This window comes from Sinohyriopsis cumingii, chromosome 13 (genome assembly GCF_028554795.1).
Source record: "Sinohyriopsis cumingii isolate HCF-2022 chromosome 13, ASM2855479v2, whole genome shotgun sequence".
NCBI lineage: Eukaryota > Metazoa > Mollusca > Bivalvia > Unionida > Unionidae > Sinohyriopsis > Sinohyriopsis cumingii.
In genome coordinates, this window is record NC_142973.1 from 57,150,307 (window position 1) to 57,222,395 (window position 72,089).

At 34.7% G+C, this 72,089-nt stretch overlaps 1 protein-coding gene across 2 annotated transcripts; it reads right to left on the reverse strand.

Annotated features, from left to right (window-relative positions):
- Positions 1-1,293: 1,293 nt before the first annotated feature.
- Positions 1,294-42,301, reverse strand: LOC149785634 (very-long-chain 3-oxoacyl-CoA reductase-like). Of its 2 annotated transcripts, XR_016425428.1 has the most exons (12): positions 42,085-42,301; positions 38,129-38,175; positions 35,993-36,068; positions 31,405-31,515; positions 24,889-24,953; positions 23,687-23,731; positions 16,954-17,070; positions 15,761-15,826; positions 12,201-12,350; positions 5,120-5,242; positions 3,679-3,719; positions 1,294-2,609 (listed from the first exon to the last, which is right to left on the reverse strand). XR_016425428.1 is itself a non-coding variant. In XM_089979451.1 (11 exons), exons 1-10 carry the CDS (start codon positions 42,290-42,292, stop codon positions 5,132-5,134), a joined length of 996 nt encoding a protein of 331 aa, XP_089835577.1. In that variant the 5' UTR covers positions 42,293-42,301; the 3' UTR covers positions 1,294-2,609; positions 5,120-5,131. The 2 variants fall into 2 exon arrangements, 1 of the variants encoding a protein (XP_089835577.1); XM_089979451.1 differs by lacking the exon at positions 3,679-3,719.
- Between the last annotated feature and the right edge of the window lie 29,788 nt (positions 42,302-72,089).

The following is a 72,089-nucleotide window of genomic DNA, read 5'->3' on the forward strand; positions in this document are numbered from 1 at the left end:
CAAATCCATTCATTAAAGGGGAGCCAAATCTTCATTATGGTCGAACACATACAAAATGTCAGTTCATGCCTGGGAACCCATCTGCAGGTAAGCATATATAAAGAAATGATGCGAGTCTCAATGTGTATTTTTCTGCTTGGGTGTTAATATTAATTTATATAAATGCGAGATCTGGGTAAGTGTAGATCGGGAGTTTACTGTAAAATTTTTATGATATGCAGTGATTATACAAATCACCATCATTTAATTTTTAATATACATCTGACCATTCATATTTCCCATATGTTCCAATGAACAGTGATCAAACTTTATGTGAATCTTCTCAAAAGGCATCATACTTCGTTATTATTAATAAATATCCTCAAAACTGTTCATTACAAACAATATAAAAACTACACAAATGGAAACAATTGGTTCACATAAATATACACCTGCCTCTCCCACCTTTACCGATGATGGAGATGTCTATTTGACAGTGATATAAGCAAATAGTGTGGATACAATGCCAGATCCAAATGCTTATCTGCTGATGATATCAATAACATGTACTACATTTCAGAGCAATCCACTAAAAACTGCAACAGAGGTTGCATTCACAAAATTCTGTCATCAAGCTGTAAGTCAAAAAGGGATATAACTATTATAAAAGGGAAATAACTATCATCAATATCAAGGAAGCAAAAAGATTTGTCAGTTTATGCATCTTACCAAGTTTCAAAGTGATCCATACAAAAACTGCAAATTTAATTCACAAAATTGAGTCTTATACAGCATCATGATTCAGTACAAAAAGGACAATAACTCTAACAAAAGTTGTAACTGTGGTAATTTGTAATTATGCCACATCTTAAGAAGAGGGTCATAACAAGTACATAGTTTCATGATAATCCATTCAAAACCGTGAGACCAGTCAAACAGCAAAAACTCCAAGAAAAATTGCAGAAGCAAACTGATTTGTTGATATGTACATCTGATAATTTTATCTTAACCTGTTTTCATGACAATCTACTGAAATCTGTAAAACATGGCTGTGTTCACAAATTCTGCCACATTGGATTCAGCTACAAGTGAAGAACAGTAATAACTCATATGTGTGCAGTGATTTGTTGATATGTTAATCACTGGGTGATTACCAAAATATTTACTATGTTTCATGTCCTTCTATCAGAAGATGTTGGGCAATTTGTGTTAATGAGATTGTGTGCCAGATGGACAGACTGACTGAGGACATATGGATACAAGGATAACTATGTATCCTCACTGAGTCATGGGTATAATAAAAAAAAACATTACTTCAAAGAGAGGAAAAAATATATTTTAAATTAATGAATCATACACCTTCAGCAAAAAAAAGAAATTGTACTGATATTACTACAACAAGTAATGATATACTTATTAAAGCCTAGCTTTGGTAAGTTGAGCAGAGGACAATGTAATATTCGATGAATCATTCAACAAATCTCTCAGTCTCTCTTTAGCATGCTCTTTTTTATTTATAAAAACTAAAGGCAACTCTTAATTTCCGTGTTGGCCAGTCTCACAAAAATCCTGCTCATCTGTGCCCCTTGTACTGGCCAGCAAAGAAATTATGTAAAGTTGCCGTCAGAAAAGTACACATATGATAATCACTTAAAAATGCAAGTAAATCTCTACACGACACTTAAAAACAAGTGATTTTATGATTATTGGCATTTTATGATGATTGACATGGAAGTTTGTATTCCTCTGACAAACAAAACAAGTTCCAAAATCTTGGTACTATTTTTCTAAATATGGTATGAGATAATATGCAAGCGTTCCAAACATCGCTGTAGGATTCACAATAATGATGGATTAAAAATAGGCCGAGTAATAAGTTTCACAAACATGTCTGATCACACATGTGTGTAATTAGTCTTGAGATCAAATCCATGATTAGGAGCTTACAATCGATTAACATGTGTCTTAATCTCCTTGGTTGCTAAGATCTATCCTAAGCGACTACACCTAATCCCATCAAAATTACTTGAGCTTTGTCTGATAGCTCACATTATACATGACTGAGACTTACTTTGTTGAAACAGATCAAATAAAAAAGATTTACACCAACAAAGAAAACATACCGTGGAAATGGTTGCTGGAATCTTCATGCATCCGAAAATTAAAATTATGTCTATTATCACTTGTATTTCAGCTTCCCTGACAACCCTGCTGACATGACCTTTACAGAGTTTTTATCCTCTGATTCATATGACTATCACAGATGTATGCATTCATGTTTCATCTTCATAAATTTCATAGTCCAAACTATATTTAACATTCAAACCTTTTGCCTGATTAAAAATTGCTAATTATCTGTTTAAATGATTCTTCCTTACAGCTTTCTTTCAACTTGATAAAAAATACTTTTTAATGATTAATATTTACATGTCTATCGGTGCTTACAGTAATTAAAAAAATTCATATATACTTGAAATTAATTTGCAAAAAAACTTGTACTGTTATTTCTTTGCACATCCTTATTTATTCTTGTGTTGTGATTTCTGCTTGACTTTTTCCCTCCTTGAAAGCATGGCTGACTGTATCATTTTCATTGTGATTGATCCTGGTAGTTTCTCTTCAATGAAAGCCTTAAAAGAAAATGGGGCAATAATCAATGGATTTTATTGAGTATTTTCAGTATTGATTTTATTGAATGTTGACTATGCAATGAGTTTTAATGACTAAACCAAAACTTTTTTCTTCTACCACATCAAATTTTTACAAATTCTGGCAGATATAAATAAATAAGGTCTGACAAAAATTACTGTATACACAAATGTTGAATAATTTATTTAATATCAATATTTTCACAAATCAAATCTAATTGCTAGTTATGGGAACTTTACATGAGCAAGTATTTGCAATTTACTTGCCTACCAGCAATATCCCTTTAAACATGTATGGATTTTATGGTGATATCATTTGGGACCAACAAGACACCATACAAAGTCTTCAGGATGAAATTCCATGTCAATACGTCTTTCTATTTAGGGAGAACAGTGATAACAAACTTCTTAACATGGCTGATTGATTTTTACACTTTTTTGTTACTTAGTTTAAGACTAAGGAGTCATAACAATGGATGTATCAAAGTTTAACAGCATGTCAGTACAATACTGGCTATATGGCACCAATTAAAAGCTAAGTTATATAAACAAAAATATAAAGTTAGCCCTGAGATTGTAAGATAGATGGAAGGACTGATGGACACAGGATTTCTACATACCCTGCTTCACAGAGGGCAGGAGTACAAAATATACCAACACACTAAAAGACAAGGAGTTTGGAACATCATTGATGAAATGTTACACAAGCCATTTTTGGAGTATTACTTCATCCAATAGTGCTCTTTCATAAATGGGTTGTCAAGTATCATATATTTCATGAACATCTTGCCACCTCTTTCTAAAAGTATAACTATTATCTAAACATGCATATTTTGTAAATGACACTTTAAGATGTTTTGATTCATATAAAAATTACAAATAAAAATATATTTGCCCTCTGTTTTTAATGACCCATTTGCAATCATCCCACTGACTAAACATAACTATTGTTAGTAAATCTCAAAGCAAACATTACAAAAGCAGGAAGGAAGGAATATGGATGGCTGAGATGAGGGAATAATGACTAAGTATATGAAACTAAAGCACATACATTCTAATTCTATGACATCACTGTCTTCAAATCCTGGACCACTGAAAAAACAGAATAAATTTGCAGCAAAGCTCAAGAAACCTGTGAATATTTGTTTTAAATTTGTGATATTTCATCTAAACAAAAAACACACTGATATTTCTGAAACTGGGGCCTAAATCAGTATTTGATCATACTGCAATTTCACTTTTCTTCATGGATATAAATTTTCATAGAATTTGTGCTTGCTGTGAACTTGATGAAAAATTATCCATACTACTGAGAAGGCAATGGTGCATGTTGCCATTCCTCATTACCATTATATTTGGCATTTTCTCAGCCATGTCATAAAAGAATTACATGAGAAAGCATTTTCTCAAAAATGTCACATGCAAATTACACGAGACTGAATTTTCTCAACCATGCCACAGGAGAATTACACGAGACTTCATTCCCTCAACCATGTAATGAGAAAATTACACAAGACTATATTTTCTCAACCATGTGACAGGAGAAATATGTGAAATTGCATTTTCTGAATCACGTCACAGGAGAAATACATGAGACTGCAAAATCCTTACTTTTCATGCCTCAGACAGGTTAGATCAGGTTGCTTAGCTTGATCTTCTGAAATGTATGTGCTAACATGTGTCAGCAATTGACACCAAAGTTGAATGATGCTATCAGTTTAACAAAATTATGTTCTTTTCATGTCAGCACATCTTAGCATTAATAAAAGCATTAAAATAAATTTTTACAAATTCACAAAATGAACTGATAAACAAATGGATGAGAAACTAATTAAAAGAAGGATTGACTACAAGAAAAGGAAATCCCGGTCTCAGAGTTACATTCTCAACCATGTCACAGGAGAAATACATGAGACTGCAATCCTTACTTTTAATGTCTCAACAGGTTACAGCAAGTTGCTCGTCTTGATCTTCTGAAACGTACATACTAACAAGTGTCAGCAATTGACTGTATATGCAATTGACATCAGAGTTTAATGATAATGTCAGTTTAACAAAAATTACGTTTATTTCATGTCAGCACATATCACGATCTTAGTCTCAGTTCACAGTGTATTTCAATGCGGTGGCAATATGTACCATCACTATCTTAGAAATCTAATAATGATATACAGTGAATTCATTCTTTTCATTCATTAATAATTTTGGGGTATTTTGCGATTGATACTAACCACAAATCTAAAGACACAACAAAAAAATGATCCTTATGTGAAAACAAAAAGGACCCCTTCACAAATCCATGAACTTAGATACTGATCAAATGTTATTTTTTAAAAACCTTGAAAATAAATGACTCCAGATTGATATATTCCTGTTTCAAATTTAAGTAAGCAATAAATTCAAAATGTTATCAAAGATCTCAGAGTTTAAAAATTAACCCATACAGCTCAAAATGTTATCAAAGATCTCAGAGTTTAAAAATTAACCCATACAGCTCTGAGTTTTCAGTCCTTCTTCTCCTGCTGCCTTTTCTTTGCTTTAGCACTTGCAGCCAGCATCTGTTTCATTCCCTGTGATTCGACCAACCATTTTGGGAGCAACTCCATTCCAAACCCCTTGAAAAGAAAGTTTTATAAAGGGCTCAGCATCAAAACAATGACTACATGAAACAAGGTGGTCTCACAAATGCACTTTGCTATGTTGTGAACCATCTGACATGCAAAAATTTGAGCATGAAATTTTACGTGTTTAGGCTCTTAAAAAAATGTAACAAGAAAAAAGTGAAGACAACAAGCTTTGTAAAATTTAACAATTAATTTAATTCCCTAGGAAAAAACAAGGTAAAAATGAGAAAAAGAACTTAACAGTTTTACGAATCAAATCCAGAATTAAGCAATAGAAGTCCAGTTATTGAAAAGTCCAAAATGAATCTGAGTTCAAGTCCCAATGAAATCCAGAATGGAAGACGATGATGCCTGCTGTAGTCTGTAAGTGCTGCAGTGTCAACAGTCTCTTGCTGAATCACAGAAAATAATATTCCAGTTTGAATTCTGTATAAATTTTGACAAATGTTCTTGTCCAAGAATTAATTTAGAGCATTAGTATTTCCAGGGAAAAAAATCACTTTTCTTTAAAATAAAATAAAATAATTAGCCCAAAAACTAGTCACAACATAAAACACCTGGATGTCTCCAGTGTTAAGGCAAGTATGACTATTATTTCTCAAAACATCAACAATAAATCTAGCTACAACACAAAACAGATGCCCGGATGTGGGTCAATCCTCTGGAAAAACCTAACTGATTCATGTTATTTAACACATAGTCCAAGTATGGCCTCAATTCCACTTATTGAATCTTACTCTGAGAAAGAAAAAAAAAACAAACAAAAAGAAGTTGTTTACTACAAACTATCACTGGTTCTGAATCAAGGTCAGGAACTAGGTCAGCATTAGATACAATGTTTCTATAATGTTGTTTACGTCAAAAATAAAAAATATCCAGCCAAAACTGAACTCTGTTCCAGTAAATAAACTTACATTACAATTAAATCAAATATAAATTAAATCAAATATACATAATGATAACAATGTCAGTTCAGTGGCAGAGAGAAAGGGATATCTAAATGTATGTTTCACAATGGGCTACTATAGGTGAACTAATAAAATGAGATCCAATACACAATGGGCTAATACAGGTGAACTAATAAAATGAGATCCAACATACAATGGGCTAATACAAAATGAGATCCAATACACAATGGGCTACTACAGGTGAACTAAAAAAATGAGATCCAATACATAATGGGCTAATAAAGGTGAACTAATGAGATACAGTACATAATGGCAGGGTTCATACTGAACTCTAAATGAAAAATTCAAAGACTTTCCCCAAACTTTCAAAGACCACAAGCATAGATTTTCGAGACCTATTTTCGCTAACATTTTGTATACAGGTTATATGAAAAAACAACAAATGCAAAATACTACAATATTGTTTAATGATGAAATTAAAACTAATTAATTTCCTAAAATTCTTTATTATGATCTGGAAGATAGGTTAACATTCATTGTTATTTCAGAAATATGTAACTTATGCATCAGATTTAATACAAAATAAATTGTTATCTTAACAGACATCAGCACTGATTTAAATGCATTATTATAGTTGCTGTTTTTTCTCTTCAGTCATTTTGGAAAGCGAAGCCACTGCTGTCATCTTTTCCTCTGCTCTTCTCCTAAGAGCATTTGACTCTGTGACAAGCACAATGAGTCCTTTTAACTCTGCTTCTTCTGCTTTCTGAACAGAGGAAGCATGTAGGCTGGCAATGTCAGCTTTAAGATGCAGCTTTTTCTGCTTTAAGTTCTTCCACTTCATCCATGCTAACTCCCGTTTCTTTACTTTTCTGATTTTCTCCTCATGCTCCTCCTCTGCTTTCTTCTTATCCAGATAGGCATGGTACTTATGTCTTGCAGGGGAGGCATATGTCATCATTTCATTGCTAATGATGATTTCAAAAGGTCCACCTGCTTTTCTCATTACGTCAATGATTAGCCTTTTAGCTCTGTTGCTTTCTCTGCTGAGCCTCTCAACAGATATCTGTTTGTTGACAGAAAATCCTCTCTCCATTGTTGCCTGCCCATGTGACAACAACATTTTCTGGAGAACATTCCAAAGGTCAACATATTCCTTTCTTTTAGAAAGGACTGAATAAATAACTTCGTCAAGGCTGTCATCTGTCCTATTGAAGCATTTTGAGGGATGATTGTCCGACTGGATAACTTCATCCATTAATATTCCATACTGAGTCAATATTAAATCTCATTGGGACACTACCTCTCTTCCTGCCTCACACATAATTCTGAGGACCCTATGGAGTTTTGCTTCTCTCTTTTCCTTATCTGACAATGTACAAAGCACCTTTCATTTACATGTTTTATCCTTTTTCAGCCATTCCTTTTATTTCTCTTGTTCAAGCTAGATATAGCTGAATGAGCAAAGACCTGGCATTTTTAAACATGAGGTGAAACAAAACTGAAGACGTAAATTGACTGAAACAATTTTGAATCCTCGAGCATGTGTTACTTTCATGCACTTTCTACATAGAGTGAACCCTTGTTCATTGTAACCAAAATTCAACTGGCTGAACAGTCTTGTTAAAAAAATCGTGAATTAGTGTAATGAACATTTTGATTGACCAAAGCTGATGGACTCGTCCAAACAAACTGAATGATACATCAATAGCAAGAAGCCAGGAAAACCGACTGCATCCGAATCTAACGACCTTAGGCAGTTTTATTTGTGATTATAATATTAATAATACAAAAAAACAATGAGGACTTTGTATAGCATCTAATCTTTAAATGCTGTAAGTGCTTTAAAACATTAGATAACACCTAAAACACATACATGTATAATGATAAGATTACAAAAAACAAACACCATAAAATTAGAAAACAAAAAACGTACTGGAAATAGTTATAGTGCTGACTTCCTTTGATGAAGGGTGTAGCTGGCTTGCTTTGATGGAAGAGCACATGTGTTATTGAAGTCATCACCAAAGCCAACTTTGGATGGCCAAACAAATGCTTGTTTGTTATTGCAGCAGCGATGAAACATAACGAGTCATCAAAAGAAACCAAAAAAACTCGACTATAGTCTGACTCTGCATCCTCGTTTGTTTGTAACCCCTATCAATTTCAATAACGAAAATGTTTAATGTGATAAAAAGTGCACAGAACTAAGTCAGTTGAATCACTGATTTATAATGTATAACCTGTGACCAGAATGGCACTAATACTGGGATCCCCTGCACCTTTCATGCTTAACAGACTTTCCATACTAACATGGCACCATACTGCGTATACTATGGGCTACTTTATTTCCATCAGACAACATAATGACATAGTTCATCCTATTCGGTAACTGCCGGATAATTCTATAAATTACCATAACACTGAGAGTTTGGAATTATATTCCTTTGCACACATGAATATAAAAATCAAACTGCTTGTTAATTCCATGTGAAAGGCAAATTTGTTGCTGTCCTGCTTTTCCTTTGCTCAATTCAACATTGTAAATATCAGAAGCAGACGACATATGTATGTACATCTGTAGTCATGCACACACCCCTTTGCTGAAAATGTACTCGTCCAGGAACTGGAAATGGATCTTGAGCATGTCCATCTATTATACTGAAAACTTCCATTAAGCATGAAACACGCAGATGATGACAGTGGGAGAGCGACTCTACTCAAAGTCAGGTTAGAAATTATAAATCAGTGAATGAATTGACTAAGTTCCTTGCACTTTATATCACATTCAAGGTTTCCATTATTGAAATCGGTAGGGGGCACAAACAAACGGGTTGGTATAGTCAGACTATACATTTGAATCTAACAACCTTGGACAATTTTATTTGTGATTATGGAAAGAAATTAAAAAATCTGGGTCTATGTCAATTTTTAAAGACTTTTAAAGATCTCTGGGTAATCTGCTTAATTTTCCCAAACTTTCAAGGCCTTGAAAATTCTACCTCATTTTCCCCAAACTCTCAAAGTCCATCAAAGACCCTACAAACCCTGAATGGGCTAATACAGATGAACTAATAAAACGGGATCCAACACATACTGGGCTAATACAGGTAAACAAATAAAATGAGATCCTTCCTCCACCATTAATACTGGCCACCATGTATAGCCTATCTTGTGCTGAAAAATGGCGTTAAGCCCTACAACAACAACAACAACAACAACAATGGACTAATACAGGTGAACTAATAAAATGAGATCCAATACACAATGGGCTAATACAAGTGAACTAATAAAATGAGATCCAATACACAATGGGCTAATACAGGTGAACTAATATAATGAGATCCAACACACAATGGGCTAATACAGGTGAACTAATAAAATGAGATCCAATACACAATGGGCTAATACAGGTGAACTAATAAAATGAGATCCAATACACAATGGGCTAATACAAGTGAACTAATAAAATGAGATCCAATACACAATGGGCTAATACAGGTGAACTAATAAAATGAGATCCAATATACAATGGGCTAATACAGGTGAACTAATATAATGAGATCCAACACACAATGGGCTAATACAGGTGAACTAATAAAATGAGATCCAATACACAATGGGCTAATACAGGTGAACTAATATAATGAGATCCAACACACAATGGGCTAATACAGGTGAACTAATAAAATGAGATCCAATACACAATGGGCTAATACAGGTGAACTAATAAGATGAGATCCAATACACAATCACTTATATTCTGTCCTCCAGTCAGATAGAAATAGATTGGTACCCCTTTTTTGCTCTGCCACTTATTCTTTCCCATCTCTTCCTCACTCTAGGTTTGTGTTAACATGTATCGCCCCTCACAAACTCCAAAATTTCATCAAAATAATCCAATCCCAAAAGTCACAGATCATTTGAAATGATTCAAAATCACTGAAATTGGGTGAAAGTCTAATAAAGTTATGGACCTGATGAAATATAACCTTACAGAATTTCACTTGTCAACATCAAGTAGTTTTTTGATAATTGTGCTAACAGGGTTTACACTGAAAAAGTCTTTGGGGTCAAACAATATCAAATATTGTTTTGTTTCAAACTCCAAGTAATCAAAATACTTGGAGCAGAAGTTTTTTTAAAATTGTCTTGTTTTTGGTAATGCATACGTTTCAATGTAACAGTCCTTACATTCATACAGTATTTTATCTTCAACAAAAAACTTATACAAATCTAACAATCATTCAAACAGGACAGCCTAGAAATATGACCAGGTCATCAATTAAGGACAGGAATATGCTTAGCAAATTTAATTGTCCCTGTAAACTGTTTACTGTGGAATCACATTACCAAATTTCTCAGGACAGACAGAAATACATCTGAACATCACTAAATCTGAATATCCACACTGTAAACTGATGGTGTATCACTAGATACTTTAAAACAAATCAAACCACCTTATTATTTAGCAAAAAGTAAAAAAAACTTTAATATTGATCTCAATTTAAATAACATTAACATTGACTGTAATCCAGGGTATGAATGTATGGATGGATACACACATCGACATCAATGTAATCACACAATTCAGGGTGTGAATGTATGAATGGAAACAAACATGGATATCAGACTGATCACATAATCCAGGGTGTGAATGTATGGATGGATACACACAAGGACATCCAAGTAATTGCAAAATCCAGTGTATGAGTGTACAGATGGATACATACATGGATATCAATGTAATCACACAATCCAGGCTATGAGTGTACAGATGGATACACACATGGATATCAATGTAATCACACAATCCAGGCTACGAGTGTACAGATGGATACACACATGGATATCAATGTAATCACACAATCCAGGCTATGAGTGTACAGATGGATACACACATGGATATCAATGTAATCACACAATCCAGGCTACGAGTGTACAGATGGATACACACATGGATATCAATGTAATCACAATCCAGGCTATGAGTGTACAGATGGATACACACATGAATATCAATGTAATCACACAATCCAGGCTACGAGTGTGCAGATGGATACACACATGGATATCAATGTAATCACACAATCCAGGCTATGAGTGTACAGATGGATACACACATGGATATCAATGTAATCACACAATCCAGGCTATGAGTGTACAGATGGATACACACATGGATATCAATGTAATCACTATGTCAAGCTTCTGAATGATCTTAATAGGGATGATATTCTACATTAATGTCAACATACAAGAACCTACAACAAATACTAGGTGGTAAGAAAGTGGAGTGTAAGTAGGCTAAGCTGCATGTACTCAAGCAGGATAAAGGGAAGTAACTCTATATACACACACTAGGATCAGCTCATGATAATTCATTTACAAAATTATCAAGTTCTATTTTACATTGGAACTAACTGGGGCATAAATGGAGACCATGGTAAAAATGAAATTAAAATGATACACTAATCTATCCAAGTAGAATGTATCCTATGTTAGGCATGAGACAAAATCATACCAAGTTTCATAAAAATACCTCTGATGTTTTTCTTGGTTTTTGGTTGTTGGTGTTTTATGGCCTGGCAACACAACTATATTATTTAGTGCCAAGGCAATTGAAGCAAAGTGCTTTGCCCAAGCATATACCAATTTAAGAGTAGCTGACCCGTGCTTTTCCAATGGTAGGATTCAAAGCCAGTTGGAGTCTAACTTGCTAACCACTGAGCCACGATGGCTTAGAATATATCAACTAGACAAAAATATAGAAGAATAATGGACATAGTTTGAAATAAAAATGGAGATAAATTAAAATTCTGATATGTCAGCCATAATATTTATTTATAATACAAAAGAATGCTGAGATCACGAAGGTATCTTAAAGGGTTTAGGAGATATTAGATACAACAACTGTGATATATGGATGAACAAGATGACTCCATAATACCATCCCAAACTCTGTCTGGCAGAAAAAAGGGTGGGGTGGGAAGGGAGGAGAGAGTATAAAAAACGAATAAAAGTCCTCAGAGAAGTTTTACCATCATCTTATGTGGGAAGTACCCATAAGTCTCTTGCTCTAGTCCCACGGTTTTAAGGGCACTCTGGACATACGTAGAAGCATTTGGCACAAATAAACTGGTTCTGCGGATCTTGGACATGTTGGTGGCCACAAAGAATGGCATCACACACTGAAATTAAAGAATGAAAGCCATGAGTTAGCAATAAATAAATATAAATTGGTCTATAAAGAAACTCAATGGAACACAATAATTTGCCTTTGGAGATTGGTGTCCTTTATAAAATGGTAAACTTTACAGGTAAAGAGGTTTATAAATATTATCCCTTCAAACTAGGCCTGAGACCTAACATTTTTGAGTTGAAGTTAGTTTGCAATTTATTTTCACCTGTCACATAAGGTCATATCTAATTGGCAGAGTGGAACTCAATCCAAGACGAGCTTTATATTTAATGATTATCAGGCCAAGTGTCCTTTAAAGTGGGGTGATTCATTGAGACAAGTGTCCTTTAAAGGAGGGTGATTCATTGAGACACGTCCTGATGTAATTACAGAATTCCCTCACTATAATGATGTTTATCGGAAGCATAAAAGTAGACCACCTTATATCATGTGTAACTTCGTCCAGGGCAGTGATTTTTAAATGCACCTTATGATACAACTGTGACTGGATCAAACTAGGATGCAGGCTGGATGTGACCCATAGGCCTAAGGTTGCTATGCCTGCCTTAAGGAACTACCTTATATTGCAGTATTGTATACATAATATTACTATTAAAAAATGAAATGGAATCCATGGCTATACATGCCTTATAAAAGGGACTGCCTTATACTGAAGTATTTTATACATAATCTTACTAATAAATAATGAAATGGAATCCATGACTATACATGCCTTATAAAAGGAACTACATTATAATGAGGTATTGCATACATAATATTACTATTAAATAATGAAATAGAATCAATGACTATACCTACCTTATAAAAGAGACTGCCTTATATTGAGGTATTTCAAACATAATATTACCATAAAATAATGAAACGTAACCCATGACTATACCTGCCTTATAAATGGGACTATCTTATATTCTGGTATTTTATACATAGCATTACTATTAAATAATGAAAAGGAATTCATGGTTGTTGTTGTTGTTGTTGTTGGGTTTAACGACATTTTTCAGCATATGATAGGCTATGTATGGCGGCCAGTACTAATGATGGAGGAAGAACCCGGGAAAACCCCGGGAAGAACCACCGACCCACGAGAAGCTACTGGCAAGCTTTCTCACATACCCACATTGGCTGAATCCTTGACTCAAACCCAGCAGACAGAGGTGAGATGGCAGTGATCCGTAACGGAGAGCGCTTTAGACCACTCGGCCACTTGGGGCCCCAAATCCATGGTTATACCTGCCTTATAAAAGGGACTGTCTTATGTTGAGGTTTTTCATAAATAATGTTACTATTAAATAATGAAATGGAATCTATGGCTATATGTGCATTATAAAAGGGACTGCCTTATAATGAGGTACCTTACAGTGAGGAACTACTGAATACTTTGAAAATAGTATGTCTTGTCTGTGGTCCACTTCATGATATTTGGAAAATGACTTTCAAAAATCTTAAAAACACACACTTTAAAAACTCTAAGTGTTGATGCTGAAATGTGACTGCCAGTTGAAAAATGATTTAGTGTATCAATATATTGCAGTCTACTAAATTTAAATGCAAAGCCAGACAAATGTCTCACTTGCATGAATGTTTAAATCATGATCTTTCTTGTAACCTTATGGCTAATGTTTGGCCTATCAACTAGTATTTGTCTATAACTGTATACCAGATAACATGAGGCACAAGTGGACATGAGACTGCTCACCTACTAACATCTGCCTAGTAGCCCAATGCATGAGAAACTGACTCTTTATATCTGGGTCAGTACGATCTTTTCTATAGAAAATTCTTTCAATGACACTGACTGCATGTTTGTTAAAAACTGCAGCAAGGTTTCTTTGCTTTTGGTATATTTATTTGATGGCTCATTGTCAGCATTTGTCCAATATTGAAAGGTCTCCATGCCATGATGGCTTTTTTGTCAAAGCTGGTCAAATTCTGACTCATTCTTTATAAATAGTGTTATTCTGTTTTTAGTACAACAGCCATATCTCATGGTGAATCAACATCATTTGTAAATATTTGAGAGACCTCGAAGATAGGATGCATTTTGTCAAACTTGGTCAAATTCTGTTGAGTGGTTTTTGCCAAGTCATTAAGGTTGTTCTAATGTTAGCAACGGCAGCAATATAGGATTTTACATTGACACTTTTCATGTTAGGATGTTTTCTGTCAAATTTGGTTAAATTCTGTTTGGTGATTTTTGTGTGTGTGGAAAACATCATTTAAAAGACTTTATATTTTAGTAATAGTGGCCATATTTAATGCAAGGCTCTCAAGGACTCAAAATCCAAGATGAAAGAAGAACACAATTTTCAAAGCACACTCAGTTTTTATCTTTGTATCACAGTGATGCATTCAATTTCATGTATTTGTGAATGAAGTGTGTACTGGAACAGCATGAACAAATGTGTGACTTAATCTCTACCTACCATATTTGATTGGAAGCACCAATGTGTCTTAATAAGCAAAAATTCCTTTTTTGATCAAAACTTGCATATAAATTACCAATTTCTAAACACAAATGTCTCAATCCAAGCATACCTATGGCTGTAAGCAGCTGAATGAATCTATCCAGGACATTATGATTTTGTTGCACACTACCAACATTATGCATGCCAGCTGTCTCATTGCTCTTGCGGTTTAATGAGTCTTTAAAAAATGGATTTGATGTGTTTTACTGGGCAAGACCATATTGAGAGAGAAGGTAATAACAAAACTTACCAGGATAGCTATTCCCAATGATAAATAATCTGTCTAGCTTTGACTTACCTGGATAATGATTCCCTTTGACCCCTACTCCGTCAGATTTTGCCAATACTCACCTGGATAATGATTCCCTTTGACCCCTACTCTGTCAGATTTTGCCAATACTCACCTGGATAATGATTCCCTTTGACCCCTACTCTGTTTGATTTTGCCAAATACTTACCTGGATAATGATTCACCTTGATCCATACACTATCTGAATTTGCCAGAACTAACCTTCATAATGATTCTCCTTGACCCATACTCTGCCTGATGTTGCCAATATTTACCTGGATAGTGATTCTCACTGATCAAAATCTCACTGATCCAAATCCTGACTGATATTGCCAATTCTTACCTGGTTCTGTTTGAAGGTAATAACAATACTTACCTGGATAGAATTCCTACTGACCAATACTGTCTGATTTTGCCAATACTTACCTTAATAGTGATTCCCCATGACCCATATCCAGTCTGAAGGCAATAACAATACTTACCTGGATAGTGATTCCATTTGACCCATACTGTCTGATTTTATTAACAACACTTACCTGGACAGTGATTGTCCTTGACCCCTACTATGTCTGATTTTGCCACTACTTATTTTAATAATGATTCCCCTCGACCCATACTCATTCTTATAGTAATAACAATACTTACCTGGATAGTGATTCCACTTGACCCATATTCTGCCTGGAGGCAATCTGAGAAAAAGCTGACAAAAGCCTGCAAAAGGAGAGAAAATAAATGGAAGTTTATTTGTATCATCTTCAAAACTGTCCCAGCTACCCTGCTGATTTTGCAAGCTTTAAGCTAGTTAACCACCAACCTGTTAAATCATGGGCTGTGTCAAATGTTAGCAAAAATTTATGAAATGCCATTATGTACCACCCCATACAAATGAAATGTAATTATGTACCACAACATTTAAATGAAATGCCATTATGTACACTAGATATGAAATGCCATTATGTACCACACCATACAAATGAAATGCTATTATGCACCACACCATACAAATGAAATGCCATTATGTACCACACCATACAAATGAAATGCCATTATGTACCACACAATACAAATGAAATGCCATTATGTACCACACCATACAAATGAAATGCCATTATGTACCACACCATACAAATGAAATGCCATTATGTACCACACCATACAAATGAAATGCCATTATGTACCACACCATACAAATGAAATGCCATTATGTACCACACCATACAAATGAAATGCCATTATGTACCACACCATACAAATGAAATGCCATTATGTACCACACCATACAAATGAAATGCCATTATGCACCACACCATACAAATGAAATGCCATTATGCACCACACCATTTATCAACTGCAAAAGCTTGTATGCAATATAAATAGCTAATGGTATAAACAGTTGATCCAGCCAAGATTACGTAAAAACTGTGGAAAATACAGAATGAAGATGACAAGTCATATAATAATATAATCCTTAACGCAAAAATGAATTTATTCTGTAAAAGATTTACAAATCAAAATTCCTGTAAAGATAATTAAAAATGCCATTTTAATGCCTTAATCACACTCCATCCTAACACGTGTACCCTGATGCCTCATACAAGCATTATTGTTTCACAATGAACCATGCCTTTAACAAAACAAAACGAAAAATCATTTATTTGTACATCCAGAATAGAATGATTTCTCATAACTTGCATCACAAAAAATAGATTGTGAGGTAAAATAAAATAAAGGAATCCTGAGAAAAGCACAGATCTTGGATTGACTATTGCTTACATTTGCAGGTATAAAACTTAGACATTTAACCCAAGAAGCATGTGCAAAGTCAGCCAGTAGCTTACCTTACTGGCAGAGTAGATTGTCAACAGAGGAGTCGGACGTTTCCCAGAAGCTGAGGATATGTTAAGAATGACACCATGTCTTCTCTCTACCATGCCTGGGAGTACTATGCTCGTCATCTGCAAAAACATTACAGCAGTCCATTACCTTACACAAACAATATGGTAGTCATACAAATCATTCATTATAATATGAACTCGTTATAACAAAATATCCTCTTTACATAGTTCCCTTAGGTCTAATACCTGGTGTTTAATGTATCAAAGAATTTGCAACAGTTGGGTTCATAATCACTGCTATTTACTGTATTTGAATTATACATTAGGCTGCTGACATTGACAAATGCCTCACATCATATCATATAAATAAAAACTTAATAACTAACAGAATATATTACAATCTAATATAAGGAGGAAGAAACAAAATTTAAATGTAAAAATTACTGAATTCATTTACACTGTATCTCACTTTGATGAATATATCTAACTGTTGAGAAAATAAAATTTCCATGGAATACTGAAAAGGAAATAAAAGACATTATTAAAGCTACTAAACTACTATCTTGAAGTGAATGTTACTAAACAGTAACTACTACTGTGAAGTCCTGAATGTTACTAAACAGTAACTACTATTGTGAAGTCCTGAATGTTACTAAGCATTAACTACTATTGTGAAGTCCTGAATGTTACTAAGCATTAACTACTATTGTGAAGTGCTGAATAGTACTAAACAGTAACACTATTATTGTGAAGTCCTGAATGTTACTAAACAGCAACTACTATTGTGAAGTCCTGAATGTTACTGAACATTAACTACTATCTTGAATGTATTTAGCATTAACTTCAAACCAGAAATCCTGAATATTAATGAACATTAACTACTAACCTGAAGTCCTGAATGTTATTGGACATTAACTATTCAAAGTCCTGAATGTCATTGGTCATTAACTATCATGAAGTCCTAAATGTTACTGAGCATTACTAACTTGAATTCCTGAATGTTACTGAACATTAATTATCTTGAAGTCCTGAGTGTTACTGAATGATAATAACTATCCTGATGTAATAAACATACTTAACAGTAACTACTATCTTGAAGTCCTGAGTGTTACTGAACGATAATGACTATCCTGAAGTCCTGAACGTACTTAACAGTAACTACTATCCTGAAGTCCTGAATGTCATGAACATTAAGTACTATCTTGAAGTCCTGAATTTCACTGAACATTAAGTACTATCTTGAAGTCCTGAATTTCACTGAACATTAAGAACTATCTTGAAGTCCTGAATGTCAATGAACATTAAGAACTATCTTGAAGTCCTGAATGTCAGTGAACATTAAGCACTATCTTGGAGTCCTGAATATCATTGAACATTAAGTACTATCTTGAATTCCTGAATGTCATAGAACAATAAGAATTATCTTGGAGTCTTCAAAGTTACTGAACATTAACTACTAACTTGAAGTCCAAAATGTTGTTTACTGTCCTCCCTTCACTGAATCAAATTATTTTGCATTAAAATTTGTCAGATTAATATGATATTTATTGATAATTTTACAACTTCAATACACTCATCAATGCTAATGGTGGCAAATCAATTGATATTCACCTTGAAGTTACTTTTCATCTTCAGTGGTCATAAATAAGAATTATTAGTTGTTTGCCTCTATGTTCTTTATGTTTATCAATATTTATCATAATGTAGGTTGTGTAATGCAAGACGTATAAATATCCACAGGCATATTGTTCAACCCAAAACAAGGATAAACAAATATTATGCAAAAAATTCTTGTCATTTACATTCATGTACATAGTTGTGTGTAATGCATTAGAGAGATAAGCAACACTGAAGTGACCCTAATATAAATTTACAAGAATACCCACCCCATAAGAACCCCCCAAAGGGACAAATGCACTACAGACCAAAAAGAACTCTGGAAACAAAAGTTAAGACCATTATCCTTCTAACTGCTGAGTGCTGAAATTATCTCTGATATTCTTCAGTGATAAGATTTTCATATGAATCTCTAGGGTGGCCATACTGTATGTAACACTGGCACCATTTTCATCCAGGACAAACTGGATATTATTAGAAGACTCTTGGTAAAAACCGATTGACAATATGACAACCCAGTCAGAAGATGCAACAATAAAAAGATTTTCAAGCTGGCCATTGTGCCTGCCATATCTGAAATAAAATTGGCACCATTTGTATGTGGGATCAACTAGATATCATAATTAGTCTTCTGGTGAAAATGCCATGTCAATAGGACTTTCCATTTAGGAAGACCAGCAGTAAAAATCTGCCATGATGGCCATACTGGATGTCAGATCGGCACCATGTTCATACAGAATCACTAGATGTCATAAGTCTTTTAGTTCAACCCCAAGTAGATATGACTCCATTCAGATGGAGTAGCAATAGGAAAATTGTAAGACGAATGTTGTGGTGGATGTCTGAGCAGCACCATGTGCATTTAGGATTAATCAGACATTATAAAAAAATCTTCTGGTGAAAACCTTATGTCAACATGACACTCTGTTCGGGAGAAGCAGAAATAACATGAATTTTAAGATGGCTGTCATAATGGACATTAGATCAGCACAAGTTTCATTTAGGGCCAACTAGGCATCACAAGAAGTCTTCTGCTGAAAATCAGAAGTAGCAATAATAAGATTTTCAAGATAGCTGCTCTGTGGGGCCTGAATGGATGTCAGATTGGTACCATTTTCATTTAGTACCAGCAAGATATCATTAATGAAAACCCCATGTTGGTGTGGCCATACATTCTGGTGGAGAAGCAATAACAAGATTTTCAAACTGGATACTGTGGTGGCCATATTTAAGTCTAATTTATGACCAACTAGACCGTTGGATGAATGTGTGTAAATTTCATGGCAATCCTCCAAGTGGTTTACGAGGAGTAGCAATAACAAACTTGTGCTGATGGATGGACAGACGATGGACAACAGGCCATCCCACAAGTGCTTCTAGTATATGTCCACTAAAAAGCAGGCAAAAAAAAAAATCTAATAAACAAGTAAAAGAATGTTGAACAATTTGCTCACAAAAATATATCCCTATATCTTCTGCATCTCACCCCTATCCCCATCATGCAGATAAGTCAATATCTGATGATAATGACCATAATAAGTTTCACAGCAATCGACTGAAAACTCTGTGTGTACGTGATTTGGATTTTTAACATAGCTTTTAAAAAATTTCAGTCAAATCACTAAGATGTCTGCAGTGTGACAGTTTATAGTGATGTCTAGCACTGGGGCATAATGTTGCAGACATGAAGCATTATGTCCCACCCAGTCACATTATCCTGACACCAGGCCGACCAGTCCTAACATAACTCTAAATGCTGAGCACCAAGCGAGGCAGCTGTTAGTACCATTTTTATGAGACTTTGGTATAACTCGGCTGGGATTAGAACCCAAGACCTCCAGCACTCAAGACAGATGCTCTAACCACTAGGCCACTGGAGTGGTCACTGAAAACTGTGAGAGTCATTGCATTCACAAACTTCTGTCATATAAAAATGGACAATAATTCATACAAAATTAATCACTAAGAGTTGTGAATATGGATATCATTCAAGGAGGACCATAATATCAGGGAGCCATAAAAAACTACAAGACAAGTTGTGTTGAGAAGATTCTATATTACACTGCTTTCAGCTGCAGGAAAATAAAGTCAATAATCCTTACAAAAAATTAGAGGGCAGTGATTTCTTTATATGCACTTCTGATGCTGATGACCATGAACAATGTTTCATGGTGATTTAAAACAGTAAGATCAGTTGCATTCACAATATTCTGTCATACACAACACCCAGCTCCAAGTCAAAATGGACAATAACTCCTAACAAAAGATCCAGGAACACAGGAGCACAGTTATTTATCAAGTAACAATCATAACATAAACAAAGTTTTATGTGATTAACTGAAAAACTGCAGGACTAGTTATGTTAAGAAGATTCTGTCAAACATTATATTATGATCCGAGTCAAAAAGGGCAATAACTCTAACAAAGCCACAATGCACTTAGTTGCAAGATATAATGGGCAATAACTCCAAGAAGAATTGTGCGAGTAAAGTGATTATTGATATACACATCTTCAGATAATGATTATGCTTAACAATTTTCATCGCAATCTACTGACAAATGAGTCTTAAAGCATTCATAAAATTATGAAATATACTGCATTCAGCTTTAAGTCAAAAAGGGCAATCATTCCAACAAAAATTGCAAGTGCAAAGTGATATGTTGAAAGGCACATCTTTAGGTGATTCCCATAATACTGTATGAAATTTCATTGCAATCCATCCAAATCAGGGCAACTATCTGAATTCACGTGATAGAAATGGAGTGTGTGTGTGTGTGCGTAATAATTGGTATAATGCAACAGTTGGCTTAAAGAGGATTACACACAGGTGAGTAGACTAAAAACTAATGACATATTATATTCATAAGAGTATACAAATTTACTGCCACCATTTCATGATAATAATTTCTTTCTCTGAAAGTAGTAAAGATATCCATAATTTTAACAAGAACATGAGCCCCTTGATGAGACTGTTGTTCTACTGACCAAAAAGAATTTGCAGGAGTTCAAAATAAGACCTTTGCTTTATTTTTACTAGAGTGTTGAAACTATTTTGGATATTTTTGAGCAGAACGTCATGTGACTGACCATCCCATTAAGATGGAATAGTAATAACTAGACTGTAAAAAGGGACACCATCCTGACCTGACTGGCATAAATTTCATTGAATAATAACTAGACATCACAAAAATTCTTATAGTGAAAAACCCATTTAGGACATGCAGCAATAACAAGACTGACAAGATGGGTGCCACAGTGACCATATTTGATGTCAGACTGGCACCATTTTCAATTAGGACCAAGAAGATATCATAAGGAGTCTGCTCATGAAAACCCATGCAGATATGATTTTCCATTTAGAACTAGAAGCAATAACATGACTGTCAAGATGGCTGCTGTGGAAGCCATATTTAATATCAGATCTGCATTGGTTTCATGTAGGTTCAAGCTGACATCGTAACAAATATTTTAGTAAAAAATCTAAAACCTCATATGACGTTCCATTCATGAGTAGCAGCACTAACAAGATTTTCAAATTTTACGATATGGGTGGCATTCTGGATATCCATGCAGCACTCTTTACATTTAAACAAACAAAACATCATAGGAAATCTTATCATGAAAACCCCATAGCAATATGACTATTCATTCAAAAGGTGCAGCAATTCCAAAATTGTTAAGATGGCTGCAATGGTGACCATATTGGAAATCAGATCGGCACAAATTTTCACTTAAGATTAACTAGACATCAAAAGAAGTCATAAATAGACATCAAAAGAAGTCATTACTAGACATCAAAAGAAGTCATAAATAGACATCAAAAGATGGCATAAATAGGCATCAAAAGAAGTTATAAATAGACATCAAAAGAAGTCATAAAAAGACATATAAAAGGAAGTCATAAACAGACATTAAAAGAAATCATTTCTAGACATCAAAAGAAGTCATAAATAGACATCAAAAGAAGTCATTACTAGACATCAAAAGAAGTCATACACAGACATCAAAAGAAGTCATAAATATACATCAAAAGAAGTCATAAATAGACATCAAAAGAAGTCATAAATAGACATCAAAAGAAGTCATTACTAGACATCAAAAGAAGTCATTAACTGGACATGAAAAGAAATCATCACTAGACATCAAAAGAAGTCATTACTAGACGTCAAAAGAAGTCATTACTAGATATCAAAAGAAGTCATTAACTGGACATCAAAAGAAATCATTACCTGGACAACAAAAGAAGTCATTAACTAGGTATCAGAAGAAGGTACATGGTTAAAATCCCAATTCATAAGACTTTCCATTCTGAAGAAGTAGCAATAACATTTTCAAGATGGCTGCCATGGCAGGCATACTGGACATCAGCTTGGCACCATTTTCATTTAGGACTAACTAATAATCATAAAACATGTGTTAATATGCGGATGACAAGAAAAAATTCAAGTTGGCCATTGTAATGACCATACTGGATGTCCAGGTAGTGCCACTGTCAGTTAGGAATAACTAAATAGACCAAGGGATGAATGCATCTGTAAAGTCCAAGTAGATTAAAAGGAGTAGCAATAACAAACTTGTCCAGACAGACAGAGAAAATGGATGATGAGTCCTGCCAAAAATCAAAATCATTATTTCTTCACATAAAAACAGGAGCAAAAGCAAACTTTTTTATATTGAATGCAGCAAGAATGGCAATATTTGAGGTCTTATGACCAGCTGTAAATATATATACAGATTTTCCATACTGTATGCTTTGTAAAGTGTTATCAGCCCCCAAAGTTAATTAAAAAGTCCGAACAGAGTTGTGAATTTGACATAACCTTAAGATCTCTCAGTTCAATTAATTTTTTTAATTCAAATCTTTCACTACCTTGTAACAAATCTTTTAAATTTTTTTAAATGGGGGCCTTAATTATTAAAAAATACTTATTCAAATGTCATCTTATTTAAAGACTGAGATTTAAAACGTTTTCATTATAATGAAGAGCAGTTTTTCTGGACAAATACAGACCAATGAAAACAGTAAATTTCTCCATTTTTACAGTTTAGATATGGCCTTTCATTCAATTTACAACTATGCATTATACAGGTCAGAATGGTATATAAAAATGTACTTACCATTGTTACAGAGGTCACATTGACATGGATGAGATCAATACATTTCTGCAAAAGAAAGCTATTTTTTAATTCTTCTTCCAGATGATTTGACAAAAGTTTCATTAAACACATTGTAACAAGAACAAAATAAAATAAAAATTTTCAAGCAGAAATCGAAAGGGGTAAATGTATTTTCATGATAACAAATCAAGTTTTCCTGTGTTTAATTTATCTGACAAATATGTGGTATGGTTTAAAAGAGCAACCCAAATTACTTTAACGTTTCTCTATTTCATGAATATTTAATGGGCAAGAACTAAATTACGTGTATTAATCCAGTATTCATTAAGAGTGTTAAGTTTTGGCCTGCCATACCATAATGCCTATGCTAAACTCCAGTATATGTTCACATTTTGTGTTGAACTTTCAAGAAATCCTAAATCACCAAACTAAGATTCAGCCTCTCTGATTTTTCTAGAAAATTTGTCAACTGATTGATAATAATTACTTAGCTTGAACAAATGTTTTCTGAATATATCTACAGTTGAAAATTTCTAATTTATTGCCAATTTGACAATTTAGCAGTTGAAAATCTAAGCATAAAAAATGTCACAAATATTATTTCTGCTTTGTCCTTGTATTCTGACTAGATCTTCTTCCTTCAATTAAACTAGTCTTTTCAAAAACGAGTCAAAAACCAATAATTACAAGCTAGTAACCAGTTAACTTGCTGATACAGCAGTGATGTCTCATATGTTCAATTTTCATCTGCTTAAGGGTCAAAGAAGTAATAAATCAGGAATTTCCTTCATATTCCAAAAGTCACCCATTTAAGGTAACTTATGATTCTTTTTCAAGCAGTTCTTAAAACATTTCTGTGAACCTCCAGGAAAGGCTGATTCATGGCGGGGATACCAAAACTTTAGATAGAACTACCATACAGGTGAAAGATATTGTATTTTTTTATTATTATTCATATTTTAGTTCAGAACATGTCTTGTGCAACTTAGATTAAACAACAAACCAAACTAACCATTACAAACCAAATCAGTACTAACCACTGTTAATTAACCACCTGTCTCCAGATACCATTAGTCATTCTTCCCACAGATGGCTGCTTAAACATGGTTCTAAATATACTTGTAAATCAAATACAATTGTTGAGATAATTTTCGAACTGGAAATCTACCTTGAGATTTAAAAAATGCTTTGACTCATTTTACCTTCTCACGATCTGTTATCTCCAGAAAGAACTCTGGGTAGTCATAGGAGAGACCAACATTGTTCACTGAAAAAGAAAATATCACAAACTGCTTATCTAGTGTATATACTAAACATATTCTTCTTTTATGCATGCTAAGAATAAACTGTAATGATCAATATTTCAAAAAGAATTATGAATCTGTTTCTTGTACTTTATGGGTCTGACATAATGAAGTCTCTACCACGATCTAATATATTTACCTGCATATAACATACACATACCACTAATAGTGATCAAGATCGACCACTGCACAGCATGTTGCCAGTAGATATGGGTATATGCAATGATACATCTAATGTCCATTTCAACATGATCCAAGTTAAGTATCCTTTCTATCTCATACATACATATATATATATATATATATATATATATATATATATATATATATATATATATATATACACACACACACACACACACACACACAAAGGGCAATAACTCTTGCCCATTACCCCCCTTAAGTGTTTTGAAAAATGCTTCACTGTATTAAAAATGAAAAGATCAAACTTTGACAACACCAGAGCTATTTTGAGCATGTTAATGAATTTCAGTCATAAATATATTATGAAGCTGACAATGGCAAATGTGGAAATTCCAGTGCAAATAGACAAGTCATAAAACTGGTACAATGAAATACTTTCATTGGTTCACCCTAAATCAGCGAATATTTTAGTAATGAAAACCTAATACAGTCAGACCCTAATGCCTTGTAGAAAAGTACACCAAATGACTTGTAAATATGGAGCCAATTTGTACCTGAATTTCCATTACATAGGCTTTGCCTGCTAAAAGTTGTACTTTTAAATGAAACTGACATTCATATACCTGATCAAAGTAACTGAGATCAAGAATTGTAGTTATTGATTCAATATGGTGGGGTAGTTTTTCAGAAAAACTAGAATCATATATATCTGCCAGTAGTCAAAGAATTTTTTTTCAAAAACAGGTGCTGGGCAAGAGGCTTTAAAAAAGTACTTGGCCAACAAATTTCACATGCCACCCAAGGGCACATTTCTTTTGCAATTATTTTAACATATGAAGTTGCTATGCTTAGAAAAAAAGAAATATAAAAATACTTTAAAATGAGTAATTTTCTGCACTTATTTGCCTCTAGAAAAACATTGAGTACTTCGAGAAAAGAGAATCCTGTTTGACTTTTTCTACCTAAATTTTTATTTATTTCATTTTATTAAAAGCAATGTTTCCTTCCGGTCTCAATTTAAACATTAATCAAAATACCAAAATAGTTTATGCATTATAGTGTTTTCAAACAACATGAATATTTGTATGTCTGACTCAAATTTTGATTCCATTTCACTTAAAGCAATGTTTTCCTCCATGTTTTGATGTCAACCAGTGTCCAATTGCTCTATCGACGTTCTCCTTAATGACTGGATCAGCAGTGTTTGTGTTCATAGACATCTACAGTGTGTCCTGATTTAACTCAGTTTGTTTCTCTTTATATTTGTGATATTGTTCTTGAGATTAACCCTTGTTCACATTATGCTTTACAGGGGCTAACAACTAATACAATTTACAACAATTTCACAATTTTTGCATGGTCTGGTATGGTTTTCTGAAAAACTGGCATACACTTCGGCATTGGTTATCTTTGTATGTCTTCGCGTCAAAACTGGCTAATAGGTCTAAAAGATCTTTATCATGACAGATGTCTCTTCTGTCAGGGTGCCTGAATGTGTCAGATATCATGGAGCCTTTGGTGGTAACAAGTGCCCACTTTTGCTCTTTTTAGTGCCAGAGAAAAACGTCGGCTAGTTGAGGGATTGAGTCACTCTATGAGACCATTATTGACTCAACAGCAGATGCTGAAAAATACACCCCTTGCCCTTATTAGAAATCAGAGAATGCCTTCCTGCTCTCGAGATTATCTCCACAATTGAAGGTCTAAATCCTTTCTCTTGCAAGTCTGTCTGGACAAGAGCCATGCAAGAGACGACTGTCCTGATAGGGGTGTAACACTTGCAAAAATTGTAGTTTTAAAAGATTTGGTTTGTGTAGGTCTATCGCTAGATCAAGTAGATTGTTGACCAAAGACTTGTCCCATTAAGGAGGGGCTACCAAAATCATCTTGCAATTCTAACCACCTATTTTCTGTTTCTGTTTTTGTTGCTATGACAATATGTCATAGGCCAATGCACATAACCCCTCCCAAATGATTGACAGTGCATCTACAACCTAAGCTTTTGGATCCAGAACCTCTAAGACAAAGGTTGCCCATTTGTGGCTCCCCCTTGTTTCAGAAGGCCAATCATTGTACATCCTCAACCTGACAGATGACGGGACCATTCCAAATGGATAACCTGACCCTTTCTGGGAAGAATAATGGCCAGGACACTAAATCTGCTGTGAATGTGTCTGATTTGTACATTGATCTGAAGTTGGTAGCACTGATGAAGAAACTGTTAAACCAGCACAGACAGGGCAAGCAATCTGGTGCCTCCTTTGTCTGGGCTGACTTCTCAGAGAGTCTGTCCTTCTAAAACTGAAACGCATTTACGATTGCTTTTGTATGGAGGTTGATGTGAAGAGGCAGTTCCACCAGCTCACATTTGTATTCAAATTCTGGCAACAAGTAAGCTCCTGAACCATGTGTACTGTACATATTGTCAATTCTGGTTAGGGCTTCTCCAGAGGAATCCCCGTCTTCAGCATGGTTGCGCCATTCACACAGGAATGAGCATACCTCGGTCATAATACTAATGTGATCGGTGAACTGGAAAAGGGCGCCATTGAGCCAGTAAAGTAGTTTGTAACAGGCACATATAAAGGCATCCCAGCAGGATCAAATCTGCTGCTGCATTGAGCAGTTGCAAGAGCTCTCACCAAAATCACTGTCCTGTTGAAAAAGACTACAAGTTTGACAATCTGCCTCACACCAACATGAGACACACACATGAAACCTGAATTTTCCCAATTCTCTGAGGAGAATAGAACTTACGTTTTTGGAGATCTTCCTGATACACTGCTGATGCCACAGCAATTGACCAGAACAGATGATTCATTCTATAATTTGGTTAAGACCTAGAAGTTGATATTTAGACTCAACAGAAAGTCTTGAAATTGGTAAACTTGTTGTGGTAAGCAAACTAAAGAAACATTTACATTCCTGGATGAATAGGGACATAAAAGTAGGCATCTATGCAACCAATACTGATGTCAAACTTGTCCCTTCGGATGGTGAGACATATAGATCTTGCCAATGTTATCTTGAAGCTCAGTAGGATTCATTAAGGCTATTTGGGTCTATGATCAACCTCATCTTGCCACTGGCCTTTTCGATACTGACCAGCCACGAATAGAGCCTGCTAAGAATTTCATTGTTCTCCAAATTTGATGGCACATCTTTTTGAATGGGAGAGAAAGGACGTTAAACAAAATCCAAGGCCCCTCAGAAATGACTTGGGTCACCTGTTTGTTTTGTGGCAACAGGTTGATTCAATGTGATTGGAATCACAGGAGTCTGATGCCCCCTGTTGAATGTCTACTGGTGGTGGCAGTGTTAGATCACCAATGGAAGATATGAATCTTTAGGCTGGAGAAACTTGGTTTCTGACCTCCCCTGTAAAGGTGCCTCCTAGAATGCTTTGCTTGTCCTCTGCTTGCATAATGCTGAAATCTGAATGACACTTGGGATGTAAAAGATCCCTTCGCTTGGCTTGCCTATCTTCTTTCTGTTGTGGTAGGGATGGTTGGTTTCTAAGATGAGGATAAGGGTGAGTTGGAAGGATAGTTTTTGAGCTGCATGATTCCAAACTTCTTCAAATCTTCCCCCAAACAGTAATGGTGAGCATAATGTAAAAATTCTTAAAGCCAAAGCAAAGTGGTTGTTTTTAAAGTGTTGTGGAGTGTAAATATGTGTTACTACACACAAGTCAAGATTGGCTGAGGCAATCAACAAATCTGCCATCTAATGGTGAGCTACTCTCTTAACAACCCATGCTGTCAACTCCCAGGTGCACTGTCTGAGTTTTCCTACCAGTCAGAAATTCAATAAGGTAGCTAAATCTAACACCAAAAATGTTCTGAACCCACTTCAATATGGCGAGTGGGCTGCATCCATTTGGGATCAATTCCATGTGGCAATGATGATACAATGCCACTGTCTACATAATTCATGGACAATACCCTGCCAGTAAGCAGCAGATAAAGGAAAAGCTGGCTCCACTGGACAATTTTGTCATGCATCTGTAGACAGCTGGTTCACAGACAGTATGGCTGGCATGGCTCTCAGCAATCTGCTTCATTTGTTAGGCAATCTGATTTGTACCAGCTGTACCTTGGGCATGGCCAGACAGATGGATGTATCACTAAATTACCTGCCAGGCGAGACAAGCAGATCTATCACTAAGATCCCCATAAATGTAATTGATTTTTGCTATAAGAATGTTAGGATGGAAAATCTTATAATTAAAGTCTATGTACAGATATGAAGCTGCAGACCAGATGAAAAGAATGGATCTATTAGTAAGGTCCCAGTAATTGTAACTGTAGCCATTGGCATGCTATGATGGATGAATCTATCATTAAGATCTCCAAAACTGTAGAGAGATGAAGCCATAGACCTGGCAAGGCAGACAGATCTATCACTAAGATTCCTGTAATTGTAACTGTATGTAGCCAAATGCATGTTAGGATGGAAAAATTATGATCTCCGTAATTGTGAAAGATGAAGTTGTAGGCCTGGCAACACAGAGAGATCTTTCTGTAAGATCCGCTGATTGAGATGGCTGGATGGGATGGATCGTCAGCTCAACTGGTTGGATGATCGTTGGATGACTGTGGACAGCAATGTAGGTGGACTTACACCACCTAGGCTGCCTAAAATTGGGGGTACACTCCTCTGTTGTATCATAATTACTTGTAAAATTTATGTGGTCACCCTCTTTCTTTGCCTTGGTAGACTTTTGCAAAACCATAGTCTAAGCGCTTGAAGACCTTATAGCGAACACTGCATGGAACTGGCAAAGTACATTTTATACACATGGCACAACTCATATGTCTTTGTTAGCCTTGACCTTGTCAACAGATTTCATGGATATGATAAAACAAAACACAACAAAAATGTATAAACAAATGATGCAACATGTTAATAAGTCCTTAAACATCTGTTACAAAATGGGTTTTGGATTCACTGGAGGATGGTATTATCCATATTACACATTAGTAAATATAATATTCTACTTGGAAATGTCAAAAATATGAAAAATACACTCACACAACTTACATATAACTCTAAAGTATAAAATATTGCTGTTGCATAGTTTCTCCATCTAGAGTGTCAGCCCTTTATTTAGCTAAGTGAAAAAAACATTGAGGCTAGTGAAAAGTTTATACTGAGGTTAGTCAAAACTTTACCATTGAGGTGAATCAAAATTTGAACATTGAGGTTAGTCTAAACTTTAATTAAGGTTAGTCAAAACTTTAAATTGAGGTTTGTTTGAACTTTAACAAAGAGGTTAGTCTAAATTTCAAGGCTGATGTTAGTCTAAACTTTAACACTGAGGTTAGTATAAACTTTAATACTGAGGTTAGTCTTAACTTTAATGCTGAGGTAAGTCTTAACTTTAATCCTGAGGTTAGTATAAACTTTAATACTGAGGTTAGTCTTAACTTTAATGCTGAGGTTAGTCTTAACTTTAATGCTGAGGTAAGTCCTATCTTTAACACTGAGGTTAGTATAAACTTTAATACTGAGGTCAGTCTTAACTTTAATGCTGAGGTAAGTCTTAACTTTAATGCTGAGGTTAATTTGAACTTAAACATTGAGGTTAGTCTAAACTTTAACAATGAAGTGAGCCTTAGCTGGAAAACTGTAGTCAAAACTTTAACATTGAGGTTGGTCTAAACCAGGGGTCTCAAAAACTCAAACCACCCTGAGGGCCACATGAGGGAATTTTTGATAGCACAAGGGCTGCACCACACTTTGTTATCTCTCATGATACCTTGTGATGCCAATGATTTTGCAGGCCACAGGATATGGCTTGGCAGGCCACATGCGGCCCACAGGCTGCATGTTTGAGACCCCTGGTCTAAACTTTAACACTAATGTTAGTCTAAACTTTAATGCCGAAGTTAGTATAATATCTGAACATAAAAGTTAGTCTCAACTTTAACACTGAGGTTAGTCTAATCCTTAGTACTGAGGTTAAGTCCAAGCTATAATAGTGATGTTAATTTAAATTTTAAGCATTGATCTAGGGTTAAAGACAGATGCCAAAGAGACTGCTATGTCAATCATCTGCCAAGGTGGGCTAAACAAAACTTAAATAGCTATAAAACTTGAAATTCAAAATTATCACGTTTTCAGTGTTGTTTGGTTATGATGATTATGATGTTTGAGATCTTAGAAAAGAACTGAATTGCTGCACCTCTCATAAAACTCAATTAGTTACTTTGACTTTCAGAAAGAAAATGGATTTTCATAATAGCCACAGGCATGTCGGAAGCTTACCTAGAACTGAAATGTCCAGCCCCTGCAGTTTTGTTCGAATATTTGGGTAGATATCTGTTCCTTGTGTAAAATCAGCTGGAATTATCATGGTCTTCACCTTAAACTTGGACTCTAACAAAGGATACCAGAAAGAACATTGATTACATTTTAATATGTTATTTACTTTCTGGAAGAATAGATCTTAGCACAATTACAAAGAAAACATGCATAGTTCAAGAATGGATGTGCAAGATGGAAATATTTGGCTGCCAAATAGCCAGTGGCTACTGATTTTCCCAGATGGCAACCAATTTTCATGAAATACCATAATTTGGAAACTAATTCTCAGAGATGGCAACCAATTTTCATGAAATACCATAATTTGGAAACTAATTTTCCCAGATGACAACTAATTTTCATGAAATACCATAATTTGGAAACTAATTCTCCCAGATGGCAACTAATTCTCATGAAACACCATAATCTGGCTGCTGCTTTCTCTCCTTCTCCTTGTATAATAAAAATGTTTTGTAATCACTAACAAGATATCGCTTATTCATACTGGAATTATTTAAGTGAGAACCTAATGACAAAGTGGCCTTCATTTCAGGTGAAGGTGATCAATAGTGATCGACAGTAATTTCTCCACAATTCTCACAAAATGGGGGAATTCCACCTCTGCAATCTTCACAAGCCATGATTTTACAATTTTGTGGGAAAGAGTCTGAGCTTCAGTATAAGAATAGAGCAAATAAAGTTCACTCATGATTCTACAATCTTGTGTGATAAACAACTCTTAATTCATAAAAGTATAACCAGCAGTGACTGTGTATTCTGAAAATGACAATATATTACATGAATTTGTACTGTAGTATAGCCACATAATAATGAAAACTAAAATTTCTACCTTGACAGAGCCACCAAGCACAATTGTTCAAATACTTCAGAAACCAGATAATCCATGAAAATGAGTATTTGTTAGGGTCACAGCAAATTGTCTGTGCATAATTTTCATGTATTCACTCCGACCTGGGGGATGGGGTGTAAAATGTGGAAAGAATTATGCAATTGTGTGCCTTTGACACAACACCAATGGACATGATAAACTGAGTGTTTAAGAAGTAATGTACCAAATGATACTGAGTACTCAGCCAGTCAAGCACCAGAAATCAAGACCTATGAGAATGATGCCTAAACAAATGAAAATGAGAATTCAGTCATTCAAGCACCAGAAATCAAGACCCCATTATAATAATGCCTAAACAAATGAAAATGAGAATTCAGTCATTCAAGCACCAGAAATCAAGACCCCATTATAATAATGCCTAAACAAATGAAAATGAGAATTCATTCATTCAAGCACCAGAAATCAAGACCCCATTATAATAATGCCTAAACAAATGAAAATGAGAATTCAGTCATTCAAGCACCAGAAATCAAGACCCCATTATAATAATGCCTAAACAAATGAAAATAAGAATTCAGTCATTCAAGCACCAGAAATCAAGACCCCATTATAATAATGCCTAAACAAAAGAAAATGAGAATTCAGTCATTTAAGCACCAGAAATCAAGACCCCAATATAATAATGCCTAAACAAATGAAAATGAGAACTCAGTCATTCAAGCACCAGAAATCAAGACCCCATTATAATAATGCCTAATAAATAAAGGTGAGAACTCAGTTAGTTAAGCACCCAAAAGCATGACCCTATTAGAATGATGCCTAACAAATGAAGCAGAGTAGTCAGTCAAGCCTAGAGATCAAGATCCCATTAGAATGATGCCTAACAAATGACGCTGAGAACTCAAAATCAGTCAAGCACCAGATATCAAGGCCTATTAGACTGATGCCTAAACAAATGAAGCTGAGAACGCAGTCATTCAAGCACAAGATATCAAGGCCCATTAGAATGATGCCTAACAGATGAAGCAGAGAATTCAAACTCAGTCAAGCATTAGACATCAAGACCCTATTAAAATAATGCCTAAACAAATCAAGCTGAGAACTCATTCAGTTAAGCTCCAGATATCATGACCCCATTAGAATGATGCCTAACAAATGAAGCTGAGTACTCAGTCAAGCACCAGAAATCAAGACCCCATTAGAATAATAATAAACAAACAAAGCTGAGAATTCAAAGTCAGTCAAGCAACAGATATCACGACCCCATTAGAATAATGCCTAAACATATGAAACTGAGAATTCAAAGTCAGTCAAGCACCTGAAATCAAGATCCCATTAGAAAAAATGCCTAAAAAATGAAGCTGAGAATTCAAAGTCAGTCAATCACCAGATATCAAGACCCCATTAGAATGATACCTAAGAAATGAAGCTGAGTACTCAATCAAGCATCAAAAATCAAGACCCCATTAGAATAACACCTAAACAAATAAAGCTGAGAATTCAAAGTCAGTCAATCACCAGATATCAAGACCCCATTAGAATAATACCTAAACAAATAAAGCTGAGAATTCAAAGTCAGTCTATCACCAGATATCAAGACCCAATTAGAATGATGCCTAAACAAATGAAGTGAAGTACTCAAAGTCAAGCACCAGAAATCAACAACCCATTAGAATAATGTCCAACAAATGAAGTGGAGTACTCAAAGTTGAGCATTAGAGATCAATACCCCATTAGAATGATGCCTAAACAAATCAAGATGGGAATTCAAAGTCAGTCCAGCACCAGAAATCAAGATCCCATTAGAATGATGCCAAAACAAATGAATCTGAGATCTCAGTCATTTAGGCTCCATATATCAAGACCCCATTAGCATGATGAGTAAAAAAATCAAGCTGAGAACTCAGTCAGCTAAGATCCAGATATCAAGACCTCATTAGAATGATGTCTAACAAATGAAGCTGAGTGCTCAGTCAAGCACCAGATATTAAGAACCCATTAGAATAATACCTGAACAAATAAAGCTGAGAATTCAAAGTCAGTCAAGCACCAGATATCACAACCCCATTAGAATAATGCCTAAACATATGAAACTGAGAATTCAAAGTCAGTCAAGCACCTGAAATCAAGACCCCATTAGAATAATGCCAAAACAAATATGTAAAGTACTCAAAGTCAAGCACCACAGATTAGCATCCCATTAGAATAATGTCCAACAAATGAAGTGGAGTACTCAATGTCGAGCATTAGAGATCAAGACCCCATTAGAATGATGCCTAAACAAATAAAGCTGGGAATTCGAAGTCTGTCAAGCACCCGAAAACAAGACCCCATTAGAATTGTACCTAAACAAATGAAGCAGAGAACTGAGTCAGTCAAGCACCCAAATTCATGACCCTATTAGAATGATGCCGAACAAATGAAGCTGAGTACTAAGTCAGGCACTAGAGATCAAGATCCCATTAGAATGATAATTAAACAAGCACCAGATATCAAGACCTATAAGAATGATGCCTAAACAAATGAAAATGAGAACTCAGTCATTCAAGCACCAGAAATCAAGACCCCATTAGAATGATGCCTAACAAATGAAGCTGAGAACTCAAGTCACTCAAGCACCAGAAATCAAGACCCCATTAGAATAAAGCCTAAACAAATGAAGCTGAGAACTCAAAGTCAGTCAAGCACCTGAAATCAAGATCCCATTAGAATGATGCCCAAACAAATGAAGCTGAGTACTCAGTCAAGCACCAGAGATCAAGATCCCAACAGAATGTGCCTAAACAAAAGAAGTTGAGAACTCAGTCAGTCAAGCACCATATATCAAGACCCATTACAATGATGCCTAAAAAATGAAGCTGAGAACTCAGTCAGTTAAGTTCCAGATATCAAGATCCTATTAGAATGATGCCTAAACAAATGAAACTGAGAATTCAAAGTCAGTCAATCACCAGAAATCAAGACCCCATTAGAATGACGCCAAAACAAATGAAACTGAGAATTCAAAGTCATTCAAGCACCAGAAATCCAAACGTCATTAGAACAACGCCTAACAAATGAAGCTGAGAACTGAAAGTCAGTCAAGCACCAGAAATCAAGACCCCATTAGAATGGTGCCTAAACAAAATAAGTTGAGAACTCAGTCAGTCAAGCACCAGAAATCAAGACCCCATTAGAATGGTGCCTAAACAAAATAAGTTGAGAACTCAGTCAGTCAAGCACCAGAAATCAAGACCCCATTAGAATGGTGCCTAAACAAAATAAGTTGAGAACTCAGTCAGTCAAACACCAGAAATCAAGATGCCATTAGAATGATGCCTTGGCAAGTGAAGCTCAGTACTCAGTCAAGCACCTGATATCAAGATGCCATTACATGGAGTACTCAAAGTAAAGCATTAGAGATCAAGATCCCATTCAAATTATTGCCTAACAAATGAACCTGAAAATTCAAAGTTAGTCAAGCACCAGAAATCAAGGTCCCATTAGAATGATGCCTAAACAAATAAAACTGATAGTTATTGTGGTAGATGAACTGGTAGATTTCATCTCCAAAGAAAAACAATAAAGAAATGTACATTCATAAATTGGTTTTGTACTTACTAAGGAAACAGGCTGAAACAAAACATTTTTGGTTTTAGCTACAATTTATTCTTTTATTTAAAGGTTTATATAGAACAATATAAAAGAAACAACTGAGTTTACCAATATCGCTGGCAACAGCCTTGAGTTTGGATTCTGTCCTGCTAATCAGAACAACATTAAGTCCAAGTTTTGCTATCTGAAAGAAAAACAAAGAATGAATTCTGTAAGAAGAGAACCTGTAAGTTCAAACAGCAAGAGAGATATATGACTGTTTGTTTAACTTGATGAAGGGGCAGTCTCTACAGATTATGCAGACATGAATACAAATTCAAAAGTAATAATAATAATAATGATGTTATAAAACACTATCTTGCTGGTAACTTATGCAAAATAGCTGTTATCATGTCAAGCTGCAATATTCTGTGAAATAGATGAAATTAGAAATCTGAAAATTACATACTTGTACATGTGGCATGTATCCTCATTGTTGTTATACCTTTAAGCTCATATTCATTCCCCAATCCACTCCACCCGACTCTTACACATTTAAAAGCCACCCCCATATCATACCCCAATGTTTCTAGTATGTATCTTGTACACTGCCCAAAAACCTTTCTATATTAATATAAATGGAATAGTCCATTTGCCAACAACCAGCAGGATACAAATTTTACAGGAGTTATCTCTCTTTGTGAATACTAAAAACCAAAAACCTACAAATTTGCTTTCACAAAGTAAATTCCATATTAAGCTCTTTGCAAGGCAATATGTGACTTGTATCTTGATTCTATCTTAATGTTATCTGGATGGTATACTGTAAGATAAATTGTAATGTTGTAAATATGTGATAAAAATGAAGTCATGAAAGTCGTTTGCACAACTCAAAGAAACTAAGACAAACTTTATCCTTGTGAAATGGAAATAACTCACGGTAAAAATTTCATAAAAATCAAAACTACTGTAATCTGGCAAAATTACCTGTTGCTGAACATTAAACACACATGCATTCAAATGCCTGTCTGTGCATACAAACAAAAAGTAGCAACAATTTCTTTGAAAATTATGGGGGCACTACAAATATCCTAGAAATCCTGAAATCAAAACGAGATACAACATGATGTGAACTGATTTTGAAAAAACAAGAAATAGTAGAGATGGGTGCCTCATACATGGCCTCACACTCTACAATTAGTAGTGATAGGTACATCACACAGTGCTGCAATCTCTACAATTAGTAGTGATAGGTACATCACACAGAGCTGCACTCTCTACAATTCACTCAACAGGCCTTACAGAGAAGAACTCTGTTGGAAAACCAAAGTCTGACCAAATCTCTTCTAAAAGATTATGCAGAACGGTGGAAATCAATTCAGTCAAGGTCTCATCCATTTAAACCTGCAGGCCAAATTTGGTTTGAAATCTGAATAAAAGCTCAGTTCACCTATGTTGTAGAAACCAATATTACGTACAGGCAAATAAGGGACAAAAAACCCCACAGATATGTATGAAGTCTAGGCTCTTTCTCCATTCTGTCACATGACATATCTGGAGAACTAGGCATACATAAAAAAGTACAGCCAACCGGAACTCTGCATCTTACAATTATGTCATCAAACGTGTGTACTGATTTTTCAAGACAACCAACATAGACTCACTCAGGTTTTATATAAATCTGCAAACAATGTTAATTTTTTGCTTTCTTTTTAATACAAGACTAAACTTTTGTGGCATATTTTCACATTTTGTAGGAATCATGCAACTGTGCATCCTAGACGAAACCCCGTAAAGTTATGCTTCAGAAACCAAACTCATAAGATTGGGCAATCATGGGCCATAACTTCTGTAAATAATATCATAAAACAATGTAATCAAATGAATCAAGGTCTCATCAATCTGACAAAGGAGAATAAACCCACATGTAAAACCATTTCATACCAAACTGTATATTAAAATGTCGATTGAATCGTGAGCTATACCAGTGTTTAAGTGAAGATATGAAGAGTTCCTTCTCAAGGGACATAACTCTACCCACAATGGCATACACAACACACAATCCATCCAAGACAAATCTAGGGTTATGAGGAAATGTATGCATCAAATTGCAACTGAATGTGTGAATAATGTCTAATCTATACAATTATCTGTTATAGTGGACATATTATCAATGGAAAAAGATCAATAGCTTGGCTTAAATTTAATTTAAATGTAAGCATTGCAGATATATTTGGTTACAATAAGTGAAAAAGCCTTCATTACCTGCTCTGCATACGCTTTGCCAATACCATCTGTGGAACCAGTTACAACTGAAATGAAAGTTACATTTTCATTAGCATCTGTGGAACCAGTTACAACTGAAATAAAAGTTACATTTTCATTAGCACAGCACTTCAAAACTAGAAATCAAATTCCATACAGGACAAACTCTGATTTTGCTCCATATATTAATTTAGCAGTTGAAATTCATTTATGAGAGCAAAATGTTGCAAAATACTGTGATTCCAGGAATGACAACCCATCGGCGAAGTGAGCAGACCTGCAAAAACAAAAGTTCTGAACCCACGGTTGTTCGAATTAAATGTAATATGTTTAAACACTCAAACTAGTGTAGCCATTACATGTCTGACACTCTCTCACAGTAATGCAGATGCAAAAAGACCATTTTCTCTGCCGAGAAAAATTCAATGAGATCTTTGGTTAAGTTTTAACAAGAGTAAAGTTCTGTCTCTGACAAATCCAGAGATGAACTCTAACGACACCAGCATCACCTTCAAACCACCAACAAAGCTACTGACAGCCATAAAGAATGCATCAAGTAAAAGCTGTATTTGATGTCCAATGGATTTTAATGACATAAACTTAGTGGAAGTTTTGGCTTAAAGTATGATATGATTATGTGAGTGTGTGTACGTATGTGTCTGTGGTGATGTTATCTGACAATGCTTAGGCCAAAAGAAATGTGTGTTACCTGTTTCTCACTGCTGACCCAAGCACTTTTTTCCCCCGATGGCAAAAAATAACAAAATAATGTTAATACATGTCTACAAAAATTTAATTTTAAAACATGCAAGAGGAAGAATATTTTATTGCCTAAATGACTGACAGTTTAAATTTTAAGTGGGAGGGAGCATGAAGCTAGATATTTTACCCCAAAAGGTCAGTAAAAACTGTCATCTGCGTCCAATATTATGAAGAAGAGTAAATGAGCACACATGATGTGTATGACTTTTACTATACAAATAGGATTGTGTGCAAATACAATCATCCCACACCCTATTCTGATGCTGTCCTATTTTGATGCAGTGTCATAAACTCCGATCTCATGAGCATACATCTCTCATTAACATCCCAACCAGAATATATATTGACACTGATGTGTCAGCCATGTTTATCAGAACTGAAAACTGCATCTGGAACACTGTTTAGAACAGTGTACAACATCATAAGGTTTTATACAGATCTGTCCTTAGTGATTGTAAGGATGCAAATTTCTGTTGATCTATATCGAGCACACTAATTTGGGCCAGAGAACAATTAATTAGATTTATGGGGACAGGTGCTTGTTAAATCGCTATACTGCAATGATTTCTAATGTCTGTTGGGAGAGAAAGTGATTCTTAATTAAGCCTTTGTCTACTTAGCAGTTAGATGACTAGAAAGGGGACGATTAACTTCGATTTTATATCGGAACTGGTAAATTAGCAATTTTAACTAAACAGTATATTTTCAAATAGCCTTAAGAGAAGCATGATATTTAACTTATTTTGATCAATTTTTTATTTATAAATTGGTTTTAATAATGGTAAAAATTACAATAAACGAAAATAAAATGTTCGTCTGTGAGCTTGTCTTCTGTCTCTGATTATTTGGACTTTTAGAGACATAAGTTATGAAGGATGCAAACCAGTTTTAAAGCTCCAAACATGGTACATTCCAGGACTGAGGTTCTGTATATTCAAAAATTTTTTTAATTATAAGTAAACATACTTATCATAACACAAACATGAATTTCACCAATTTGATTGTTTTTGCTTTTTCAACAAAATCTGTTCCAAAATGAAAATTATGAAAATACAATGCTGTCAGGCATTTCTGCACGCCTAAGGTTTCCATCTCCAATAATGAAGCAAAATGCATACCAAATTTGACCAACTGATGAAAATAAAATACTGTAATGTTTACCATTTGAAAAGAGGCAACTGTCACCAGAATATTCTGTTCAAAATAATATTAATTTTGGACACACAGGATACCACCCCCATGTTTTCATGACTCGAGATATGTCAGCCTATTCTGTGCACAGCTTTGAAAAGATGTAATGTTTATCCATCGGGCTATAGAAATGAAATACATTACTTTGGACTGTTTCTGGCAGCTGTTCAATTGAGTAATTAAGTCAGGTTTATAGCTAGTTTTACAAAATTCAATGTAACAATGCCAATAAAAGGCAATATATATTAAGCAAACTAAACCGATCTTGTAAAAAGTTAGTGAAGTTCAACATTTTATAAAAAATAAGCTACAATGTGGAAGAGAAACAACAATGAATAGAAGGTATTGTGTTTACCACATCTTGTTTTTGGGGAAAAATTACTAAAGAATTTAGAAACAGGCTATACGCCAGTGAATTTCTTGAGAATTCTGTTCTAGTGGCAAGTTGACACATTGGGTAGCAGATGATTTTGTAAATGTGGGACAACTTCTTGCAAAATTGGAAACTTGGATTACGATGCAGATTTATTTTTAAGGTATACATTTTCAACTTTTAAATAATGTATTTATTTGTATGATTCTAACAGATACATAGTAAATAGGATTTTCTGGGTTACAGTTCAAGAAGGTCATGCAGTGGGTCTTCATGATGACATTTTGATATCCCATTTTCATCTACATTTCAAGTCAAAATGTGGGATATTTTTGTACACTTTATGAATATCACTTTTCTTAATTAAAGTACGATCGTTCATTCTCGATACAAAATGGATTTTTTACCCAAAATAACTCGTGATCCAATGTTTGCAGAAATGACGTATCATTGTGCAGAATTACCAGAAGCACAGAATTGGTCAATTATGGTTGTATAATAGTCCTACAATGTAAGACCTAGCACATGTTGTTTTTGTTTTAGCGCTGTCTTACTATACAAATAACAGCCTTGTATAGCGTGTTCCGATGTCGTTGACATCGGAATGAATAATCAAAGTTTCAGTAACATCTGACACACTTGGCAGCCTATATTGACACTCTTCCACTAATTTATGTGTAATTAATATACTTACTGTGCTGTCTTTATCCAGGCACAATGAAAATATGATACTAGCAAACTGACGCATTTTCATGTTCCTTTGACATACATTTGAATTCGCTGAAATGCAACAGTAGTAGTGGTATGCTGATGTAAGTACATGTTGGGGATATGTTTCTTGAATGAAACGAACCATTGCTTACAGTTCCAATAGGCATAATATATTTTTATTCGTTTCATTAAAGAATATTTCAACTTAACCCGATTTCGGAATTCCACACTTTCATTGCTTTCCAGCCAATGAAATGGAGGCAACGAAACTTGAAACAGGTCCATTTCTTTTGTGAGAATTTGAATTTATTAGAGAAAAGACATCAGAGTAAGTAAAGTCTGATTAAAACATTATGCCTTTCCTTTGTAGAAAAGCGTAGTTGTTTTAGTTGTCAGTTGTGTGAAATATTCCTGAAAAGTTGACTTTCGTAACGATGTTAGTCGACATCAAAACGCACTACACAGCGCTGTTAGTTAGTCTGTAAGACCTTGATGCCCACAACATAAATATCAGCGTCGAGGTCTTACATGTCGGACTAGGTGGGATAAGAAAACATTTAGGAATATAAACAGATTTGTTAAATGTATATTTTCCTATAAACCTGATTTTCTATGTCCTATTGAAGTTATTCTGGATTATAGTATTTTCTCTGTGCATGTGTACAGCGGTGTCACAGAAGAAGCAGACTTATGAGAGGTGCGTTCTAGATTATGACCGTCCTTCAGTCTTCACTGAATTTCTCTTGTACAGTTGTTTTCCGCCACGGCTTGTAGTCAGAATATAATAATACAATGAAAATGAGACGGAGCTTCTTCTATCCCTTTCCCACCCCATTTTAGATATTCTGTCAAAATGTTAAATTTTGTCAAAATGTTTCCAATGGGGTGGGATCGGTCCAAGAAAACTAAATCTAGTTACCTGCCCATGTTCCAGGTTTGCTGACTAGTGAAGCCAATCCGCCATGTGCAAACGACCTAAGAAAACGAAGAAGTGTAAGCACTACTTTAAGACTGAAGTAGGATACAAAAAGAACTCCCATAACAGCAAAATAGTCTTCCGATTTTCCGAGCACGCTTAACACCCAGCTGGAGGACGCCATTTTCCCGGTTGTAGGGTCAAAGTTCATATCCTAAGTTACTGACCTTACACTCGATACCTCTATAGCCCAACGAGTTGTTTTCTGCTCTTCTTTTATTCAAGCATGCTGGTGACATTTCGATCAAAAGGAAAGGCGCAAAAAAAAAAACCTTGTAGGTCTAATCACAGTGCATACTCCTTAAGAATATATCATGGGGTTATTAAACCTGAAACGACCACCAAATTTCCCAATCATTCGTTGGATGTATTTTATTAGGGTTTGAAGATTGGTCAGCCTTAAGCAACGATACGAGCCCCTGTGCGTTCATTTAGTACGTACGCATGGAGAAGGACGGGGTAACCCAAATGCACACGCTTGCGTAGGAAGTGGATGGATCTACTGATAATGTACGTACGCATAGGAAACGGGGGGTGGGGGGGGGTGAATCCTCGATAATAATTTGTCTAATACGTAACCTGTTCGACTGGGTTTAGTTGGCGTTTGAATTTTAGCGAACACTAGACAAACTGTTTAAAGTTACGCAGCTTATTTCATTGATGCAGCCAGACAGTGAACGTCGGTGGACTATCTGTTTTATTAAACACGTTAATATTAATAATCCTTTATGGTTTCTGTATGAATTAATATAGGCCGTTCTATAGTTGTTGTTGGGTTATTTTTGGGGGGTGGGGGTCAAGCGTACGTACGCAGGTGTGAAAAAAAGTTCGCATGTGTACAGGAGAAGGGGGGGGGGGGTCAAGCTTTGCCAGATTGTTTTTGGTACGTACTAAATGGATGGCCCCTTGCCAAATGAATCTTGGTGCTATTTTCCCTGTTTTATCGTCAAAACACGTACAAACGTTTACGTTCCTTTAGTGCTTAGGACGGAGGGTGATTCCAGGACAAAAGCCCCATGGGAGCCTCCAAGGATAAAATCCACCCAGGGGACAAAATCCACTTGATCCTTGATATTTACAGTATCCTGCATTTTCATGGTTCATTTTTATTGAACTATGTATATATTTGACTGAGATTTTATTTACTGAGGCTGTATTTACTATGATGTACAATGGTGACAAATGCACCCTTCAGTAATTTTTATAGTGTAATGAAATGTGTATCTTGTGTAATGAATATGACACAATTTAATAAGGTATTTTAAAATAATATTATATGTTATATACATCCGCATTTTGTACTTGACCTTGTCCTAACTCAAGTTTATGTTGTACCTGACCTGTACTATTTATTTTTTTTAAACAATATAATACATAACTAAAATGATCTCTATGAGTGTTGATTAAATATTAATTTCATTATTAATGTGAACTTGTTTATCTAAATTTGAGTTAAAAGATCTGACCTTAAAATCTAGAATGGAAAATTCAGTTAAGTGACAGTACTTTCAGAAAATGGTAGTTGCGACCTTGGTCAAGTAGAGTGGTATATAATCTTGTTTATTTAAAAATTACTACATACAGTAGCGAGTATTCAGGTCAGCCACTTGCAACACTGTTGCCATTATTCCCCTAGTGTCTAGTACAGTGACGTCATTGAAGCTGGACATTTTGAGACTATAAATATAGACTTGGGTTTCTTCCACAGGTTGTAGCTATAAATATATACTAGGGTTTACAAACAGGAACGTCACACAAGTTGAAGCTATAAATATATTGTGGGTTTTTCCAAAGGAATTTCCCACAAGTTGTAGCTATAAATAGATAGTGGGATTTCATAGGAATTTCAACATGTTATAGCTAAAAATAGATACATGGGTGTTTATCCACGATCGTCACACAAATTGAGACTATAAATATTTAATAGGCTTACCCATTTTAGTCTAAACCAATGTAATCTAATGTTCGTGGATATGTTTAGCCTTCTTTAAATTATGGGTCAATTTCGTCATTTTATTGTTACTTTTTGTCACATCCATTTTTGGCGTTGGTCTCTTCCTTGATTATAGCTATTATAGCATCATTACAATTATGCAAATTCATGAACACCGCCAACATAATTTCATGTCTATGTAATGCTTTATATATAAATCTCGGGTTTGTATTAGTATATGTCCGTCTCTGTCTCTGTTGTGTTTGGCCCTCTATTATTCTTGTCCCTAGACAGGCCCCATACTATTTCCCCATTGTTCTTACACAGTCCTACCTATGTTAAACGTTCCCTTGTCCGCTGTGTTTCCACCCATGTTAAATTTCCCCATGTTAAACTACGTTACCATGGTGTTTTTCCTTATATGTTATCATTTGCCCTTCGGTATCAATCTGTGTTGTATGTGTTATATAATCTCCTATATTTGCCTCTCCCTAGGGTAGTGCGTATTCAGTTCAGTTCCGCCCAATTGAGGTCAGCCACTTGCACCATTGTTGCCAGTGTTCCCCCAATTGAGGTCAGCAACATTGTTGCCAGTGTCCACTACCGTAACATCAATTCCTATTGAGTTAAAACAGGCCCATGTTCAATTCCAGTTTGAGGCTATAGTGCCGGGACCCATTTTTAACATAGAAGTCTACGTGAGACTATAAACCTTGAGGCTATAATTCCGGGACCCTTTTTTAACATAGAAGTCTACGTGCGGATAAAGTGCCCCACTTAATTAGTGGCGATGGTGCATCTCATGTGTGGTCAACATTCAGAATCATGCACAACACCGAAGGTGTTATCGATGCTACAATGACCAACGGGCGGCGACGATTATTAATTATCTCGACAATCAAATATATTTTTTTCAGAGTAAAATTTATTGTAGCGGTAGATACCTCCGAAATAAACGAAACTTGGATTATCCTTGACAAACGTGATCCTGTCCGTCTTCACACTGTAAATATTGTTACGCTAAATAAAAATTCCAAACCAGGAATTTTGACATTTATTGACAAAACGTATTATGAACGAGCGTATCCTGCGACTGCAGTTATTTATGCAGTATATCCGATAAAAGAAAATCCCAATACTGGCAATCTCATGCATATGAGATTTTCTAACTGAATTGCGTTGCAGAACGAGTAATGAAACATTTTACAAATGCAACACGTGGAAATAAACCGGCAGATCTACGACGTGAAAAAATAAACAAATGGTCTGAACCAGTCAAAGATAAAGGAGCTACAATAAATGATGTTGCTAAGTTAGACAACAAACTAAAATTCCCAATAATGGTAAAAACAATAACAGGAGAAGTATTATACGAACCGAAATATGTATCGAAAGGAGCTCCGGTAAATATCGTTGATCGTAATGCGCATGCTTAGACTTCTGCTACAACAATATTTCCAAGAGATAGAACTGTTAAGTTTTATAACGGTGTTATGTTCGAGTTTATCAGAAATATCAGTAAAAGCGATCTTGTATCCATGTGGCTGTTTCAAAGTTCCGATGATGGAAACTCTGATCAGTTTGTACGGCCTAATGGATATATTTATCGTACAGAATCTCTCCACCAAGAAATGATAAATCTTGCGTTGAAATATACCCATTACGATACTGAACAATTACTGAGTAATTGTTTTACCGTTCCGTCAGTTGCTGCTCCTTTTGCTCAAAAGGAAAATTCATGGAAATCAACACGGTTAGAATTTCTTGAAGAAATACAAGAAATACAACGCAGTTGTGTTGAACACGGACACAGTGGATTGTGGAATACCATTTACGATTATAAGGAGGTTGATATGGTTGCATGTTATCCTGGAAATTTGTTCGGGATGGGAGAATGCTCTAAATACTTTAAGACATTTGGACATCTAACACACGAGATAACCAGAGTTACCTGTAAACGGACCTTTACCAGATTTTGACTTGACTGGATTCGCTTGTATCGAAACATTCGAATTTGCACCGAAAAACCTTCATCCGATTGTCGCTGTTTGGTTTGGAAAACATTTAGCGAACGCGGTTGGGCTGCAATAGTTTTATTACGATATATGCTTAATGTAAAAATATTAATATTGTTGGTTGTAAGTGAAGCAATTATATCATATAGTCCGCAGAAACAAGTTTGGTTACCACAAGAAAAAAATATTCTGATGATGAAAATCCTGATATAACAGATTTTGAGAATAAAATCGCAAAAGATCTTGGCAGAAAAATAATTGCCAAATTTAGCCGAGGAGGATCATATGATCGTAAACGACATTGTACAAGATTAATTATAGATGATGCTGAACTTGATTTTATAATTGCTGATACAACGGAGAGAAACACATTTTTAAGACGAAGCAATGTTAACTTATCGGACGGAACTAAATTAGGTACAGTTGTGAGTTATTCCGATGGTGAGTCACCGCAGTTTACTTTTTTAAGATCTTCGATGCTTGCGTACGTTTCGATAAATTTATTATCGATGATAAACATATTTCCTGATGCCACTGTTAGAGTCGCCACAGATTCATTTTATATCAATAAAAAAATACAGGATTGCTAGAACAATTACACATTGGCGCTGATGCATCATGGGGCAAATGGAGAATAAAACAAGAAAATATGCTTAGTTATTCTGAATCTGCCGACGTTGAAATAAAGGATATTTATTACAAAAATAATCAAATATCAAAATTGTCATCAGCACCATCGGTATATGATCCCGTGACCAGACATAATACTGTTTATTTGAATGGACCGGAAGGTTCTGGTAAAACAACACGTGTGGTCGAATTATTTCGTGGACTTGATATAACTGTGTTAAGCCCTACACATATACTCGCCAGAGAAATGAACGAACGAAGAGTAAAATCTCTTACTTATTATAGTTTCTTCCAATGGAAAGGAGATAATGGACTCCTGAACGAATGGGTGAAAAATTTATTCCAAAGATTATTATCTATGATGAAATATGTACGGTGTCACTGGAGACATTAAACATATTTCTTGATTGGTTGTTGACAAAACATACTGCTGTTATCATGTGTGGCGATCATGGTCAACCTCCACCTTTTGTTGGATTATCTCAGCATGTATGGTTAAAAACGTGTTGATCATTATGAAGAAATTACGGATGATTATAGAGTTCTTGATCCAGAATTAAGAGAGTTAAAGAAATTAATCTGACTACAGCCAAATGAAATTCAGTATGAAACAATGTGTGAGATAATTTCAGAAACACATATAAATGATGTTTGGAATATGTGGAGACCAGATGATTTGATAGTTCCAAGTAGAATGAGAGTTAGTGATACACTTCATCAACAAATATGTTTGCTGCATAAAGTAAAGTTTTCAAATCTACCTCTACCATTGTGTTATTGACCAGCAGATACGCGACGGCAAAATATCGACGTTGAAATTCCAGGCTGCGGTAGTAAACAGAAACTTTTGTTAAATGATGTTGTTTTAGTTCATGTGAGTGTTGTCGAGAACATGTTAACGATGGACAAAACTGCGTGGACTCTAGGATATGCTATAAAGATTCATTCGTCACAAGGATTAACTATTTCTGATAAAAATATTTGGATTGTTGATGATCGTATTGAATGGTCAAATTTAGTTTATCTCGCAGTGTCTCGAGTCAGAAGAATATCTCAGCTGCGGAGGGTGATCATAAACTTCAAAGAAAATAATCAAACTAAGGAAATCAACGATGATGTAGTAAGATAAAAATTAGTTCTAAACAATGTGACAAAAAATAAGCGTGACTTTGATCTTCGAAGCTGACTTTATCGTGACTCTGAAACAACAACAGAATAATCACTGTGAGAGCTGTAACACAGTAATGTTGTGGCAGTATTCATATAATAATCCAAGTCAGTTTACCGTATATATAATTAATAATAGTCTTGGTCACACACGCGAGAATGTGATGCTGACGTGTCTTGAATGTAATCGACGTCGAGGCACCAGTTCACAAAAATGAATGCGGTGGTAATTGTGTCTTCAGGAATTACTTGTAATTGTTCACGTACAAATCCACGTTGAGGAGGGGTTGAATTTAGTCTGTAGCTTGCAGGTCTACCCGTGGATCTTACCACACTGGAAATGTTATGTGTCGTCACACTCCAAATAGGATCAGTTGCTCTTTTTTTAGCACCTTCAAGAGTTCACCAGGTTCATATAGATATCTTACAGTCACATTACCTAGTACTCGTTGTTTTGAGAAGGAGTCATGTTGTTGTATTGGTATATGTTTTTTTGTGATTGCATTGATGGGTTTCATAGAAATTACACGAGTAATTTCAGTATTTAACGCAGCTATTACACTTGGTAGTCTTGCAACCCATTCACGAGATCTCTTGTCTTTCTGAATTATTTCCTTCGCATACTGATATTCAAGCAATCGTTCAGCAAGTGTTCAATTAAATCGTTCAACAATTACGGTATGCCTTCGTCTGATTTTGACGTTATGTTTTTTCATTAGAGATGATACTGCACCAAGACATTCCTTGCCAGGATTAACCTGTACTAGTTGTTGCCATCGTTAAGGTCCTCGTTGATAAATTCGCTCAAAAGTTGAAGAAACTTTAGTTGCTGTTTTAATTAATAACGGCCCTGATTCTTTATATCCAATTGCAACGTCAACGACAGTCAACGCGTATTTGTATGTGCGCGATTGACGTCTTCTAATTTTAATGGTATCATGCGGAAAAATCGAAATATCTGCTTGTTGACCTTCATTGGGAGCGCTGTCATTAAAATGTGCATTCTGAATTTGTTAGGTAGTGGTAGATAAATTTGCCATATTGCCTGTAGTGCTAACCAATTTGCAGCAACAGAACGTGTGACATTTGCTGCATCAGCAAGTTTACTAATCGCTACTCTACCCTTCAATATCCTCTTGGGCTATAATAAATCGATTCCATTATAAAAATAATAATCGGTTGATTAATTACCGGTCCCTAATACTAGTTTACCTTTCATTGCGGATTTTACTAGGAAGCTAGCAAGTTTTTCTCTGAGAGATTTATTTTTTGTGGAATTTAACGAGTGAATCAACTTCACATCTTCAATATGTCGTTGTTGTAAATCCTTTTTTTTTATACGCTACATCATGAACGTGACATGCTTGATCAATCGCATTTAATGGATACTCTCCAGGTCTTGGTTGATCTCGCTCGTCAAGTCGGATATCAAGTCCGGTTAAAGGACCATAATAATTATACCCAAGAAGATGTTTTTCTCCTGGATATATAGCCCATGGAGCTTCTGGTAATTTTCCTTATGAAACCGATATCACCACATGTCTTCATACGAGACGAAATAAATTTATAGTTTTTGTACCACATTTCACACACTTGCCTGTAAGAGCATGCTTTTTATTTTTTTGTTATTATTGTTGTTAATCCACTGGTGGGTGTGGATGCTCTTCATCAAACAATATAAATCCATATTATCTATTATATTTGTACAACATGGATGTCATTGATTTTTCAGCGACACGAAAGCAAGAACCAATCAAACAACATCCAGCGCTACCAAAATCTATTAGAGCAAAAATATTAGGTCCATCTGGGTCTGGTAAGACGCAATTGTTGCTTAATCTGATAATGAGATGGCTCAAATTGGATAAGTTATATTTAGTGGCACCATCCGAAGATGATCAACGATGCTACAATGTGCATAAAGATTTTGATGAAAATGCAAAATAGTTGGACGAGGATGGCTATGATATTATTGATTTTATCACCAATATTGATCCATCTGTAGATGACCTCGATGGATTTTTAATAATCCAGTAGTATACGATGATGTGATGTTGGACAAACAATCAAATCCAGCTCAGATAATTTCTCGAGGCAGACAAAAAAAAAACATGTTACTCAGCGATATACACAAATACCTAAAGTGATCAGAGATAACTGCAATATTTTAGTCGTCTTTAATGAAGTCGATACCCATATTCTGTGAAATATTCACCAGACTTGGTGTTCAGGGGATAATGATATGATTAAGTTCAAATATTTCTTTTCACGTGCGCAAGCTACCCCACTTAGATTTATCGCGATAAATTTACATGGTCCTCGGTCGCGATATCGTGTAGGTCTTGACAAAATTTTGGGTTAAGAAACAGCAGCAGGGAGGGTGACGACCAACAATGAGTGTCTGACGGGTAAACGAATACACATACAAATTTGAAAACACGAGCGACAAAGATAAAGTAACAGAAAATGAACTAACCAAATTAGAGATAATCTCGGTCGGTTAGAGGCTTCGGTTTTACTTTTTTCACCTTGTAATTTCATTTCTTTTTAGTAGGAAGCTTTATTTTTCAAAAAAGAATTGCTCCAAAATTGGTCTGTTCACCCTCCGTGCTGCTAGCATCTACCTTACAGTGGATCAGAGTTTGTTTCCTTCATGTGAGCATTGTCCAGATAATAGCTAGATAAATCTATGATCTTGACCTATCCCGATTTCCAGTCACATCGTTAACCAGTACAAACTATTTTTTTCTGTGTAGCTAAGATAGTTAGAAATGTCAAAACTAAAAGCTTGAAAAATTGCATTGCATAAATAGGTATCTATTGCATGACCAACCTAGTCCCACCAGCCCACCCCGACCCCTTTATCTATTGCATGACCAACCTGATCCCGCCAACCCACCGCGACCCTTTTATCTATTGCATGACCAACCTAATCCCACCCAGCCACCCCGAACCCGTTATCTATTGCATGACCAACCTAGTTCCACCAACCCACCCCGAGCCCTTTATCTATTGCATGACCAACCTAATCCCACAATCCCGATCTCGTTATCTGTTCCGTTGATGCATTCAATGTAAGCTCAGTAAGCTCAATGACAAAGCAATGGGTTTATTATAAAATGTTGAAGTTTAATGCAAAATAGCGGTAAAACACAGTTCATAAAACTTCCATTCAAATAAAGCATCTCTCTCTCTCTCTCTCTCTCTCTCTCACACACACACACACACACACACACACACACCTATACGATTTCGCAGTCTCTCACCGTACCGAGCTCCACCATCACCTGCATATGATGGCTTAAAAATGATAATGCCATGGCCAGATCAGTTTAAGTGTGTGTGGTGTGTGTTGTTGTTGTTGTGGGGTTTAACGCCATTTTTCAGCACACGATAGGCTATACATGGCGGCCAGTATTAATGGTGGAGGAAGAACCCGGAAAACCCCGGAAAGAACCACCGACCCACGAGAAGCTACTGGCAAGCTTTCTCACATGCCCACATTGGCTGAATCTTAGACTCGAACCGCCGCAGACAGAGGTGAGATGGCAGTGATCCGTAACGAAGAGCGCTTTAGACCACTCGGCCACTCGGGGCCCCCGGTGTGTGTGTGAGTGGGTTCTGTTTCACAAATTTCAAAAGAGTCCCGATTTTCCTTCAAAGGGCACCAAAGGAAAAAGTCTGAGTGTCTATTATTCAAAGTGTGCATAATACCTAATGAATGTGTGCAAGAATAAAACGATGATCAAAATTTCATGTGGCAAGTGACTGTACGCGTGTGTGTGTGTGTGTACTTTTATTTTAAGCATGGAAGTGGTCCGGACACCCCTTCCGCCAATCCCCAACCCCCCCCCCTCCATTCCGGCCATGAGTACTGCATATAATGACACTTTAAACAAGCACACAATACTTCTTAAATTTACGTAGTTGTGACTATTAAAACAAAAACAACAAACAAACAAACGGCGGCGACACAGCTGGAAGTAACAGATTCAATGATATACAAAACGAATGTTTGACAACATTTCAGGACTTATTCTAAAGCTATGGTTGATAGATACGAAAAGGCTCTGTTTGACTTTGATGTAACTTATATTCTACGCCATTTTCTTCATCAACTTCCGTATTACACGTAATCTTTTCAAGAGCATGCTGAATATAAATGTCGTCGGGAATGTTACTATTTTAGAATTTTGACATGATTATCATGTGATCGGAACTTGAAATTTATGTGATTTAGGTATAAGTTGTTCATTTGTAAGCTAGTTTATTGCACAAAGTACTTATAATGAACTAAAATTATTAGTAATAAATAATAAAGTTATTAGCAAGTAAGTTTACAAGATTCGGACTTTTTCCCATTGGACGGATCGGTCAGGCGATATCTTAGAAGAATCAAGTTAATTTCCACTGGATAGGTTCGGTCACATGAAAAGGTATTTTGAAACATTAGATTGAGTAGTAAGATATTTCACGTGGGGATATTGCGACATAAAGTCGTACGAGACTCTTGAATGTGTATATGAGAAGAGAACTGAGCAATGACATTCATTCCTATTTTGGAATCATTCTTATTGCGTTCCTATTGTAACATCAAGTCTGCAGACGCTTTTTATAATGTACGTAGCTAGTAAATGAGAGGAAAAGATTTGTTAGGATTATTCAATGGAAATAGAAGGTGCTCATTTGACTATAATATTATTGTGAATTATTCAAGGAGCTCTGATCAACACCATTTTGACAACGTCACGATTCTTTGCAGATCAGTACATTTCCGGCTCTGAAATTTATACGGAAGTCTTCATTCCTTTGGACTTTCATAGAATCTTCGCAGGATTATTTCGGATTCATTTCATAAATTTCATTTACGACATTGACAATGAAATCAATTTTGAAGTTTAAAAAAATGGTTGGTTTTGCTTCTTTCTGTTACATAGTATATTGCCATAGAATCGTAACAATGATAATAATAATATCAGACCAAGAGAAATCAGCAAAAATCAATTTAAATATAACCGATACTGTGCACAATGAGAGTTAAGAATTAAGTATTTTCCCAAAAATAAGAAAATATTGGAATTCTGTATCAGAAATATTAACCACAACTGCAAAATTTTCATAAACCAAAACCTGACACCATGTCAAAATTAGTACTGTGAACAGTTTTTTTTAAATAGTTCCTTAGTGAATGTTCAGTCACCGCGGTACAACAATGCCGTTTTCATATAGCACAAAACTAATCAACATCAAGGAGGAGTGCATCGTGCTCTCATTTGTGGCTTGACAGAAATTGTTTGTGCACGGCCACCAGCGCGTATTTAGAGGAGCTAAGTTGTACAAATTACGACAGTGACCCCTACCTTAACAGCATTTTTGCACAGAATGTTGGGCTCTCGGGTAGGTTAACAATAGTATAAATTTTCAGCTTTCCTATTACATTTTATATTCGCATAACATTATGCTTTCATAAATCGGGTGTGTAGGGGACCGGGTGGACGGCCATCCCATCCTAGCCGACCCAAGTCTCGGCTGAATAGTTTGTTCTCTACAAATAGTTTGTCCTGTTTATACTAATGAGATACCTAGCACTAATACGTGTGGGTGGTTTTGCTGGGAAAAGTCGAGTTTTTTTTTTGCGTGGCCCTGCGCCTGTTGGAGTTGTGCAAGGTGTAACGTGTACCGACAGAGGCTGAAGAAAGGAAACGAATTATTAATGCCATGGCTTTTCCGCAGAAAGGGGACTCGCACAAAGGAGCAGCTATGCCGGGGAAGCAGCTCCTGAAAGTGAGGGCCACATTGTAGCGAAAAGAAAACCATGATAAAAGCACAGTATGGTTTGATGCTTGCCAGGCTGCCTAAGATGTATACTTGGACTCAGATCACAATTGTTTGTTTCCTATATAGTCTCTACATTTGTTTCTTAGTACTGAACTTTCCACTGTATCAGAATCCTAATAAATCATATGCTATGAATTCAAGGTGAAGTTCTTGTGATTGGTTATCCGGCATTTTTGTTTGTTGGAGACGTTAGATGGTGAACAAAACACAGTGCAATGGTAAAAAATTTCACTTCCGGATCGTCATCAGTGCTACATTATTTACCGTGTACTAACGCTCATATTCTGACAAACAAATAATTACCTTTATATCAATACTAAGAACTATTTTACTCTTGTATCACATCCAAAATGATAGGTAAATGCTCTAAAGATAGACTGAAACTACTTTCGGTACTGAACCGGAAGTAATAATTGTGACATGTGTCCTATCAGACCACATTGCTTGTGGCTAATTTTAATTAAATCTTTATATTTATATGCCACACATATTTAAACTTCACACACGAAGTCTTTTGGTATTCCATAGCATACGAAGTGAGTGACAGCTATAAAAAAAGTATGTAGTGCTGATGTTGCACAGGATGCAAATTTTGGGCGAAGTGCCCGGACTAAATTTGCTATATCTTCCTTAATTATAGGAATTTCTTCATTGATTGATTGATTACTTGGATTTACGTCGCGTGCGTCCAAAAGGGCATGTGCGACGGTAATTTGTTCATGCAGTAAAAACATAATTGTAACACAAGATAAACCTATCTGAAAATATGTTCAAATATAAAATCATTGATAAATTCAATTTTAATAGAAATTTTCAATAATCATTTCAATTAAGATAACAAAATTTTAATGTAAAATTAAATTTCCATGCAAATTTTAAAATTTAAAGAAATTTTGGACAGCAAAGTTGACTAATGAATGGTATTTAAAACAAGTGGTAGTACAAGTTATAACATTTTGTTAAGGAGTAGTGAAGGAAGACAGGTCACATTGATATTTTGCAGCAAAATTCAATATGGCTGTTCATAAGCATATAGGTGTACACATTAAAGAAACAATGACAAGAGCTTTATTCCACATTTTGATGGGACCAGTACCGTGATTCATAGCCAAAAAATGCGTTGCGTTTCAATGTCAAAAACCACAAAAGGTGACAGTGTAATAAAAAAAAGCTCCAGAGAGTCTCTGCCTTACTGAACAATGATGTTCACCTCTCTCATGAAAACCTAAGCCATTCCTTTGACGGTGCTATATGTATCAGTGTGTTAGTATGAACCAATCCGGGTAACTTATGGCGTGTACATTGGACATGTCTTAATGCGCTTTTGTTTTCTGGCGAGCAACACAAAAACGAACACTATAACCAATGAAAAGTTGCAACAAAGGATCTTTATAAAAAGGTCTTCGAAATATAAACTAATGGTGAGTTTGTCCGAGAAAACTTGAATGTTCTAACAAATGTTTTCTCCAAAAAAGTAATAAAAGAAAAACGTTACCATAGTAGTATATCAGTATGTCATTGAAATCAATAATTGACGTTTCTGAAAAGTTTTTGTAAACTTTCATCTTTCAAGCTCAATTACCAGAGTTTGTGGCTTTTATGTTGACTTTTGTATTGCATTAGATGCAAATATCCAGTGTTAAGCTTATTCATTAGACTATATAAAAAAATTGTTAGTGCGCGCAATACTCTTCGCAGATAATATAGATTTTAGTGTTAAAAGACGTTTAAAGGATACCAAAGGAAATGTAATTGCTCTTGATATGGAAGTTGAGAATCACCAAAAAACACTTATAAATGTGTATTGCCCCACCGAAGACTCAAGTTTTTCAATGTAGTCGAGTCGAGTCGGTTATTAAAGCGTACGAAAATCCTCCCACTGTCATCTATGCATACTGGAACATAGTTCAAGCGTGCGATATAGATAAATATCCACATAACAATAAATAGTCATAACGCAAGGGACAGAGTACTAGACCTGATAAAAGAATTGCATCTCTGCGATTCGTGGAGACTTTATTACCCTGATAGTAACCAGTATAATTGGATTCTGAACATCCATTTAAAATGGTGCATTTAGACGCTTTCTTCATAAACAGACAGAATGTAAGTTTTATTGATATTAAGAATACACACATATGTCCCATTTCCCGATAGTACTCACCTTTCAGTTTATAAAATTTAAAGACCGCTCCGGTGATCGAGTGGTTAGAGCATCCGCCTCGGATGCGGGAGGTCGCGGGTTCGAACCCCGGCCGAGTCATACCAAAGGCTTATAAAACTGGTACTAACAGCTGCTTCGCTAGGCGGTCAGCTTTAAGAGGTTAGTGTTAGGACTGGTGTCAGAATAATGTGACTGGGTGGGACATGATGCTACATGTCTGTGGCATGATGCCCCAGTGCTTGACATCACTAGAAACTGCCACACTGCAGACACCATAGTGATATGACTGAAAAATTGTTTAAAAAATCCAAATCCAAATCCAAATCCAAATTACACAATTTAGAAAGGGACCTGGCTTTTGGAAATTCAATAACATTTGAAAAATGTTCTAAAACAAATTTTAATATAGTGAGTTCAGAGAAACTTGAACGTTTGAAAATTCTGCTTCAAGAAATTAGAAAAGAAAAAGTAAAATGGATGATTGTTCGATCAAACAATAAATGGACAGAAGAAGGAGAAAAAACGAAAAAATATTTATGTAGCTTAGAAAAAAGACATATTGTTACGAGTCTCTGCTCTTAAGATAAATAACAGAAAAGAGTAAAAGACAACAAGTTTTGTAAGATTTAACAACTAATTTATTTTCCTTGAATACAATGTGAAAATGAGAATAAAGAACTTACGGTATTGCGAATTAAATCCCAAAATAATCCAAGAATTACAGACACAAGTTCTGGTAATTTAAAAGTCCTGAATAAAACTCAGGACAAGTCCCGAAGAAATCCCAAAACTGTAATATTCGTCAGCAGTAGGAGAATCACTTTCTAAGGTTTTGACCTTATGCTCGTCAGGATAAGTCTTAACGCCACTAAGGACGCAATTCTTTAATTCTTTAATTTATATGAGTTTTCTGAGATTTTCGTAATCTTTATTAACCTTTTTAGAAGAGCACCATCTATCAAATTGTCATGCTTGTCCCATGCAAATTCGACATAGGACTGGTTAGTGGATTTTTTTAGATTTCATAAAACACTGTCGATAAGCCACGAGTACCAACTTATAACCCTTCAAGATATATTCCTTAACCACATCATAACCAGCCCTCTGCTGTAGTGACAGTGAAAGGTAAATATCACGAGCTTTGCCAGTAAGTACACATTGTAATAATAGAGTCCAGTGCTCTCTTGGCCATTATAAAATTTCAACAATTTTCTCAAAATGAACAAAATATTGATCTACTTCTTTTTCCTGAAAAGGGCGTACTAACTTGATATTTCTGAAAACTTCAAAAGATGGGGAGTGCTTTCCATTTGCCAGTTCTGATTCTTTTAATCTAATTTGAAATTCAATTTTTTTCTTGTTCTCCTTGCATTTGTCTCTCTTTCTGTTTGCCATTGTCTTTCTCTCTTTTTTTTTTTTTTTTTTTTTTTTTGCATTTTCATCATTTCTACTTGAAACTGAACGTGTCTTAAATCTGATTCCAATTTTTTTTATAGCTAAGATTCCATTTTCAAAATTTCTAACCACTCCTCTGTAGGATTCAAAAGAAAGTTCTCTACTTTAGAAGATATTGTCAAAAAGCTCGTTTGGTTCACTAAAGAGTTCTAAAAATGTGAAATAATACCTGTGATTTAGAAAATTCCAAAACAAGCTGAATAAAAATGTAAAACACAAAGTTTTCTGAAATATTTTAGAGAAATTCGTATCACAAGGACGAGCGCCCAGGTTTCTGTTACGAGTCTATGCTCTTAAAATAAGTAATAGAAAAGAGTGAAAGATAACAAGTTTTGTAAAATTTTACAAATCATTTATTTCCCTAGACTACAAAGTGAAAATGAGAAAAAAGAACTTACAATATTGCGAATTATATCCCAAAATAATCCAAGAATTACAGACACAAGTCCGAGTAATTTAAAGCCCTAAATAAAACTCGGTACAAGTCCAGAATAAATCCGAAAACTGAAGGCGATGATGTGTCTGTTATAGCTTATAGAGTGTTGATGTGTCAAAAGTCTTTTGTTGAATCACAATAATATAATGCCAGGTTTGAACTCAATATAAATTCCAGTGTATGTTTCTATCCAAGAATTTTATCTGAGTACTTTTATATTTCCAGAGAAAATAATCACTTGGACTCAATAATTTGAACAATAAAGATTCCAGCCCCAAACTACTGGTCACAACATATAATATACAACTTGAAAGTGCTAGATGTTAAAAAAAGAACGACCAAGTCCTCACAGTTGCAAGATTATATAGTTTCTACTTGGCCTCAGGTCACAATTAGCATTTTCTATAAATAAATAAAAAATTAAAAAAATAATAAAAAATTACCTAATGGTAAATAACCTTCTAGAATGATCCTGATATTTACAAAACAATAACCTAGATTATTTGTAATTCTCTTAGGAAATTCCAAAACTTTGACCCAAATAAACATATTTACCTCTTATATTAATAATACTACTGATTTTAAACCCATGCATATAGAGAATAATTTAGATATGTATTAGTTGTTTACAATGAACAAAATAAAAAATAAAAAATTTGGATCAAGCAGAAATTAACTCAATTTTGGACAAGGTCAAGTCCAACATACAATGTTACATTACAAAAGCATGTAATGAAATTTAAAAAATAAAATAAAAATAACTAACAAACAATTAAATTAAATATACATAGCAATATGAATAAAACAATAACAAAAGAGATTGATGAATCGTGGCAAATAATAACTGATCAGTTGAAAAATTTTAATGAGGTGAAAACATTAGTAGTAAAGTTGAGTACTTTTCCCCCACTTCACTACTAACATTCTATGATACATTATTTAGTAAACAAGATAATAATATAAGCCAGAGGCGTAGCTATGATATTTTGCGCCCGGGGACGAACTATAAAATTGGCGCCCCAGCCCCCTCTCCGTTTAATCACATTTTTAATATTACCCTTGTTTACTTATTATAATGTAACGTTGTAAGCCTCATTTTGGCGCCCCTGTACCTTGGCGCCCGGGGACATATGTACCCCCCTGCCCCCCCCCCCCCCCCCGCTACGCCTCTGATATAAGCCAAATAAAACTAGATGAAATACTGGGAAGATTTGAGGTTCTAAATTGACCAATGATGAATCAAAACAAAATTAGAGGCTGAAATGGCTCTTTGCTACAACTAATGAATAGTTTATTTTTTAGAAAGAAAACGTTCTGAATGTAGGAAAATATGAGATTTTAAAAATAATTGCGATAATGTTAGATATTTAGCTTTTAATAATAGTATTTCTAACTCATTTTCTCATTTGCACAAGATGATTTAACAACGACAAGACAAGCACTATAATTATTCTAAAATTCGAGGTATTTTGTTGACAGCTACAGATACGTTTCTATGACGAAATAACTGGAAAGCAAACTTGATCGATGTAACGAGAGTTAAGTGTACATTCTTCATCAAGAGTTGCACCCAGCATCAACACGAAACTTATGCTTTAAGTTTTGGAGTAAGGTTTGAACTGTGTTTAATATGACATTATGCCACATGGCCCATAAAACAGGAGCCGTAAAATATTTATTGACACTGACGGAAGTTAAAGACGAGATGATTTAAAAATCTGTCAGAATGATCAATCCCTAAGTGCATAACGATTAGACAGCAATATTTAGGATTTCAATGAACAGCAATACTAATTCTTTGGAGGATTTCGATCTCCATATCCTGTCAAGACCAGATGTTTCATATTAATGCAGTACCGTAGTCTCAAACCCCATCGATGTGTGTGCATCCTAAACACACTGACTTGATGTGCTTTGCCCATGAAGTCTAATTAGTAACCAATAATCCTAAGGGAAACTTTATTGGCTTTTATAGCAATTTCAAATACAGACAATTTAATTCTGCGTCCAATTCCTTAATTGAAAAACTCTTTATCCAATATTTTCAGCGAATATGGAAAACCTTAAGACTAGCGATCGCACGTGCCATTTACATTCGCTAATTGCGCTGATCCATTTTAAGAGGTAACAGAGCGGACATTTTCACAATGTTAAAACTGAATGTATGTGTGAGAATTCAGTTTCAATCATCGGCAATAGACGATCTGCATTTGTACGAAAATCAATTTTTCAATATCATTATTATTATTATTATTATTATTAGCAGCAGCAGCAGCAATAATATCATTGTTATTATTATTATTATTATTATTATTATTATCATTGTTGTTGTCGTTTCTGTTGTTATTGTGATGATGATGATGGTAATAATAATGATGACGATGATAAGGAACAATGGAACATAACCAAGTGAATAAATATATTAATGAATGTAATGGTACTTTTTAGCTAAAGGAAAAATAAAATATGTGTAAAAATAGTTATCGTTGTTATCGTTGTCGTTTGGATGTGGAGAGTAGCACGTATCTTTGCAGTCAAATATGGATTATTCATGTTTTTGAGGCCTTTTATTATAGGACTACTTCTGCACTTCTTAAAGCATTTGTTTCGGTCTTTATAACAAAATGATGTGGCACCTTTTGGGAATATGTAACACAATCAGTAGTCGACATGGGCTGATCTAGGAAGGATTACAATTGGATTGGAGTCCGGCACGTTAATCACATCTGTGAAAAGTGTATGAATTGCGTATTCAGTAGAAAATTGGGATAAAAAAAATATTTAAAAAAAACAACACAAACGCCGATAATTTTGTGCAACTAGTTTCGCATTTACTGTATGCTTCTTCAGGCACAAAATGTTTTTTTTAAAGAAAATGATGACATCTTTATATTTTAAAATAAAAATTACGTCATTTACATTACGTCATAAATGATATTCATCACAACAATTTTATATATATGACATGATCGAAAATATATACACGAGTCTCTAATGAAACCTGAATCAGTAAAGGAATAAAATAAAATAGAGACAAACAGTCATACATATAATTATATTGTTATAAAGGATATACAATATATCAAAAATACGTTGATATGTTGTATATCCTTTATAAAAATAGAATTGTATGTATGACTGTTTGTCTCTGTTTTATTATTTTACTGTATTAAATAGAGAGACAGACAATTATTTTATTTAAATCTTGTTAAGAAAGATGAACAGACACGCACCGCTCCGATAATAGAATCTATGGTAAAGGCAAAATACTTTGCAACAAGCTGTGGATAATGCTTTGAATTAATGTCACTACTGCTAGTAAAAATAAATCTAGTTAAAAAAAACTGAACTGAATTAATCACAAATTCATCCAAAACAGTACTGATTACGTTAAAAATAATGAAATACTGGTACAAGATGTCACCTCAATAAAATTAATTATCTGAACCACATGTTGCATATCCACGCGACTTTTAAAATGCGTGTTGAGAGATATAATTACATGTTACAGTTATGTAATAAACTAAATTGCCCTGGCATTTGATTGATTTTTGTTACTTGTACACATCCCGCCCCGCATTAGTCTCGCACTGTCACCCACATATTTCCCAAATATGACATGGAGGCGTATACTTTATATAAAGAGAGAGAGAGAGAGAGAGAGGGAGAGGGAGAGAGAGATACGAAACATAACTGTTTAGCCTAATCCACATCTGTGACCCCACAGACGTCAGTGTTGCATCTTGAAATCTGCAATGATTCGATTTTAAAATACTGTAGAATATTTTCTTTGCAAATTAACACTAACTACAGTTCTTATATCTAATTTGTGGTGCAAAGACGACAACTTCATGTGAAGCTGATCATGACAGTTTTTCTTTTATAAAAAATATCACAAAAAAGAAAATAACTACCATCATCTTGTCATACAGTTGTGAAATACATTAATTAAGCATGACATTTATTTTTTACATTCCAACCATCTATATAGATTTGTTAGGTTGTGACTAATATCGATAATGTTTTGTTTCATGTTATCTCTATTAAAGAAACGAGTATATATGATTTTTAATTTATTAGCAATGAGTAAGAGGTTATTATTTTGTATGTAAGTATGTATGTATGTATGAATATGTATGTATGTGTGTATGTATGTATGTATGTATGACTGACTGACTTTCTTTATTTCCTCTTCAGAAGAGATTTCATTCAGTTAATTTTTCGTTAATACATAAAAGATAGGAACATAGCTTGTCATTAATGGACTTACAGTACACTATATATATATATATATATATATATATATATATATATATATATATATATATATATATATATATATATATATATATATATACATACATACATGCATACATATACATACATATACATACATATATATGAATACATGCACACATATACACACATGTATATATATATACACACATACACATATATATACATATATTCATACATATATACATACACATATACACAAATACAAACATGTATACATATACATACACATACATGCACATACATATATATACAAAAAAAAAAAAAAATATATATATATATATATATATATATATATATATATATATATATATATATATATATATATATAAACATACATATTTACATAAAAGCGTAAAGAAAACGCATTATCTAAACACATGAGTGAGAGAACTCATTACGAACGAGATATATATGCAACATAGATTAAGAGAGGAAAATAAAGGAATTGGAATTATTTACATTCGACTGTAACGATTTAAATGGATTATCATGTTCTCTCTCACTTTGAACACATGTAGATAATTTATAAGATCGAAATGAAATTGGTCCATTTCCCTAATTTACTGAACAAGCATAGTATCATGTATCGTTTTCAAGGTCATTTGTTCTTCTGTACATTGTGTCTATTCCATCAGCCACCACACACATGAATGTATGCCACGATTGATCATCCATAGAATCAAAGACGTCCACTCTCTTACCCAAAAGGATATGAAGTAATGAATCATTGTCCTGACCAAAAAGCCAGTGCGAGTCTAGAATGTTCATTGCATCTATTAGTTTTTCAAACATAGTATTACGTTCGTCGTTTAGGGCTTGGCAGTATAGTAACATATGCTTGGCTCTGTCTGTAGTTAATCTTTTGCAGAGTTTACATTTATATTCATTCTCTGTTGAAATTGAAATCATAGTTAAATAGGCAATGTTAGCGAAAGTCCAAATTTTATTAGGAAAACATTTACCAAGCTTCCAGACAGCGAGTGGTTGAAGACTAGTATGGACACTCGCATAATGTAAAAGTTCATGTCTCATTTCAAGTTTAGATCTCCACAATGATTCTTCGCAGCAGTGAACTGACGTTTCAATATTCCTCCTCCAGACTAGTTTCGGGACAGAATATAGGGTGTTTACGTACAGGTGGAAAAAACCGCCAAGCTGGTATTTCAAAAGAACACGATATATATCTTTAACAAAACCTACGCTGTCGCTCTCGTGCATCAGGAAGTCAAGAATGCTTCTGTTGAATATAATTTTCCATGCTAGTGAACCATTAGCTCTGCAGATTTTATTGAAGAAACCTAATTTGATTTTATCTACATATCCCTGAACTGACCACAGTCCGAGACTGCTAATTGTTGTTTCTGTAGAAGAGCGCTGATCAAGCCCTATAATTCTTCTTGCAGCATTTCTTTGACATACTTCTAGATCATATACCTGTGACTGGCTCAAGTTGGACCATAATTCGCATCCATATGTCAATGCAGGTAGTACTATTTTTGACCATATTTTAGTACTATTAATTGGATTCATTCCATCCTTTCCAATGCCAGTCCCAACAAGGGAATAAAATACTGATCTTCCTTTATCACAAGCATTTTTCACTGCAGCATTATTAGAAAGATCTGTGGAGAGAGTAACCCCAGCATAGGTTCTAGAAGAGACTATTGTAATCCTTTTATCTCCGAGCATGAACTTATATTTTTGCATGATTTTTTCTTCGAAAATATGACAATATTGCTTTTATCAGCATTATACCGGAGTCTCCATTTCGATGCATAGTCATGGACGTTGCGAAGTAAAACACACATACCATTAAATGACGAAGATAGCAAGGACGTGTCATCCGCTAGTAAAACACAGGGGATTCTTAAGGTACCAACTTGTATTCCAGATTTTGTTGACTCCGGCAAGGATATTAGGTCATTTATCATGACTAAGAATAGCCATGCTGATAGCGTTCTTCCTTGTCCTACCCCTTGATTGACTGAGTATGGTTTCGAATGATGCCCGTTGAGCAGAAAAAGGGCCTTAACGTCACGAAAAGAATTTTTAATCAATCTCCACAGTTTTCCTTTAACTCCGAGAGAGAATAGCTTATAAAAGAGACCATCATGCCATACCGTATTAAAGGCCTTCGCATTATCCAGGAATGCAGCATAAACGTTTGATTGACCTTCTAAATAATGGGCTATTCCCTCTTTTATGATAAAGGCTGCAGTGATGCCACTGCATTCGCTTCGAAATCCCTGTTGTAAAAGATAAGGGAAATTGATCCTTTCACTAAAAAGAATTAGCCTTTTCAACAATATTTTTTCAAATACTTTTTGAACAACTGGAACGATTGAGATATCTCTATAGTTATTCATATCTAGTCTGTCTTTTTTCCCACCTTTAAAGATAGGTATACCATTTACAGTTTTGAAGTAGTCAGGATAGGTTTGCAAGGAAATTATGCTATTATACACTTTGCACAAAATAGAACTAATCGATTGACAGGCAAACATTAAATGCTCTGCATATATTTTATCATGTCCACATGATTTATTTTTCTTCAGCTCTCGTACAGCCTCTTCAATGTCTTTCTGTAATATGGTTTCACACATATCCTTATCTGCTCCGTCATCAATATTTGAATCTACAATATTCTTCATTTCGTTTCTAATTTCAGTTGCAAACGATTCGTTAAAATGAATATCTGGCATTTCAGTACCTAAAATTTTAAAATGCTGGCGCCACGCGTCACGAATCAAATCAGGGTCCCGTATTATTTCTCCTTCCACTTTTAGTTCAGAAATATCTTGTCTCTGTCCCTTTTTATGAAGTCTTACTAAATTTATTAAACTGGACAATACTTCACACGAATTGAACTGAAAGGTGCCGCCTGACTATAGCGAACATACCTCTAATGACTTTCGCTCTTGTAATATAGTTATACGTATCGACTGGTAATGAGTCGAATAAGAACATGCACAAACCAAACAGAAACACAAATACATGCAATTAAAAGAAAAGAGGAGTAAAATAATATATTTCCATCTTTTTATTGTTAGTCGGTATACCAGCACAGCTACGGTAGAAATTCATGTTTTCGATGTTTGCAAAGATTGACTTATGCTTCGAAAGATGGAAATTATGTGCATTAATGAAGTTGTTACAACGTCTTTTTGTCTTTTTGTTTAAAATTTTCGTTGAGAATTAAATTTTCCGTAACAAACTAAAATTTCCCAGTCCATACATACAAGTCCTAATATGACATCACTTATAATTTAAAGGTAGAGCCCAAACACGTGAAAGCATATTGCCAAGTAATATTTTTCTTTAGAAGGTAGAGAGTTGTCTTTACCAAAATCACACACAAAGTTTAATACAGATTGTAATATTATATCCTTTGAGAGGGGGCAGAGTCATAATCTTTGCAATATTGCATCCGTTGAGAGGGGTCAAACAAATCAAAATTTTGCAACATTTCCAGCCAGTTCTACCCCTCTGTTCCAGTAAACGGTATAAAGATAACTTTCTTACTAATAAAACGTCTTGTGAAGTTTCATTTGTATTAGTTTAAATGATATTTTTTTTAAAAATTATCTAATCAATATAATATTTACTTCGAACGATTCTAGTCATCTTCACACGCGATATCTGAATTCCAAATATTAAATAAAATTAGCGAAATTATATAAACATTAACAAAAAGTAAACAAATATGAACAAAATCGAACAAAACACAAGTAAAAAGGAATGGGAATAAAAAGAGTATGAAAATAATTAATTTTACTAATATAACGATACTTTTAATTCTTCCAAACTACTTGAAACCGATATATTTTAAATCATGCAGTTAAGGAACAACCATTCCATCTTCCATAATTTTCTTTTTCTTTATTTGACTGAATGCTTCATTTATTTGCTGTTTATGGTTCTATCATTTGCGATAAAGATCATTCATGTACGCACATTTTCTTTCATTTTCGGTTATTAAATATGTACTACTACAGCCATGTACCCTTGCAAAGTTCATACCAAGAGCAAATCCTCTTGGCAAGAAAATTCGAGAATAGACTAAAGCCCCAATGCCACCGTTACGCGCAAGGAATGGTACATGCCAAACAATCTGGATAATACTGAATATTGAACACAAACAGCATTGATTGGGTTCCATTAAAAGCAGATAATATCGACGTTTCATCACATTATGATCCACGTAATTTCTCCCTTGAAATAAGAAACATTGTAATTTTTCACATGTGTACGAATTAATCCAATGTTGATAGGTGACATCCGTGGGTCAAACTATTTCACTCGAAACCTTTGACACAAGATGTGATGACGTCACCGTTGTAAACGTAAGAAGCCAACATTACGCTATTTTGGATACAGTAAATGATCCGTATGTGATACACAGTTCTCATTTGGCTTTTGATGTGTTGCAGTACACAGCCTAACATTTATGAGTATTTTTTCTTTAAAGACACAACTGAGACAAATTATTTTTAACATGTCCGTGTCGTATGATCACCAGTTAGTATGGAGATCCTCAACAGCCAGGTTTGTCTTCAGCCCATGATCACCCTTTAAAGTATTCCAACACCCCAGCTGATCACCAGCATTCACCTGAGTCTTATTTTTATTTAATGCACGTATTTTCGTCTCACATCCGCTTACAATCGCGGGTTTGCCTCTTTTCATCTCTAATCAGTTTGTCCGCCACGTGCGAATATTGTTGTTTTTAGATTGGTCACTAACGAAATTTGACAAATGTATCACCTCACTACATTCGGAACACTCCTAAAAAAGAACGGAAATACAGGCGACTTCGTTGACTTAATTAAGGAGTGGTACGTTTACAACCAGACAACAGGGACACACATATTTACTCGAAAGCTTTCTAAGTGCGATGGGAAATTAATTCAGCTGTGGGTCAAGTGCCACAGAAGTAGTGAAAAAGTAGACATCACTCTCTAACGACCTAGATGTTAAACGTAGTCAAGTGAATGGTGTCCACTTCTCTTGCTCTGCAGGGTACTTTTGATTTCATGTGTAGGGTCTTTAATTTTTTTTGTTTTTGTTTCTTTTTTACATTCTTTAAGATTAGGGGACACTGAAATGAAGGAAGATCGAGATAACAAAATAGAAATAGATACAAAGAACACAAATCATGAGTAGATCTACGCGTATTGCAATGTTTAAGATCCTGGTTACTGCTTTTTATCAACGAGCATTTGCCCTCTCTCTCCCCCTCTCGAATTATTTATATCATGATAATATAAACCGTACACATACATACATACATACATACATACATACATACATACATACATACATACATACATACATACATATATACATACATACATACATACATACATACATACAAATATAGACGTATTAACTTTTCGAAATATTATCATCATCAAGCAATTGTTAAAAGATCAGTGTCATGCTTAGCCAGATGATTGCAGATTTGCATTATTGCAGGTATTGAGATATTTCGTTTTGTCAATACGGTAGTTGACTCAGTATTTTTGTCACTTTTCTATTGTATTTTATGATCTTGTATTATCCTGAATTTGATTAACCTGATGTAATCTCTGTTGAAGAGGAAATAAAGTCAGTCATACATACATACATACATACATACATACATACATACATACATACATACAGTTACGAATGTATGGTTTTATAATGAATAACCAAAAGGATCGAAAATCCAGAGGCGTAGCTGGGAGGGGGGGCAGGGGGGTACATATGTCCCCGGGCGCCAAGGTACAGGGGCGCCAAAATGAGGCTTACAACGTTACATTATAATAAGTAAACAAGGGTAATATTCAAAAATGTGATTAAACGGAGAGGGGGCTGGGGCGCCAATTTTATAGTTCGTCCCCGGGCGCAAAATATCATAGCTACGCCTCTGCGAAAATCAACAAGTTTTATAAAGTTCAACAAAGATTTATTTCACTAAAATACAAAATGACAATTTAAAAAGAACTTACAGGATTATGAATTAATTCCGAAATTGTCCTAAATGTTATATCACAAGATCAAAACTGTTGAGTATTCCCAACGAATTCCAGCGATATTCCGAATTAATTCCACTAATGAATGTGCTGATATGCAAGTGTGCAAGTAGTCTCGAACATGCTAATGTGCCAATGGTCTTGTTGTATCACGATTATATAATCCCAATGTTCCTTGAATGAATCCACAATAATTACAAAATAGCGGTTTAAATAGTGGTTTAGTCTTTAATTAAAGAGCACTTTGTAATTCCAGTGAATAATATAAATAATTAAATCCTCTAAAATATTAATAAAACACAACTTAAATTTATTCCACTAAGACTGATGTTAAGATATTATATGAGTAGTTCTCATATAATCAACCTTAATATAAAAACCTAAGACAATCTGAGGACTACGACGATAGTCATCTCAGTGGAAATTTCCATCAAACTGTAAGTAAAATTTATTTCTAGAACACGATAAGGTCAGAATCAAGGCTTTATATAGAACTCAGACGTAGTAGATATGTTTACCTGCATGACATTAGAGATGTAGGCCCGACTCCTACCTTCAATTATAGTAAAGGTCAATCACATTATAAAAATTATATATAACAAATAATTAGGGACAAAAGCCAACACACAATACAAATTAAATATAGATAACAATACATACATACATGCATACATACATACATACATACATACATACATACATACATACTCATCAAATGCAACACAATGTTTATATTCATATGTTGATATTTTGACTTGCACTGATTGTTCTTCCGTAATTGAATAAAATGCATATGCCACGTTCTATCTAAAGTATTCGTGCAATTTTTTCGTTCAATATGTAATAATGTATTTATTTCACACTGCAACATTACACAATAGTTAACTATACGGTTTCATTATTATTTGTTTCTTAGCAATTGCGGTTAGTTGTCCTATAAATAATCAATTCCATTATCTTTAAACAACTATAATGCACATTTTAACTTGCTCATTATTTTCCATTTAAAAATCTTCATCAGTCCCACAAGGATAAATTGTACATATCCATTATTGATGGAATAACCTATTTACTCTAAAGAGTTAATCAGGGGAGAAAATTTCGAAAGGAATTTTGAAAGATATTTCACAGTTAAGTCCCTTCCATGGGCAACTTTTCTAAAGTTATCGCATCAAAATTCACAAAGGACTGTTATTTTCCCATGAAGATCATACAATATTATCTTTATATGCAAGGACAGTAATCAGTTTACATGACTTATTTGTGTTCGCTTTTCTGTACATGTACGTACTAATGATTATTTCACAACATTTCAGTTCGTTCATGACGACTTCGAGACTGGTACATCACTTCACCTAACCAAGAACGACAGTTGTCACCGCTTAACTTTGTCAGAAGAGGTGCTCACTGTTCGTGCTTTTATTAAATTATCATTACACGGAAACATCATTAGTTCAAAGGACAATCAAAGTCAGTGTGTGCTTGTCAGGTTAAAACCGTCGTCATGTTGTCGTAGATTGTCATATTTTATCTGCAGGGATGCGCAGTATTTTATATCTAGGTGGACTGCCGAGATATAATGTTACGGTAATTATTTTCTTAAATGATGATATATTTTTATTACTATCTTTGATTCACGTTTTATCTTCGAGCATCCGTCCAGATATTAGTGTTACCCTGTACTTGTAAAGTAATAACACGTGTGTGTGTGTGTGTGTGTGTGTGCGCGACATTTTATTTTCCTAGGTTAATATCAGACGTGTAGTATCGTGTGGTACCCAAACATGATATTTTAGCTTCGCCAGCCACGTGGTTATATATACTTTTTAGTACCACTAGATGAAATATATCCGGTATTAACGTAGGAAAAGAAAATATCAGAGAGACAGAGAGACAGAGAGACATACAGACAGACAGATAAATCGACAGACATATATACAGACAGACAGAGAGAGACAGAGAGAGGAAAAAAGAAAATTTTCTTTTTATTATATACTAAACTTACTCCAGAATCATTTTATATTTGCAGATTTATATACTAAACTTGTTCCAGGATCGAAGTTTAGAAGAGTAAACTCACTCTTCGGCACAAGACACTAACCCTCACCCTCATTTCGTAAATTCACCTTTCATATCCTGATGATATAAGTATACGTGACGTCAGATTGGGTTGACGTAATCTGTCGCAGTATATCACATTTTTTCTTTCTTCATTTTGCATACTATTTAACCTTATCTGAAAAGAATGCAAGTCCGATTTAGAAATGCATTATAGCTGGTTTGTTGTCTTTGTCAAGGAACAAGAGGAAAAATTACAGAGATACGCGAACGGCGTTTGGCAAATTATCATATCTAATATTAATTTCAAATTCTGAATTGTAAGGCAGTTCTGTTTATCTGTTCTACCGCACGAAGTACTCGTTTTTGTTGCTGCATGTGTAACTTTTGTAGTCACTTACAAATTGAGCGTCGCATTGCATGATGGGAAAGATGGGAAAATTTAAGAATATATATATATATATATATATATATATATATATATATATATATATATATATATATATATATATATATATATATATATATATATATATATATATATATGTGTGTGTGTGTGTGTGTGTGTGTGTGTGTGTGTGTGTATCCTTCAATACTTTATTGGATCCGCGATAAGTATCGCATTCAGTTTAAATTCCGTGTGCGAAAAGCAGCAGTCATAGGAAATTAATGGTTACTAGACTTTGATACATTCGTGTTGTTCAACTTAACGTCCTACACGTGTACTCCATAGAATCTCATAAGCTACGAAAAATGTTCATGTCTGTGTCACCTTCTTCCATTTTTGAAAGAACAATTTTAGGGATCATTTTATCTTCGAGAGGGCGACCACTTTCTCCATTTAGGTGGGAAAATGGTTCATCTCCCCTTGTCTGCTCAACTGTCTCAGATTATTTGGTTTAACAAAAAATAGTTTTTAAATATGGAACAATTTCGGCATGAAATAAAGTAGCTCACCACCTCCAGATTATAACAGAAGGCGTCTTATAGAAAAGTGAGCTCTTGTGAAATATTTGTACATAAAATTTAAACACAGATATCGAATGGTCAAGTAACTAAAAACTATGTTAAATTTTATGACCAAAATGCACCTCGCTCGATATCCATATTGATTTTAGTGGTAAAATGATTGACTTAACATCCCACCCCTTCATGATTGGCACAATATGTTACCTCAATTATTTTGAAACACATAAATCTCTGCCATTTTTAATGGAATGAAAGATAAAGTATGTACAAATTAATTGAACCTTATTAACGTTATTATACACGGTAGATGCTGTGGGTATTGTAACGATTCCCTTGATGTGGTATGCTGGCATCATACTGTAAATAATATGTCTGTGATACTATCTGACATGGACGTTAGGGCTTGCTCTACATATTGTCAGACATCCATTGCAAATATGGATGGGTCAATATGTTTCTGTCTGGGTTTAAAAAAATGTATTAATTGATGCTATTAAGAAATTAAAGATTAGGATTAATATTTGGAAAGAGTTTTGTATGTATGTATGTATGTATCAATGTTTGTATTTATGTAAGTATGTATGCTGATTCAATTATTTTCAATTTACTAATAGAAAAAGAAATTTAAGGTGATATTATGAATACAAAGCACACTAATTATGTCTACACGCATATATATATATATATATATATATATATATATATATATATATATATATATATATATATATATATATATATATATATATATATATATATATATATGAATTAAGATCATATTTTCCTGCCTCAGTTTAATGTACATGATATCCAGTAAGTTCAACAAGGGAAATGTAACTGTATGTGTTTTATATTCAATATAGGTTGGGTGGGTGGGTATTTTAATTTTTAGAATATCCAAAAATTTACATATAAGTATACGGCACACCATGAAATCTATGTAATCCAACACATATATTTTGGTCTT

Excerpts from the sequence above, each read along its gene's own strand:
- LOC149785634 (XM_089979451.1), bottom strand. The coding sequence starts at position 42,292 with ATGAACTTTGACCCTACAACCGGGAAAATGGCGTCCTCCAGCTGGGTG. Across the intron at positions 24,954-31,404 it reads GCTGGACATTTCAGTTCTAG|TGAACAATGTTGGTCTCTCC; the intron begins GTAAGCTTCCGA and ends TTTCTTTTTCAG. Across the intron at positions 12,351-15,760 it reads CAAGTGGAATCACTATCCAG|TGTGTGATGCCATTCTTTGT; the intron begins GTAAGTATTGTT and ends CTTTAATTTCAG.